At 49.5% G+C, this 71,760-nt stretch overlaps 6 non-coding genes across 6 annotated transcripts; all 6 read left to right on the top strand.

Moving 5' to 3' along the window:
• Positions 1-10,929: 10,929 nt before the first annotated feature.
• On the top strand, positions 10,930-11,002 carry Trnaa-ggc (transfer RNA alanine (anticodon GGC)). The gene has a single exon. It is a non-coding gene; the product is annotated as a tRNA-Ala (tRNA).
• Positions 11,003-14,687: 3,685 nt separating this feature from the next.
• Trnaa-ggc (transfer RNA alanine (anticodon GGC)) lies at positions 14,688-14,760 on the top strand. Its single transcript has one exon. It is a non-coding gene; the product is annotated as a tRNA-Ala (tRNA).
• Positions 14,761-17,578: 2,818 nt separating this feature from the next.
• On the top strand, positions 17,579-17,651 carry Trnaa-ggc (transfer RNA alanine (anticodon GGC)). Its single transcript has one exon. It is a non-coding gene; the product is annotated as a tRNA-Ala (tRNA).
• Positions 17,652-23,378: 5,727 nt separating this feature from the next.
• On the top strand, positions 23,379-23,451 carry Trnaa-ggc (transfer RNA alanine (anticodon GGC)). Its single transcript has one exon. It is a non-coding gene; the product is annotated as a tRNA-Ala (tRNA).
• Positions 23,452-41,549: 18,098 nt separating this feature from the next.
• On the top strand, positions 41,550-41,622 carry Trnaa-ggc (transfer RNA alanine (anticodon GGC)). Its single transcript has one exon. It is a non-coding gene; the product is annotated as a tRNA-Ala (tRNA).
• A 2,811-nt stretch (positions 41,623-44,433) lies between these two features.
• On the top strand, positions 44,434-44,506 carry Trnaa-ggc (transfer RNA alanine (anticodon GGC)). The gene has a single exon. It is a non-coding gene; the product is annotated as a tRNA-Ala (tRNA).
• The last annotated feature ends 27,254 nt before the right edge of the window (positions 44,507-71,760 follow it).

Genomic DNA, 71,760 nt, shown 5'->3' with positions numbered 1-71,760 from the left:
GTAAGTGTTGGTTGCGGCGAACCTAAAGGCACGCAAGATGTTGCAAAGCCAGCGTCACAGACTGATATGATGTACACTGACATAAGGAGAGCAAGATGTAAGTGTGGGGACCGGCTGTTATCGAGGTGTCATCGAGTGCAGATCTGTCTTAGGTATCGCGGCTTAACCTCATTGAAGTCTACAGGGTGGACAACACGTTGGTCTTACTCAGAGCGGTGTCCGAATTCTATTTTCGACGTTATACGTGCCACTTTCATTGTGGCCAACTACGATTCGATACAGAATGCACGAAACCTGAAAGACACCCTAACGGATACATAGAGAGTAGTGTTTGTCTGCTGAATAATGGGAGTGCAAGAGTCTGTGTCGTCTATATGGCTGTATGTAGCACCATTAGCTTCAGGGGGGGGCGGGCGAAGCTCAGATGGTAGAGCGCTTGCTTAGTATGCGAGAGGTACTGGGATCAATACCCAGTGCCTCTAGAATTTTTAACACACCTATATGCGCACCTTGATATGCAAGTGGAATAATTCACAGCCAGCAGATGTGTCTAGGAAGATACAAGCTTGCGCCGAGACCACGTAAATCCCACTGCACATTCCTATTCTTTGTGTGCAGTCAGCTGCTACTGGTGTTGCTAGTTGTGACTGCTGATAACAGATGCCGTAGCAATCAATTCATGGAATGAGTTGTATGTTTTGCGATAGTCTGTCTCTGACAAGCAAGCACAGGTGACATAGGTGCGAACACGGGAAGCTTGCAGACCCTCGCTGCCTGCAGACACCGAGCAGCCACACTAGGAGGGCGGCCTAAGCCGTAGGTGATATGTGCTCATTCGCTTTGGCGCGACGTCGAACTATAAATAATGCTGTCACTAGCGTGAGCGTTGCGTGAGCGTCGTGGAATGTCGGAAAAGTCGGCTGCGAGGGTGAGTGCCAAGTTTGGGGAGCGTTTCGTAGTATGCGCAGTGCAATGGAGACGCGGAAACTTGTTGTGGCTCAGTGTTTTGCAGTTGGACGACAAGATTGGTACACAGTAGTAAAGAGCGAGGCACTGAGTTGTCATGAATAATGGAGTGCACAATGGGGCTCGAGATGTGTTTGTTACCTCAGGTGCTGTATGATTGTCGACAAGGAGTGAAAACGGAGCAATTTGTGACGGCTCTTTCAATTTAAGACGTTAAAAACAGACGGAATTTGCATTTGTAATACCAGAGCATCGAAACTACTTGGAACTTTTGTGTATATGAACGGGTCCGCGCCTTTGTACTCTGCTCCCTTCACCGCTACAAACCAACCAAATATCGTGTCCGTGCGCATCTGAGTCGCAAACAATGGGGAATAGCGCAGTTTGCTCATGCATGGGGCGTAGCTCAGTTGGTAGAGCGTTCGCTTGGCATGTGAAAAGTCCAGGGTTCAAGCCGCGGCGCCTCCATTTTTTGTGGTCAGTGCATGGTAGGTGTTGGTTGCGGCGAACCTAAAGGCACGCAAGATGTTGCAAAGCCAGCGTCACAGACTGATATGATGTATACTGACGTAAGGAGAGCAAGATGTAAGTGTGGGGACCGGCTGTTATCGAGGTGTCATCGAGTGCAGATCTGTCTTAGGTATCGCGGCTTAACCTCATTGAAGTCTAGAGGGTGGACAACACGTTGGTCTTACTCAGAGCGGTGTCCTAATTCTATTTTCGACGTTATACGTGCCACTTTCATTGTGGCCAACTACGATTCGATACAGAATGCACGAAACCTGAAAGACAACCTAACGGATACATAGAGAGTAGTGTTTGTCTGCTGAATAATGGGAGTGCAAGGGTCTGTGTCGTCTATATGGCTGTATGTAGCACCATTAGTCTTCGGGGGGGGGGGGGGGGGGGGCGTAGCTCAGATGGTACAGCGCTCACTTAGTATGCGAGAGGTGCTGGGTTCAATACCCAGTGCCTCCAGAATTTTTAACACACCTACATGCGCACCTTGATATGCAAGTGGAATATTTCACAGCCAGCAGATGTGTCTAGGAAGATACAAGCTTGCGCCGAGACCACGTAAATCCCACTGCACATTCCTATTCTTTGCGTGCAGTCAGCTGCTACTGGTGTTGCTAGTTGTGACTGCTGATAACAGATGCCGTAGCAATCAATTCATGGAGTGAGTTGTATGTTTTGCGATAGTCTGTCTCTGACAAGCAAGCACAGGTGACATAGGTGCGAACACGGGAAGCTTGCAGACCCTCGCTGCCTGCAGACACCGAGCAGCCACACTAGGAGGGCGGCCTAAGCCGTAGGTGATATGTGCTCATTCGCTTTGGCGCGACGTCGAACTATAAAGAATGCTGTCACTAGCGTGAGCGTCGTGGAAAGTCGGAAAAGTCGGCTGCGAGGGTGAGTGCCAAGTTTGGGGAGCGTTTCGTAGTATGCGCAGTGCAATGGAGACGCGAAAACTTGTTGTGGCCCAGTGTTTTGCAGTTGGACGACAAGATTGGTACACAGTAGTAAAGAGCGAGGCACTGAGTTGGCATGAATAATGGAGTGCACAATGGGGCTCGAGATGTGTTTGTTACCTCAGGTGCTGTATGATTGTCGACAAGGAGTGAAAACGGAGCAATTTGTGACGGCTCTTTCAATTTAAGACGTTAAAAACAGACGGAATTTGCATTTGTAATACCAGAGCATCGAAACTACTTGGAAGTTTTGTGTATATGAAGGGGTCCGCGCCTTTGTACTCTGCTCCCTTCACCGCTACAAACCAACCAACCATCGTGTCCGTGCGCATCTGAGTCGCAAAGAATGGGGAATAGCGCAGTTTGCTCGTGCATGGGGCGTAGCTCAGTTGGTAGAGCGTTCGCTTCGCATGTGAAATGTCCAGGGTTCAAGCCGCGGCGCCTCCATTTCTTGTTGTCAGTGCATGGTAAGTGTTGATAACAGATGCCGTAGCAATCAATTCATGGAGTGAGTTGTATGTTTTTCGATAGTCTGTCTCTGACAAGCAAGCACAGGTGACATAGGTGCGAACACAGGAAGCTTGCAGACCCTCGTTGCCTGCAGACACCGAGCAGCCACACTAGGAGGGCGGCCTAAGCCGTAGGCGAAATGTGCGCATACGCTTTGGCGCGACGTCGAACTATAAATAATGCTGTCACTAGCGTGAGCGTCGTGGAAAGTCGGAAAAGTCGGCTGCGAGGTGAGTGCCAAGTTTGGGGAGCGTTTCGTAGTATGCGCAGTGCAATGGAGACGCAGAAACTTGTTGTTGCCCAGTGTTTTGCAGTTGGACGACAAGATTGGTACACAGTAGTAAAGAGCGAGGCACTGAGTGCACAATGGGGCTCGAGATGTGTTTGTTACCTCAGGTGCTGTATGATTGTCGACAAGGAGTGAAAACGTAGCAATTTTTGACGGCTCTTTCAATTTAAGACGTTAAAAACAGACGGAATTTGCATTTGTAATACCAGAGCATCGAAACTACTTGGAACTTTTGTGTATATGAAGGGGTCCGCGCCTTTGTACTCTGCTCCCTTCACCGCTACAAACCAACCAACCATCGTGTCCGTGCGCATCTGAGTCGCAATGAATGGGGAATAGCGCAGTTTGCTCGTGCGTGGGGCGTAGCTCAGTTGGTAGAGCGTTCGCTTCGCATGTGAAAGGTCCAAGGTTCAAGCCGCGGCGCCTCCATTTTTTGTGGTCAGTGCATGGTAAGTGTTGGTCGCGGCGAACCTAAAGGCACGCAAGATGTTGCAAAGCCAGCGTCACAGACTGATATGATGTATACTGACGTAAGGAGAGCAAGATGTAAGTGTGGGGACCGGCTGTTATCGAGGTGTCATCGAGTGCAGATCTGTCTTAGGTATCGCCGCTTAACCTCATTGAAGTCTAGAGGGTGGACAACACGTTGGTCTTACTCAGAGCGGTGTCCGAATTCTATTTTCGACGTTATACGTGGCACTTTCATTGTGGCCAACTGCGATTCGATACAGAATGCACGAAACCTGAAAGACACCCTAACGGATACATAGAGAGTAGTTTTTGTCTGCTGAATAATGGGAGTGCAAGGGTCTGTGTCGACAATATGGCTGTATATAGCACCATTAGTCTTCGGGGCGGCGGGCGTAGCTCAGATGGTAGAGCGCTCGCTTAGTATGCGAGAGGTACTGGGATCAATACCCAGTGCCTCCAGAATTTTTAACACACCTAAATGCGCACCTTGATATGCAAGTGGAATAATTCACAGCCAGCAGATGTGTCTAGGAAGATACAAGCTTTCGCCGAGTTCACGTAAATCCCACTGCACATTCCTATTCTTTGCGTGCAGTCAGCTGCTACTGGTGTTGCTAGTTGTGACTGCTGATAACAGATGCCGTAGCAATCAATTCATGGAGTGAGTTGTATGATTTGCGATAGTCTGTCTCTGACAAGCAAGCACAGGTGACATAGGTGCGAACACAGGAAGCTTGCAGATCCTCGCTGCCTGCAGACACCAGGCAGCCACACTAGGAGGGCGGCCTAAGCTGTAGGCGAAATGTGCTCATTCGCTTTGGCGCGACGTTGAACTATAAATAATGCTGTCACTAGCGTGAGGGTCGTGGAATGTCGGAAAAGCCGGCTGCGAGGGCGAGTGCCAAGTTTGGGGAGCGTTTCGTAGTATGCGCAGTGCAATGGAGACGCGGAAACTTGTTGTGGCCCAGTGTTTTGCAGTTGGACGACAAGATTGGTACACAGTAGTAAAGAGCGAGGCACTGAGTTGGCATGAATAATGGAGTGCACAATGTGGCTCGAGATGTGTTTGTTACCTCAGGTGCTGTATGATTGTCGACAAGGAGTGAAAACGGAGCAATTTGTGACGGCTCTTTCAATTTAAGACGTTAAAAACAGACGGAATTTGCATTTGTAATACCAGAGCATCGAAACTACTTGGAACTTTTGTGTATATGAACGGGTCCGCGCCTTTGTACTCTGCTCCCTTCACCGCTACAAACCAACCAACCATCGTGTCCGTGCGCATCTGAGTCGCAAAGAATGGGGAATAGCGCAGTTTGCTCGTGCATGTAGCGTAGCTCAGTTGGTAGAGCGTTCGCTTCGCATGTGAAATGTCCAAGGTTCAAGCCGCGGCGCATCCATTTTTTGTGGTCAGTGCATGGTAAGTGTTGATAACAGATGCCGTAGCAATCGATTCATGGAGTGAGTTGTATGTTTTGCGATAGTCTGTCTCTTACAAGCAAGCACAGGTGACATAGGTGCGAACACGGGAAGCTTGCAGACCCTCGCTGCCTGCAGACACCGAGCAGCCACACTAGGAGGGCGGCCTAAGCCGTAGGCGAAATGTGCTCATTCGCTTTGGCGCGACGTCGAACTATAAATAATGCTGTCACTAGCGTGAGCGTCGTGGAAAGACGGAAAAGTCGGCTGCGAGGGTGAGTGCCAAGTTTGGGGAGCGTTTCGTAGTATGCGCAGTGCAATGGAGACGCGGAAACTTGTTGTGGCCCAGTGTTTTGCAGTTGGACGACAAGATTGGTACACAGTAGTAAAGAGCGAGGCACTGAGTGCACAATGGGGCTCGAGATGTGTTTGTTACCTCAGGTGCTGTATGATTGTCGACAAGGAGTGAAAACGGAGCAATTTGTGACGGCTCTTTCAATTTAAGACGTTAAAAACAGACGGAATTTGCATTTGTAATACCAGAGCATCGAAACTACTTGGAACTTTTGTGTATATGAACGGGTCCGTGCCTTTGTGCTCTGCTCCCTTCACCGCTACAAACCAACCAAATATCGTGTCCGTGCGCATCTGAGTCGCAAAGAATGGGGAATAGCGCAGTTTGCTCGTTCATGGGGCGTAGCTCTGTTGGTAGAGCGTTCGCTTCGCATTTGTGAAAAGTCCAGGGTTCAAGCCGCGGCGACTCCATTTTTTGAGGTCAGTGCATGGTAAGTGTTGGTCGCGGCGAACCTAAAGGCACGCAAGATGTTGCAAAGCCAGCGTCACAGACTGATATGATGTATACTGACGTAAGGAGAGCAAGATGTAAGTGTGGGGACCGGCTGTTATCGAGGTGTCATCGAGTGCAGATCTGTCTTAGGTATCGCGGCTTAACCTCATTGAAGTCTAGAGGGTGGACAACACGTTGGTCTTATTAAGAGCGGTGTCCGAATTCTATTTTGGACGTTATACGTGTCACTTTCATTGTGGCCAACTACGATTCGATACAGAATGCACGAAGCCTGAAAGACACCCTAACGGATACATAGAGAGTAGTGTTTGTCTGCTGAATAATGGGAGTGCAAGGGTCTGTGTCGTCTATATGGCTGTATGTAGCACCATTAGTCTTCGGGGGGGCGGGCGTAGCTCAGATGTTAGAGCGCTTGCTTAGTATGCGAGAGGTAATGGGATCAATACCCATTGCCTCCAGAATTTTTAACACACCTACATGCGCACCTTGATATGCAAGTGGAATAATTCACTGCCAGCAGATGTGTCTAGGAAGATACAAGCTTGCGCCGAGTTCACGTAAATCCCACTGCACATTCCTATTCTTTGCGTGCAGTCAGCTGCTACTGGTGTTGCTAGTTGTGACTGCTGATAACAGATGCCGTAGGAATCAATTCATGGAGTGAGTTGTATGTTTTGCGATAGTCTGTCTCTGACAAGCAAGCACAGGTGACATAGGTGCGAACACGGGAAGCTTGCAGACCCTCGCTGCCTGCAGACACCGAGCAGCCACACTAGGAGGGCGGCCTAAGCCGTAGGCGAAATGTGCTCATTCGCTTTGGCGCGACGTCGAACTATAAATAATGCTGTCACTAGCGTGAGCGTCGTGGAAAGTCGGAAAAGTTGGCTGCGAGGGTGAGTGCCAAGTTTGGCGAGCGTTTCGTAGTATGCGCAATGCAATGGAGACGCGGAAACTTGTTGTGGCCCAGTGTTTTGCAGTTGGACGACAAGATTGGTACACAGTAGTAAAGAGCGAGGCACTGAGTTGGCATGAATAATGGAGTGCACAATGGGGCTCGAGATGTGTTTGTTACCTCAGGTGCTGTATGATTGTCGACAAGGAGTGAAAACGGAGCAATTTGTGACGGCTCTTTCAATTTAAGACGTTAAAAACAGACGGAATTTGCATTTGTAATACCAGAGCATCGAAACTACTTGGAACTTTTGTGTATATGAACGGGTCCGCGCCTTTGTACTCTGCTCCCTTCACCGCTACAAACCAACCAACCATCGTGTCCGTGCGCATCTGAGTCGCAAAGAATGGGGAATAGCGCAGTTTGCTCGTGCATGTAGCGTAGCTCAGTTGGTAGAGCATTCGCTTCGCATGTGAAATGTCCAAGGTTCAAGCCGCGGCGCATCCATTTTTTGTGGTCAGTGCATGGTAAGTGTTGATAACAGATGCCGTAGCAATCGATTCATGGAGTGAGTTGTATGTTTTGCGATAGTCTGTCTCTTACAAGCAAGCACAGGTGAAATAGGTGCGAGCACAGGAAGCTTGCAGACCCTCGCTGCCTGCAGACACCGAGCAGGCACACTAGGAGGGCGGCCTAAGCCGTAGGCGAAATGTGCTCATTCGCTTTGGCGCGACGTCGATCTATAAATAATGCTGTCACTAGCGTGAGCGTCGTGGAAAGTCGGAAAAGTCGGCTGCGAGGGTGAGTGCCAAGTTTGGGGAGCGTTTCGTAGTATGCGCAGTGCAATGGAGACGCGGAAACTTGTTGTGGCCCAGTGTTTTGCAGTTGGACGACAAGATTGGTACACAGTAGTAAAGAGCGAGGCACTGAGTGCACAATGGGGTTCGAGATGTGTTTGTTACCTCAGGTGCTGTATGATTGTCGACAAGGAGTGAAAACGGAGCAATTTGTGACGGCTCTTTCAATTTAAGACGTTAAAAACAGACGGAATTTGCATTTGTAATACCAGAGCATCGAAACTACTTGGAACTTTTGTGTATATGAACGGGTCCGCGCCTTTGTACTCTGCTCCCTTCACCGCTACAAACCAACCAACCATCGTGTCCGTGCGCATCTGAGTCGCAATGAATGGGGAATAGCGCAGTTTGCTCGTGCATGGGGCGTAGCGCAGTTGGTAGAGCGTTCGCTTCGCATGTGAAACGTCCAGGGTTCAAGCCGCGGCGCCTCCATTTTTTGTGGTCAGTGCATGGTAAGTGTTGGTCGCGGCGAACCTAAAGGCACGCAAGATGTTGTAAAGCCAGCGTCACAGACTGATATGATGTATACTGACGTAAGGAGAGCAAGATGTAAGTGTGGGGACCGGCTGTTATCGAGGTGTCATCGAGTGCAGATCTGTCTCAGGTATCGCGGCTTAACCTTATTGAAGTCTAGAGGGTGGACAACACGTTGGTCTTACTCAGAGCGGTGTCCGAATTCTATTTTCGACGTTATACGTGCCACTTTCATTGTGGCCAACTACGATTCGATACAGAATGCACGAAACCTGAAAGACACCCTAACGGATACATAGAGAGTAGTGTTTGTCTGCTGAATAATGGGAGTGCAAGGGTCTGTGTCGACAATATGGCTGTATGTAGCACCATTAGTCTTCGGGGCGGCGGGCGTAGCTCAGATGGTAGAGCGCTCGCTTAGTATGCGAGAGGTACTGGGATCAATACCCAGTGCCTCCAGAATTTTTAACACACCTACTTGCGCACCTTGATATGCAAGTGGAATAATTCACAGCCAGCAGATGTGTCTAGGAAGATACAAGCTTTCGCCGAGTTCACGTAAATCCCACTGCACATTCCTATTCTTTGCATACAGTCAGCTGCTACTGGTGTTGCTAGTTGTGACTGCTGATAACAGATGCCGTAGCAATCAATTCATGGAGTGAGTTGTATGTTTTGCGATAGTCTGTCTCTGACAAGCAAGCACAGGTTACATAGGTGCGAACACAGGAAGCTTGCAGACCCTCGCTGCCTGCAGACACCGAGCAGCCACACTAGGAGGGCGGCCTAAGCCGTAGGCGAAATGTGCTCATTCGCTTTGGCGCGACGTCGAACTATAAATAATGCTGTCACTAGCGTGAGCGTCGTGGAAAGTCGGAAAAGTCGGCTGCGAGGGTGAGTGCCAAGTTTGGGGAGCGTTTCGTAGTATGCGCAGTGCAATGGAGACGCGGAAACTTGTTGTGGCCCAGTGTTTTGCAGTTGGACGACAAGATTGGTACACAGTAGTAAAGAGCGAGGCACTGAGTTGGCATGAATAATGGAGTGCACAATGGGGCTCGAGATGTGTTTGTTACGTCAGGTGCCGTATGATTGTCGACAAGGAGTGAAAACGGAGCAATTTGTGACGGCTCTTTCAATTTAAGACGTTAAAAACAGACGGAATTTGCATTTGTAATACCAGAGCATCGAAACTACTTGGAACTTTTGTGTATATGAACGGGTCCGCGCCTTTGTACTCTGCTCCCTTTACCGCTACAAACCAACAAACCATCGTGTCCGTGCGCATCTGAGTCGCAAAAAATTGGGAATAGCGCAGTTTGCTCGTGCATGGGGCGTAGCTCAGTTGGTAGAGCGTTCGCTTCGCATTTGTGAAAAGTCCAGGGTTCAAGCCGCGGCGACTCCATTTTTTGAGGTCAGTGCATGGTAAGTGTTGGTCGCGGCGAACCTAAAGGCACGCAAGATGTTGCAAAGCCAGCGTCACAGACTGATATGATGTACACTGACGTAAGGAGAGCAAGATGTAAGTGTGGGGACCGGCTGTTATCGAGGTGTCATCGAGAGCAGATCTGTCTTAGGTATCGCGGCTTAACCTCATTGAAGTCTAGAGGGTGGACAACACGTTGGTCTTACTCAGAGCGGTGTCCGAATTCTATTTTCGACGTTATACGTGCCACTTTCATTGTGGCCAACTACGATTCGATACAGAATGCACGAAACCTGAAAGTCACCCTAACGGATACATAGAGAGTAATGTTTGTCTGCTGAATAATGGGAGTGCAAGGGTCTGTGTCGTCTATATGGCTGTATGTAGCACCATTAGTCTTCGGGGTGGCGGGCGTAGCTCAGATGTTAGAGCGCTTGCTTAGTATGCGAGAGGTAATGGGATCAATACCCAGTGCCTCCAGAATTTTTAACACACCTACATGCGCACCTTGATATGCAAGTGGAATAATTCACAGCCAGCAGATGTGTCTAGGAAGATACAAGCTTGCGCTGAGTTCACGTAAATCCCACTGCACATTCCTATTCTTTGCGTGCAGTCAGCTGCTACAGGTGTTGCTAGTTGTGACTGCTGATAACAGATGCCGTAGCAATCAGTTCATGGAGTGAGTTGTATGTTTTGCGATAGTCTGTCTCTGACAAGCAAGCACAGGTGACATAGGTGCGAACGCAGGAAGCTTGCAGACCCTCGCTGCCTGCAGACACCGAGCAGCCACACTAGGAGGGCGGCCTAAGCCGTAGGCGAAATGTGCTCATTCGCTTTGGCGCGACGTCGAACTATAAATAATGCTGTCACTAGCGTGAGCGTCGTGGAAAGTCGGAAAAGTCGGCTGCGAGGGTGAGTGCCAAGTTTGGGGAGCGTTTCGTAGTATGCGCAGTGCAATGGAGACGCGGAAACTTGTTGTGGCCCAGTGTTTTGCAGTTGGACGACAAGATTGGTACACAGTAGTAAAGAGCGAGGCACTGAGTTGGCATGAATAATGGAGTGCACAATGGGGCTCGAGATGTGTTTGTTACCTCAGGTGCTGTATGATTGTCGACAAGGAGTGAAAACGGAGCAATTTGTGACGGCTCTTTCAATTTAAGACGTTAAAAACAGACGGAATTTGCATTTGTAATACCAGAGCATCGAAACTACTTGGAACTTTTGTGTATATGAACGGGTCCGCGCCTTTGTACTCTGCTCCCTTCACCGCTACAAACCAACCAACCATCGTGTCCGTGCGCATCTGAGTCGCAAAAAATGGGGAATAGCGCAGTTTGCTCGTGCATGGGGCGTAGCTCAGTTGGTAGAGCGTTCGCTTGGCATGTGGAAGGACCAGGGTTCAAGCCGCGGCGCCTCAATTTTTTGTGGTGAGTGCATGGTAAGTGTTGGTCGCGGCGAACCTAAAGGCACGCAAGATGTTGCAAAGCAAGCGTCACAGACTGATATGATGTATACTGACGTAAGGAGAGCAAGATGTAAGTGTGGGGACCGGCTGTTATCGAGGTGTCATCGAGTGCCGATCTGTCTTAGGTATCGCGGCTTAACCTCATTGATGTCTAGAGGGTGGACAACACGTTGGTCTTACTCAGAGCGGTGTCCGAATTCTATTTTCGACGTTATACGTGCCACTTTCATTGTGGCCAACTACGATTCGATACAAAATGCACGAAGCCTGAAAGACACCCTAACGGATACATAGAGAGTAGTGTTTGTCTGCTGAATAATGGGAGTGCAAGGGTCTGTGTCGTCTATATGGCTGTATGTAGCACCATTAGTATTCGGGGGGCGGGCGTAGCTCAGAAGGTAGAGCGCTTGCTTAGTATGCGAGAGGTACTGGGCTCAATACCCAGTGCCTCCAGAATTTTTAACACACCTACATGCGCACCTTGATATGCAAGTGGAATAACTCACAGCCAGCAGATGTGTCTAGGAAGATACAAGCTTGCGCCGAGTTCACGTAAATCCCACTGCACATTCCTATTCTTTGCGTGCAGTCAGCTGCTACAGGTGTTGCTAGTTGTGACTGCTGATAACAGATGCCGTAGCAATCAATTCATGGAGTGAGTTGTATGTTTTGCGATAGTCTGTCTCTGACAAGCAAGCACAGGTGACATAGGTGCGAACACAGGAAGCTTGCAGACCCTCGCTGCCTGCAGACACCGAGCAGCCACACTAGAAGGGCGGCCTAAGCCGTAGGCGAAATGTGCTCATTCGCTTTGGCGCGACGTCGAACTATAAATAAAGCTGTCACTTTTGTGAGCGTCGTGGAAAGTTGGAAAAGTCGGCTGCGTGGGTGAGTGCCAAGTTTGGGGAGCGTTTCGTAGTATGCGAAGTGCAATGGAGACGCGGAAACTTGTTTTGGTCCAGTGTTTTGCAGTTGGACGACAAGATTGGTACACAGTAGTAAAGAGCGAGGCACTGAGTTGGCATGAATAATGGAGTGCACAATGGGGCTCGAGATGTGTTTGTTACCTCAGGTGCGGTATGATTGTCGACAAGGAGTGAAAACGGAGCAATTTGTGACGGCTCTTTCAATTTAAGACGTTAAAAACAGACGGAATTTGCATTTGTAATACCAGAGCATCGAAACTACTTGGAACTTTTGTGTATATGAACGGGTCCGCGCCTTTGTATGTAGCACCATTAGTCTTCGGGGCGGCGGGCGTAGCTCAGATGGTAGAGCGCTCGCTTAGTATGCGAGAGGTACTGGGATCAATACCCAGTGCCTCCAGAATTTTTAACACACCTACTTGCGCACCTTGATATGCAAGTGGAATAATTCACAGCCAGCAGATGTGTCTAGGAAGATACAAGCTTTCGCCGAGTTCACGTAAATCCCACTGCACATTGCTATTCTTTGCATACAGTCAGCTGCTACTGGTGTTGCTAGTTGTGACTGCTGATAACAGATGCCGTAGCAATCAATTCATGGAGTGAGTTGTATGTTTTGCGATAGTCTGTCTCTGACAAGCAAGCACAGGTTACATAGGTGCGAACACAGGAAGCTTGCAGACCCTCGCTGCCAGCAGACACCGAGCAGCCACACTAGGAGGGCGGCCTAAGCCGTAGGCGAAATGTGCTCATTCGCTTTGGCGCGACGTCGAACTATAAATAATGCTGTCACTAGCGTGAGCGTCGTGGAAAGTCGGAAAAGTCGGCTGCGAGGGTGAGTGCCAAGTTTGGGGAGCGTTTCGTAGTATGCGCAGTGCAATGGAGACGCGGAAACTTGTTGTGGCCCAGTGTTTTGCAGTTGGACGACAAGATTGGTACACAGTAGTAAAGAGCGAGGCACTGAGTTGGCATGAATAATGGAGTGCACAATGGGGCTCGAGATGTGTTTGTTACCTCAGGTGCCGTATGATTGTCGACAAGGAGTGAAAACGGAGCAATTTGTGACGGCTCTTTCAATTTAAGACGTTAAAAACAGACGGAATTTGCATTTTTAATACCAGAGCATCGAAACTACTTGGAACTTTTGTGTATATGAACGGGTCCGCGCCTTTGTACTCTGCTCCCTTTACCGCTACAAACCAACAAACCATCGTGTCCGTGCGCATCTGAGTCGCAAAAAATTGGGAATAGCGCAGTTTGCTCGTGCGTGGCGTGTAGCTCAGTTGGTAGAGCGTTCGCTTCGCATTTGTGAAAAGTCCAGGGTTCAAGCCGCGGCGACTCCATTTTTTGAGGTCAGTGCATGGTAAGTGTTGGTCGCGGCGAACCTAAAGGCACGCAAGATGTTGCAAAGCCAGCGTCACAGACTGATATGATGTACACTGACGTAAGGAGAGCAAGATGTAAGTGTGGGGACCGGCTGTTATCGAGGTGTCATCGAGAGCAGATCTGTCTTAGGTATCGCGGCTTAACCTCATTGAAGTCTAGAGGGTGGACAACACGTTGGTCTTACTCAGAGCGGTGTCCGAATTCTATTTTCGACGTTATACGTGCCACTTTCATTGTGGCCAACTACGATTCGATACAGAATGCACGAAACCTGAAAGTCACCCTAACGGATACATAGAGAGTAATGTTTGTCTGCTGAATAATGGGAGTGCAAGGGTCTGTGTCGTCTATATGGCTGTATGTAGCACCATTAGTCTTCGGGGGGGCGGGCGTAGCTCAGATGTTAGAGCGCTTGCTTAGTATGCGAGAGGTAATGGGATCAATACCCAGTGCCTCCAGAATTTTTAACACACCTACATGCGCACCTTGATATGCAAGTGGAATAATTCACAGCCAGCAGATGTGTCTAGGAAGATACAAGCTTGCGCTGAGTTCACGTAAATCCCACTGCACATTCCTATTCTTTGCGTGCAGTCAGCTGCTACAGGTGTTGCTAGTTGTGACTGCTGATAACAGATGCCGTAGCAATCAATTCATGGAGTGAGTTGTATGTTTTGCGATAGTCTGTCTCTGACAAGCAAGCACAGGTGACATAGGTGCGAACACAGGAAGCTTGCAGACCCTCGCTGCCTGCAGACACCGAGCAGCCACACTAGGAGGGCGGCCTAAGCCGTAGGCGAAATGTGCTCATTCGCTTTGGCGCGACGTCGAACTATAAATAATGCTGTCACTAGCGTGAGCGTCGTGGAAAGTCGGAAAAGTCGGCTGCGAGGGTGAGTGCCAAGTTTGGGGAGCGTTTCGTAGTATGCGCAGTGCAATGGAGACGCGGAAACTTGTTGTGGCCCAGTGTTTTGCAGTTGGACGACAAGATTGGTACACAGTAGTAAAGAGCGAGGCACTGAGTTGGCATGAATAATGGAGTGCACAATGGGGCTCGAGATGTGTTTGTTACCTCAGGTGCTGTATGATTGTCGACAAGGAGTGAAAACGGAGCAATTTGTGACGGCTCTTTCAATTTAAGACGTTAAAAACAGACGGAATTTGCATTTGTAATACCAGAGCATCGAAACTACTTGGAACTTTTGTGTATATGAACGGGTCCGCGCCTTTGTACTCTGCTCCCTTCACCGCTACAAACCAACCAACCATCGTGTCCGTGCGCATCTGAGTCGCAAAAAATGGGGAATAGCGCAGTTTGCTCGTGCATGGGGCGTAGCTCAGTTGGTAGAGCGTTCGCTTGGCATGTGGAAGGACCAGGGTTCAAGCCGCGGCGCCTCAATTTTTTGTGGTGAGTGCATGGTAAGTGTTGGTCGCGGCGAACCTAAAGGCACGCAAGATGTTGCAAAGCAAGCGTCACAGACTGATATGATGTATACTGACGTAAGGAGAGCAAGATGTAAGTGTGGGGACCGGCTGTTATCGAGGTGTCATCGAGTGCCGATCTGTCTTAGGTATCGCGGCTTAACCTCATTGATGTCTAGAGGGTGGACAACACGTTGGTCTTACTCAGAGCGGTGTCCGAATTCTATTTTCGACGTTATACGTGCCACTTTCATTGTGGCCAACTACGATTCGATACAAAATGCACGAAGCCTGAAAGACACCCTAACGGATACATAGAGAGTAGTGTTTGTCTGCTGAATAATGGGAGTGCAAGGGTCTGTGTCGTCTATATGGCTGTATGTAGCACCATTAGTATTCGGGGGGCGGGCGTAGCTCAGAAGGTAGAGCGCTTGCTTAGTATGCGAGAGGTAATGGGATCAACACCCAGTGCCTCCAGAATTTTTGACACACCTACATGCGCACCTTGATATGCAAGTGGAATAACTCACAGCCAGCAGATGTGTCTAGGAAAATACAAGCTTGCGCCGAGTTCACGTAAATCCCACTGCACATTCCTATTCTTTGCGTGCAGTCAGCTGCTACAGGTGTTGCTAGTTGTGACTGCTGATAACAGATGCCGTAGCAATCAATTCATGGAGTGAGTTGTATGTTTTGCGATAGTCTGTCTCTGACAAGCAAGCACAGGTGACATAGGTGCGAACACAGGAAGCTTGCAGACCCTCGCTGCCTGCAGACACCGAGCAGCCACACTAGGAGGGCGGCCTAAGCCGTAGGCGAAATGTGCTCATTCGCTTTGGCGCGACGTCGAACTATAAATAATGCTGTCACTAGCGTGATCGTTGCATGAGCGTCGTGGAAAGTCGGAAAAGTCGGCTGCGAGGGTGAATGCCAAGTTTGTAGAGCGTTTCGTAGTATGCGCAGTGCAATGGAGACGCGGAAACTTGTTGTGGCCCAGTGTTTTGCAGTTGGACGACAAGATTGGTACACAGTAGTAAAGAGCGAGGCACTGAGTTGGCATGAATAATGGAGTGCACAATGGGGCTCGAGATGTGTTTGTTACCTCAGGTGCTGTATGATTGTCGACAAGGAGTGAAAACGGAGCAATTTGTGACGGCTCTTTCAATTTAAGACTTTAAAAACAGACGGAATTTGCATTTGTAATACCAGAGCATCGAAACTACTTGGAACTTTTGTGTATATGAACGGGTCCGCGCCTTTGTACTCTGCTCCCTTCACCGCTACAAACCAACCAACCATCGTGTCCGTGCGCATCTGAGTCGCAAACAATGGGGAATAGCGCAGTTTGCTCGTGCATGGGGCGTAGCTCAGTTGGTAGAGCGTTCGCTTGGCATGTGAAAGGTCCAGGGTTCAAGCCGCGGCGCCTCCATTTTTTGTGGTCAGTGCATGGTAAGTGTTGGTCGCGGCGAACCTAAAGGCACGCAAGATGTTGCAAAGCCAGCGTCACAGACTGATATGATGTTTACTGACGTAAGGAGTGCAAGATGTAAGTGTGGGGACCGGCTGTTATCGAGGTGTCATCGAGTGCCGATCTGTCTTAGGTATCGCGGCTTAACCTCATTGAAGTCTAGAGGGTGGACAACACGTTGGTCTTACTCAGAGCGGTGTCCGAATTCTATTTTCGACGTTATACGTGCCACTTTCATTGTGGCCAACTACGATTCGGTACAGAATGCATGAAGCCTGAAAGACACCCTAACGGATACATAGAGAGTAGTGTTTGTCTGCTGAATAATGGAAGCGCAAGGGTCTGTGTCGTCTATATGGCTGTATGTAGCACCAGTAGTCTCCGGGGCGGGCGTAGCACAGATGGTAGAGCGCTCGCTTAGTATGCGAGAGGTACTGGGATCAATACCCAGTGCCTCCAGAATGTTTAACACACCTACATGCGCACCTTGATATGCAAGTGGAATAATTCACAGCCAGCAGATGTGTCTAGGAAGATACAAGCTTGCGCCGAGTTCACGTAAATCCCACTGCACATTCCTATTCTTTGCGTGCAGTCAGCTGCTACTGGTGTTGTTAGTTGTGACTGCTGATAACAGATGCCGTAGCAATCAATTCATGGAGTGAGTTGTATGTTTTGCGATAGTCTGTCTCTGACAAGCAAGCACAGGTGACATAGGTGCGAACACAGGAAGCTTGCAGACCCTCGCTGCCTGCAGACACCGAGCAGCCACACTAGGAGGGCGGCCTAAGCCGTAGGCGAAATGTGCTCATTCGCTTTGGCGCGACGTCGAACTATAAATAATGCTGTCACTAGCGTGAGCGTCGTGGAAAGTCGGAAAAGTCGGCTGCGAGGGTGAGTGCCAAGTTTGGGGAGCGTTACGTAGTATGCGCAGTGCAATGGAGACGCGGAAACTTGTCGTGGCCCAGTGTTTTGCAGTTGGACGACAAGATTGGTACACAGTAGTATAGAGCGAGGCACTGAGTTGGCATGAATAATGGACTGCACATTGGGGCTCGAGATGTGTTTGTTACCTCAGGTGATGTATGATTGTCGACAAGGAGTGAAAACGGAGCAATTTGTGACGGCTCTTTCAATTTAAGACGTTAAAAACAGACGGAATTTGCATTTGTAATACCAGAGCATCGAAACTACTTGGAACTTTTGTGTATATGAACGGGTCCGCGCCTTTGTACTCTGCTCCCTTCACCGCTACAAACCAACCAACCATCGTGTCCGTGCGCATCTGAGTCGCAAAAAATGGGGAATAGCGCAGTTTGCTCGTGCATGGGGCGTAGCTCAGTTGGTAGAGCGTTCGCTTGGCATGTGGAAGGACCAGGGTTCAAGCCGCGGCGCCTCAATTTTTTGTGGTGAGTGCATGGTAAGTGTTGGTCGCGGCGAACCTAAAGGCACGCAAGATGTTGCAAAGCCAGCGTCACAGACTGATATGATGTATACTGACGTAAGGAGAGCAAGATGTAAGTGTGGGGACCGGCTGTTATCGAGGTGTCATCGAGTGTAGATCTGTCTTAGGTATCGCGGCTTAACCTCAGTGAATCCTAGAGTGTGGACAACACGTTGGTCTTACTCAGAGCGGTGTCCGAATTCTATTTTCGACGTTATACGTGCCACTTTCATTGTGGCCAACTACGATTCGATACAGAATACACGAAACCTGAAAGACACCCTAACGGATACATAGAGAGTAGTGTTTGTCTGCTGAATAATGGGTGTGCAAGGGTCTGTGTCATCTATATGGCTGTATGTAGCACCCTTAGTCTTCGGGGGGGCGGGCGTAGCTCAGATGGTACACCGCTCGCTTAGTATGCGAGAGGTACTGGGATCAATACCCAGTGCCTCCAGAATTTTTAACACACCTACATGCGCACCTTGATATGCAAGTGGAATAATTCACAGCCAGCAGATGTGTCTAGGAAGATACAAGCTTGCGCCGAGTTCACGTAAATCCCACTGCACATTCCTATTCTTTGCGTGCAGTCAGCTGCTACTGGTGTTGCTAGTTGTGACTGCTGATAACAGATGCCGTAGCAATCAATTCATGGAGTGAGTTGTATGTTTTGCGATAGTCTGTCTCTGACAAGCAAGCACAGCTGTCATAGGTGCGAACACAGGAAGCTTGCAGACCCTCGCTGCCTGCAGACACGGAGCAGCCACACTAGGAGGGCGGCCTAAGCCGTTGGCGAAATGTGCTCATTCGCTTTGGCGCGACGTCGTACTATAAATAATGCTGTCACTAGCGTGAGCGTTGCGTGAGCGTCGTGGAAAGTCGGAAAAGTCGGCTGCGAGGGTGAGTGCCAAGTTTGGGGAGCGTTTCGTAGTATGCGCAGTGCAATGGAGACGCGGAAACTTGTTGTGGCCCAGTGTTTTGCAGTTGGACGACAAGATTGGTACACAGTAGTAAAGAGCGAGGCACTGAGTTGGCATGAATAATGGAGTGCACAATGGGGCTTGAGATGTGTTTGTTACCTCAGGTGCTGTATGATTGTCGACAAGGAGTGAAAACGGAGCAATTTGTGACGGCTCTTTCAATTTAAGACGTTAAAAACAGACGGAATTTGCATTTGTAATACCAGAGCATCGAAACTACTTGGAACTTTTGTGTATATGAACGGGTCCGCGCCTTTGTACTCTGCTCCCTTCACCGCTACAGACCAACCAACCATCGTGTCGGTGCGCATCTGAGTCGCAAAGAATGGGGAATAGCGCAGTTTGCTCGTGCATGGGGCGTAGCTCAGTTGGTAGAGCGTTCGCTTGGCATGTGAAAGGTCCAGGGTTCAAGCCGCGGCGCCTCCATTTTTTGTGGTCAGTGCATGGTAAGTGTTGGTCGCGGCGAACCTAAAGGCACGCAAGATGTTGCAAAGCCAGCGTCACAGACTGATATGATGTATACTGACGTAAGGAGAGCAAGATGTAAGTGTGGGGACCGGCTGTTAACGAGGTGTCATCGAGTGCAGATCTGTCTTAGGTATCGCGGCTTAACCTCATTGAAGTCTAGAGGATGGACAAACGTTGGACTTACTCAGAGCGGTGTCCGAATTCTATTTTCGACGTTATACGTGCCACTTTCATTGTGGCCAACTACGATTCGATACAGAATGCACGAAACCTGAAAGACACCCTAACGGATACATAGAGAGTAGTGTTTGTCTGCTAAATAATGGGAGTGCAAGGGTCTGTGTCGTCTATATGGCTGTATGTAGCACCCTTAGTCTTCGGGGGGGCGGGCGTAGCTCAGATGGTACACCGCTCGCTTAGTGTGCGAGAGGTACTGGGATCAATACCCAGTGCCTCCAGAATTTTTAACACACCTACATGCGCACCTTGATATGCAAGTGGAATAATTCACAACCAGCAGATGTGTCTAGGAAGATACAAGCTTGCGCCGAGTTCACGTAAATCCCACTGCACATTCCTATTCTTTGCGTGCAGTCAGCTGCTACTGGTGTTGCTAGTTGTGACTGCTGATAACAGATGCCGTAGCAATCAATTCATGGAGTGAGTTGTATGTTTTGCGATAGTCTGTCTCTGACAAGCAAGCACAGGTGACATAGGTGCGAACACAGGAAGCTTGCAGACCCTCGCTGCCTGCAGACACGGAGCAGCCACACTAGGAGGGCGGCCTAAGCCGTTGGCGAAATGTGCTCATTCGCTTTGGCGCGACGTCGTACTATAAATAATGCTGTCACTAGCGTGAGCGTTGCGTGAGCGTCGTGGAAAGTCGGAAAAGTCGGCTGCGAGGGTGAGTGCCAAGTTTGGGGAGCGTTTCGTAGTATGCGCAGTGCAATGGAGACGCGGAAACTTGTTGTGGCCCAGTGTTTTGCAGTTGGACGACAAGATTGGTACACAGTAGTAAAGAGCGAGGCACTGAGTTGGCATGAATAATGGAGTGCACAATGGGGCTTGAGATGTGTTTGTTACCTCAGGTGCTGTATGATTGTCGACAAGGAGTGAAAACGGAGCAATTTGTGACGGCTCTTTCAATTTAAGACGTTAAAAACAGACGGAATTTGCATTTGTAATACCAGAGCATCGAAACTACTTGGAACTTTTGTGTATATGAACGGGTCCGCGCCTTTGTACTCTGCTCCCTTCACCGCTACAGACCAACCAACCATCGTGTCGGTGCGCATCTGAGTCGCAAAGAATGGGGAATAGCGCAGTTTGCTCGTGCATGGGGCGTAGCTCAGTTGGTAGAGCGTTCGCTTGGCATGTGAAAGGTCCAGGGTTCAAGCCGCGGCGCCTCCATTTTTTGTGGTCAGTGCATGGTAAGTGTTGGTCGCGGCGAACCTAAAGGCACGCAAGATGTTGCAAAGCCAGCGTCACAGACTGATATGATGTATACTGACGTAAGGAGAGCAAGATGTAAGTGTGGGGACCGGCTGTTAACGAGGTGTCATCGAGTGCAGATCTGTCTTAGGTATCGCGGCTTAACCTCATTGAAGTCTAGAGGATGGACAACACGTTGGACTTACTCAGAGCGGTGTCCGAATTCTATTTTCGACGTTATACGTGCCACTTTCATTGTGGCCAACTACGATTCGATACAGAATGCACGAAACCTGAAAGACACCCTAACGGATACATAGAGAGTAGTGTTTGTCTGCTAAATAATGGGAGTGCAAGGGTCTGTGTCGTCTATATGGCTGTATGTAGCACCCTTAGTCTTCGGGGGGGCGGGCGTAGCTCAGATGGTACACCTCTCGCTTAGTATGCGAGAGGTACTGGGATCAATACCCAGTGCCTCCAGAATTTTTAACACACCTACATGCGCACCTTGATATGCAAGTGGAATAATTCACAGCCAGCAGATGTGTCTAGGAAGATACAAGCTTGCGCCGAGTTCACGTAAATCCCACTGAACATTTCTATTCTTTGCGTGCAGTCAGCTGCTACTGGTGTTGCTAGTTGTGACTGCTGATAACAGATGCCGTAGCAATCAATTCATGGAGTGAGTTGTATGTTTTGCGATAGTCTGTCTCTGACAAGCAAGCACAGGTGACATAGGTGCGAACACGGGAAGCTTGCAGACCCTCGCTGCCTGCAGACACCGAGCAGCCACACTAGGAGGGCGGCCTAAGCCGTAGGCGAAATGTGCTCATTCGCTTTGGCGCGACGTCGAACTATAAATAATGCTGTCACTAGCGTGAGCGTCGTGGAAAGTCGGAAAAGTCGGCTGCGAGGGTGAGTGCCAAGTTTGGGGAGCGTTTCGTAGTATGCGCAGTGCAATGGAGACGCGGAAACTTGTTGTGGCCCAGTGTTTTGCAGTTGGACGACAAGATTGGTACACAGTAGTAAAGAGCGAGGCACTGAGTTGGCATGAATAATGGAGTGCACAATGGGGCTCGAGATGTGTTTGTTACCTCAGGTGCTGTATGATTGTCGACAAGGAGTGAAAACGGAGCAATTTGTGACGGCTCTTTCAATTTAAGACGTTAAAAACAGACGGAATTTGCATTTGTAATACTAGAGCATCGAAACTACTTGGAACTTTTGTGTATATGAACGGGTCCGCGCCTTTGTACTCTGCTCCCTTCACCGCTACAAACCAACCAACCATCGTGTCCGCGCGCATCTGAGTCGCAAAGAATGGGGAATAGCGCAGTTTGCTCGTGCATGGGGCGTAGCTCAGTTGGTAGAGCGTTCGCTTGGCATGTGAATGGTCCAGGGTTCAAGCCGCGGCGCCTCCATTTTTTGTGGTCAGTGCATGGTAAGTGTTGGTCGTGGCGAACCTAAAGGCACGCAAGATGTTGCAAAGCCAGCGTCACAGACTGATATGATGTATACTGACGTAAGGAGAGCAAGATGTAAGTGTGGGGACCGGCTGTTAACGAGGTGTCATCGAGTGCAGATCTGTCTTAGGTATCGCGGCTTAACCTCATTGAAGTCTAGAGGATGGACAACACGTTGGACTTACTCAGAGCGGTTTCCGAATTCTATTTTCGACGTTATACGTGCCACTTTCATTGTGGCCAACTACGATTCGATACAGAATGCACGAAACCTGAAAGACACCCTAACGGATACATAGAGAGTAGTGTTTGTCTGCTGAATAATGGGAGTGCAAGGGTCTGTGTCGTCTATATGGCTGTATGTAGCACCCTTAGTCTTCGGGGGGGCGGGCGTAGCTCAGATGGTACACCGCTCGCTTAGTATGCGAGAGGTACTGGGATCAATACCCAGTGCCTCCAGAATTTTTAACACACCTACATGCGCACCTTGATATGCAAGTGGAATAATTCACAGCCAGCAGATGTGTCTAGGAAGATACAAGCTTGCGCCGAGTTCACGTAAATCCCACTGAACATTTCTATTCTTTGCGTGCAGTCAGCTGCTACTGGTGTTGCTAGTTGTGACTGCTGATAACAGATGCCGTAGCAATCAATTCATGGAGTGAGTTGTATGTTTTGCGATAGTCTGTCTCTGACAAGCAAGCACAGGTGACATAGGTGCGAACACAGGAAGCTTGCAGACCCTCGCTGCCTGCAGACACCGAGCAGCCACACTAGGAGGGCGGCCTAAGCCGTAGGCGAAATGTGCTCATTCGCTTTGGCGCGACGTCGAACTATAAATAATGCTGTCACTAGCGTGAGCGTTGCGTGAGCGTCGTGGAAAGTCGGAAAAGTCGGCTGCGAGGGTGAGTGCCAAGTTTGGGGAGCGTTTCGTAGTATGCGCAGTGCAATGGAGACGCGGAAACTTGTTGTGGCCCAGTGTTTTGCAGTTGGACGACAAGATTGGTACACAGTAGTAAAGAGCGAGGCACTGAGTTGGCATGAATAATGGAGTGCACAATGGGGCTCGAGATGTGTTTGTTTCCTCAGGTGCTGTATGATTGTCGACAAGGAGTGAAAACGGAGCAATTTGTGACGGCTCTTTCAATTTAAGACGTTAAAAACAGACGGAATTTGCATTTGTAATACCAGAGCATCGAAAGTACTTGGAACTTTTGTGTATATGAACGGGTCCGCGCCTTTGTACTCTGCTCCCTTCACCGCTACAAACCAACCAACCATCGTGTCGGTGCGCATCTGAGTCGCAAAGAATGGGGAATAGCGCAGTTTGCTCGTGCAAGGGGCGTAGCTCAGTTGGTAGAGCGTTCGCTTGGCATGTGAAAGGTCCAGGGTTCAAGCCGCGGCGCCTCCATTTTTTATGGTCAGTGCATGGTAAGTGTTGGTCACGGCGAACCTAAAGGCACGCAAGATGTTGCAAAGCCAGCGTCACAGACTGATATGATGTATACTGACGTAAGGAGAGCAAGATGTAAGTGTGGGGACCGGCTGTTATCGAGGTGTCATCGAGTGCAGATCTGTCTTAGGTATCGCGGCTTAACCTCATTGAAGTCTAGAGGATGGACAACACGTTGGACTTACTCAGAGCGGTGTCCGAATTCTATTTTCGACGTTATACGTGCCACTTTCATTGTGGCCAACTACGATTCGATACAGAATGCACGAAACCTGAAAGACACCCAAACGGATACATAGAGAGTAGTGTTTGTCTGCTGAATAATGGGAGTGCAAGGGTCTGTGTCGTCTATATGGCTGTATGTAGCACCCTTAGTCTTCGGGGGGGCGGGCGTAGCTCAGATGGTCGCAGTCGAGGCGCGGCCGTCGTGCAAGTCGGACGTGCCTGGAGCGTTGTTTACATGCTCAGCTGCGGCCTGCGGTGCTGCACGTGGTGAGTCGAGGGCCGTTGCGGCGCGCAAACATCTTGTTTGTAACGAATAGAACCTAACATGGATCACCCAGAGCGGAAAGATACTTTGAAGTTTATGTTTGATGGAAGTTTTTCTCGACCGAAATATTACGAAGTCGAACGATTTCTCGATGAAGACGTTAAATTGCCTCCCACCGATATCATTGGTATCCATTTGTCTATTGTCAGTAGCACAGTATATATCAAATTGCGTGACCCAGAATTGTGCGACAAAATCATCGATTCATGTGGCGGTACCTATAAATTTCGACACAGTGACGGGAATGTTGGTGAGGTGACTGTTGTCCACGCTGGTCTTGGTATTCGTACCGTCAGGATTTTCGAGTTGCCTTTTGAAATCTCGGCTGAACAAATTAATGCTTCTATTAAGTCCTACGGCAAAATTATCAGTAACATTGCCGAAAAGTGGGCCCCGTTCCACAAGTACCCTGTTTTGAACGGTGTGCGGCAAATTAAGATCGAATTGCAACGGCATATTCCGTCCTACCTAACGATTTGTGGATATAGGGCGATAATCATATATGAGGCACAGCCTCGCACATGTTCAGGCTGTAATTCCACGGGACACGTCCGGGCACAGTGCATCCAACGACGTGTAACGCAGCTGCCTGCGGGTGAACTGGGCCCTCCCCCGCAACCGACAATATTACCGACTACTTATGTAGCGGCGGTCCGTGCAAATACACCCACTGCGTCGGCTGCGGAAGTCGGACTTAGTGTGGCCGATGTTACGAATGACGGAGATGTACCTATGGAAATCTCTACCGCTCAGGAAGCCTTGCCGGTCGCTGGCTTACTAGCCGCGGTGCCCCGTGACGCCTCACGTGAGGAAGCCAGGGTTGACGTTGTGGAGGCGGCCACTACTGCTACTGACAGCCAGCAAGAGACAGAGGCTCTTCCTCTTCCTTTAAAGAATGCGGAAGCCTCTGTCAGTGAGTCCTCCCCGAAAAAGCACAAGAAACGTCGGATCGCTCGTCCGGCGGCAGCTCAATCGGCACCTCCCTTGCGTGAAAAGGCCAAACACGCGGGCCGCATGATCTGCGATGACACTTCGGGGACCGAAGATTATCTTCCGTCGTTGGCCTCACCCATGAATATTAACGATGATGTATCCAACCTTGACACGGGGAGGGCACATATTAGTGCACCACCGCGGACGGCCCAAGTTGCAGATGTGCAGGGTGACGGCCCGCAATGCGGTTCCGGAACTGCTGCAGCAGGCGCGACGACGGCTGTGTCTGTCGATAATTGGGCGGATGATATTGAAGATATGACTGGCAATCCCGAGCGTGAAGAACCGATGGCAACTGGTGATACGCTGCTTACGTCTCGGCGCAATGCAGCGTCCACGGACGGCGACGTCTAGACTTATACGACCTCCGAAGCGGACGACTGATGAAGGGATAAAAATCGTACCTGTTTTCATCTGCAGATGACCACTCATCCCATATCGCTCCGTTCACGACAATCCTATAAGATTTCTACCATAAATGTTAACCGCATTGTCTCTCAAGCAAAAATCCACAGCCTTCGACATTATTTACGGGCCGCTGATATAGATATTCTGTTCGTACAGGAAGCACTGACTCCACTCCTAGCCGACGTCCCCGGTTATGACGCCATTGTCAATATAGGGACGGAGGCAGGTACGATCATTCTGTATCGGGAAGGCATTGAATGTTCTTGTTTGTCCATGTTACCTACCGGACGAGGCATTGCCGCACAGTTCCATGATGTACTCCTTCTTAATGTGTACGCCCCTTCCGGTTCCAACGCGCGAGCGGCGAGGAGGGAGTTTTACACGGGAGAGATAGCGAATCTAATCACCGACTTGCGTCTGCGTATTATTATGGGTGGTGACTTTAACTGCGTATTGCGCCGCACCGATCAAACGCCGAACTTCAACTTCAGCCAGGAACTGCTAACACTGGTTACAGAATTGCAGTCAGTCGACACGTGGGCGACCTTACACCCAGATGAAGTTGCCTTTACTCACTTTACGCAGACATCTTCCAGCAGGTTAGATCGCATATATGTGCAACGCGGTCTTTTAGCCGACGTGGGAACTTGCGAATATTGGCCCGTTAATTTCAGTGACCATATCGCTTACCACATCGTCTTTAATCACTCACCGCAGAAAGTTTATAGAGGCTTCGGACGATGGCAACTCAACTGTCGCCTCTTACAAGACGCCACTTTAGAGCGTGAGATCCGGTCAGTTTGGCACTCCGTAACATCAAGCAGGCCCACGTATTCCACGTGGATTGATTGGTGGACGCTTCATGCAAAGGGGAAACTCATTACTTGCATCAAGCACCACGCCCGGATTCGCGCTCGCGGTGAGAAGGAAATCACTGAATTCTATTTCTGTGCCCTGCGAGAATTGTACCGGGATTATCATCAGGTGCCTAATAACATCACGCACGTACGCAGACTCCAAGCCAAGATTACATCCTTGACGGGCTGCACTGCCGTCGGCCACCAGATTCGAGCACGTGACTCCACAAACTTGCCGCAACAGCAGACGTCAGTCCATCATATCGTCCAACAGTTACGTGCAGCGCGTAGGAAACTTATTCATAAGTTGCAGGATGCAGACGGTGCTTGTTATACCCTACAGCGAGACATCAAAAACCATGTTACCAACCACTTTGCTGCACTTTACACCTGTGCTGGTGTACCACATGAGAAAGTGCGAGAATGGTATCATTCTGGACCCCCGCCGTACTGCATTACCGACGACCTCAATCGGGACCTGCTTGCTCCCTTTACCAAAGAAGAACTGAAGGATGCCCTGCTTGCTGCGCCACGAAATAAATCTCCGGGCACGGACGGGCTCTCTGTCGAGTTTTACGTCAAATATTGGCCTATATTAGGGGACGAACTCACAGAGATGTACAATGAAGTACTACGTGGGATTGCTCTACCCCCAGCCTTCACAGAAGGGTTAACTGTTTTAATACCTAAGACGCCGACGCCGACCACCACCAAAGATCTGCGGCCCATTACTTTGCTCAATGCCGACTTTAAGCTTCTGACGCGCGCCCTCAATGCCCGATTACGGCAGCTGTTACCCTATCTTCTGGGACCATACCAAATGAGTGCGATCCGTGGTCGGTCGCTGTCCACCATTTTGGCGCTATATCGGCATCTCGTCTCCCTCACCTGGGCCACCCGCACTCCTATGGCCATAGCATTTCTTGACTTCGATAAGGCTTACGATCGAGCTGACTATCACTATCTCAGCGGCGTGATGGAATCAATGGGCTTCAGTCTTAATTTTATCCACCTCATCAACAACTGTATCAGTGGTACCCGTACACGCTTCCTGATCAATAATACATTGACGGAGTACGTCCAGCTCTCACGGAGTATCAAGCAAGGCTGTCCACTTTCAACGACGCTCTATGCGATCCTCATGGAACCCTTGTTGCGCCATCTACATCATAGCCTCCCTGGATTCCAGTTTTATGGTATCAAGTCTGTGGTCCAAGCTTACGCAGACGATGTCAGCGTGCTTCTTAACGACGTTCGCGATGTCACCGCAGCGAAACGCATTCTTGAGGAATTCCAAAGAGATAGTGGTGCCATGTTAAACGTCAATAAATCCGCCGCCTTAACGCTTGGTCAAGAACGACCTATCACAGGCGACGCTTGGCTGCCCTGTGTACAGACTAGAAAACACCTTGGTCTCTACGTTACGGCCCGGCCTCTGGACATGTCTCACAAAAATTGGATACCCAAAATTCAGGCGATAAAAGCACTCCTGCGCGACCAGAACATGCGACACCTCGATCGTCTGCAGCGAGCCTTTTTCGTCAACTCTTATGCCCTCTCCAAATTACAATTTGTTGCCGCCGTCCTACCTATGCCACCCACAGTAGCAAGATCACTCCTAGCGGCGGCCGCCTGGTACGTCTGGAAGCTCAATATTTTTAAGGTTTCCTTCACCACAACAGCACTGCCATGCGATATGGGAGGCCTTGGCTTGAAAAACCCCGGCATTCATGCCCTAGCCCTGTATCTGAAACGCTCATGGCAGATACTCACCGCCAGCGAGGACACCGTCACGAAGCGGCTCTATCAACTGTCCCGCCCCCGCAATATATCTCCGCCTGTGGACATTGGCCACGTCGGCCCGCACTTTCAGCATATAGCACTGTATTACCTTGAAAGTAGCTATCTCGACGACGAGCTTTTCAAGAAGCCGACGGTAAAACTGTACCGCCACTTACTTCGGCCGTCACTGCCTGGCCCCTTGGAAAAGAAGTATCCGGCTTGCAATTGGTCCCTCGTTTGGGCTAACATCCATAATCCAACGCTTCCGACAGATGTCCGCTCCAAATGGTATGACGTGGTCGCTGACACTATTCCGACGAAAGAAAAGCGGCACAGGATTAATCTTGCACCCAGTCCCTACTGCGACTTGTGCCACATGGTTGAGACTATTGCACATCTGTTTGTCTGCAAGGATCAAGTGCACATCTGGAATTGGACGCGCAAAAAACTCGCTGTGCTCAACCGGACTGCGCCTCATGCGATTCAGATCCACGACATTCTGCGCCCGGACTACCGACTCTTCCCTGCAGCCAAACATAACAGCTACCTATGGCTTATGGGACATTTTATCCACTATATTCTGTCCGGCAGTGCGCCTAATGTCTTAGATTTTCAAGTATATCTCTCACACCAACACTGGCGCACAACCAACCAATATGGGCACCGGTATCAGTCAACATTTCAAAATTTTCTTCACATCGTCCTTGAGATGAAGTAGGACGTGGATAACATGAATATCTGTTATAACAATTCGGTTTTCCTGTACTATAGTCAAGGTTATACTCACTGCAAAGACTTCCATTTGTCTCATTGTGATTCTGAATAAAGCAACGTATGAGATCAAGAATATGTCCTTCCCAGGAGCAGTTATTTCTACGACATATTAAATTTGGTGTATTTTGCATGAAACAAAAGCGCAAAAAAAAAAAAATAAAAAAAAAAGATGGTAGAGAGCTCGCTTAGTATGCGAAAGGTACTGGGATCAATACCCAGTGCCTCCAGAATTTTTAACACACCTACATGCGCACCTTGATATGCAAGTGGAATAATTCACAGCCAGCAGATGTGTCTAGGAAGATACAAGCTTGCGCCGAGTTCACGTAAATCCCACTGAACATTCCTATTCTTTGCGTGCAGTCAGCTGCTACTGGTGTTGCTAGTTGTTACTGCTGATAACAGATGCCGTAGCAATCAATTCATGGAGTGAGTTGTATGTTTTGCGATAGTCTGTCTCTGACAAGCAAGCACAGGTGACATAGGTGCGAACACGGGAAGCTTGCAGACCCTCGCTGCCTGCAGACACCGAGCAGCCACACTAGGAGGGCGGCCTAAGCCGTAGGCGAAATGTGCTCATTCGCTTTGGCGCGACGTCGAACTATAAATAATGCTGTCACTAGCGTGAGCGTTGCGTGAGCGTCGTGGAAAGTCGGAAAAGTCGGCTGCGAGGGTGAGTGCCAAGTTTGGGGAGCGTTTCGTAGTATGCGCAGTGCAATGGAGACGCGGAAACTTGTTGTGGCCCAGTGTTTTGCAGTTGGACGACAAGATTGGTACACAGTAGTAAAGAGCGAGGCACTGAGTTGGCATGAATAATGGAGTGCACAATGGGGCTCGAGATGTGTTTGTTACCTCAGGTGCTGTATGATTGTCGACAAGGAGTGAAAACGGAGCAATTTGTGACGGCTCTTTCAATTTAAGACGTTAAAAACAGACGGAATTTGCATTTGTAATACCAGAGCATCGAAAGTACTTGGAACTTTTGTGTATATGAACGGGTCCGCGCCTTTGTACTCTGCTCCCTTCACCGCTACAAACCAACCAACCATCGTGTCGGTGCGCATCTGAGTCGCAAAGAATGGGGAATAGCGCAGTTTGCTCGTGCATGGGGCGTAGCTCAGTTGGTAGAGCGTTCGCTTGGCATGTGAAAGGTCCAGGGTTCAAGCCGCGGCGCCTCCATTTTTTATGGTCAGTGCATGGTAAGTGTTGGTCACGGCAAACCTAAAGGCACGCAAGATGTTGCAAAGCCAGCGTCACAGACTGATATGATGTATACTGACGTAAGGAGAGCAAGATGTAAGTGTGGGGACCGGCTGTTATCGAGGTGTCATCGAGTGCAGATCTGTCTTAGGTATCGCGGCTTAACCTCATTGAAGTCTAGAGGATGGACAACACGTTGGACGTACTCAGAGCGGTGTCCGAATTCTATTTTCGACGTTATACGTGCCACTTTCATTGTGGCCAACTACGATTCGATACAGAATGCACGAAACCTGAAAGACACCCTAACGGATACATAGAGAGTAGTGTTTGTCTGCTGAATAATGGGAGTGCAAGGGTCTGTGTCGTCTATATGGCTGTATGTAGCACACTTAGTCTTCGGGGGGGCGGGCGTAGCTCAGATGGTAGAGCGCTCGCTTAGTATGCGAGAGGTACTGGGATCAATACCCAGTGCCTCCAGAATTTTTAACACACCTACATGCGCACCTTGATATGCAAGTGGAATAATTCACAGCCAGCAGATGTGTCTAGGAAGATACAAGCTTGCGCCGATTTCACGTAAATCCCACTGCACATTCCTATTCTTTGCGTGCAGTCAGCTGCTACTGGTGTTGCTAGTTGTGACTGCTGATAACAGATGCCGTAGCAATCAATTCATGGAGTGAGTTGTATGTTTTGCGATAGTCTGTCTCTGACAAGCAAGCACAGGTGACATAGGTGCGAACACGGGAAGCTTGCAGACCCTCGCTGCCTGCAGACACCGAGCAGCCAGACTAGGAGGGCGGCCTAAGCCGTAGGCGAAATGTGCTCATTCGCTTTGGCGCGACGTCGAACTATAAATAATGCTGTCACTAGCGTGTGCGTTGCGTGAGCGTCGTGGAAAGTCGGAAAAGTCGGCTGCGAGGGTGAGTGCCAAGTTTGGGGAGCGTTTCGTAGTATGCGCAGTGCAATGGAGACGCGGAAACTTGTTGTGGCCCAGTGTTTTGCAGTTGGACGACAAGATTGGTACACAGTAGTAAAGAGCGAGGCACTGAGTTGGCATGAATAATGGAGTGCACAATGGGGCTCGAGATGTGTTTGTTACCTCAGGTGCTGTATTATTGTCGACAAGGAGTGAAAACGGAGCAATTTGTGACGGCTCTTTCAATTTAAGACATTAAAAACAGACGGAATTTGCATTTGTAATACCAGAGCATCGAAACTACTTGGAACTTTTGTGTATATGAACGGGTCCGCGCCTTTGTACTCTGCTCCCTTCACCGCTACAAACCAACCAACCATCGTGTCCGCGCGCATCTGAGTCGCAAAGAATGGGGAATAGCGCAGTTTGCTCGTGCATGGGGCGTAGCTCAGTTGGTAGAGCGTTCGCTTGGCATGTGAATGGTCCAGGGTTCAAGCCGCGGCGCCTCCATTTTTTGTGGTCAGTGCATGGTAAGTGTTGGTCGTGGCGAACCTAAAGGCACGCAAGATGTTGCAAAGCCAGCGTCACAGACTGATATGATGTATACTGACGTAAGGAGAGCAAGATGTAAGTGTGGGGACCGGCTGTTATCGAGGTGTCATCGAGTGTAGATCTGTCTTAGGTATCGCGGCTTAACCTCAGTGAATCCTAGAGTGTGGACAACACGTTGGTCTTACTCAGAGCGGTGTCCGAATTCTATTTTCGACGTTATACGTGCCACTTTCATTGTGGCCAACTACGATTCGATACAGAATGCACGAAACCTGAAAGACACCCTAACGGATACATAGAGAGTAGTGTTTGTCTGCTGAATAATGGGAGTGCAAGGGTCTGTGTCGTCTATATGGCTGTATGTAGCACCCTTAGTCTTCGGGGGGGCGGGCGTAGCTCAGATGGTAGAGCGCTCGCTTAGTATGCGAGAGGTACTGGGATCAATACCCAGTGCCTCCAGAATTTTTAACACACCTACATGCGCACCTTGATATGCAAGTGGAATAATTCACAGCCAGCAGATGTGTCTAGGAAGATACAAGCTTGCGCCGAGTTCACGTAAATCCCACTGAACATTCCTATTCTTTGCGTGCAGTCAGCTGCTACTGGTATTGCTAGTTGTGACTGCTGATAACAGATGCCGTAGCAATCAATTCATGGAGTGAGTTGTATGTTTTGCGATAGTCTGTCTCTGACAAGCAAGCACAGGTGACATAGGTGCGAACACGGGAAGCTTGCAGACCCTCGCTGCCTGCAGACACCGAGCAGCCACACTAGGAGGGCGGCCTAAGCCGTAGGCGAAATGTGCTCATTCGCTTTGGCGCGACGTCGAACTATAAATAATGCTGTCACTAGCGTGAGCGTTTGGAAAGTCGGAAAAGTCGGCTGCGAGGGTGAGTGCCAAGTTTGGGGAGCGTTTCGTAGTATGCGCAGTGCAATGGAGACGCGGAAACTTGTTGTGGCCCAGTGTTTTGCAGTTGGACGACAAGATTGGTACACAGTAGTAAAGAGCGAGGCACTGAGTTGGCATGAATAATGGAGTGCACAATGGGGCTCGAGATGTGTTTGTTACCTCAGGTGCTGTATGATTGTCGACAAGGAGTGAAAACGGAGCAATTTGTGACGGCTCTTTCAATTTAAGACGTTAAAAACAGACGGAATTTGCATTTGTAATACCAGAGCATCGAAACTACTTGGAACTTTTGTGTCTATGAACGGGTCCGCGCCTTTGTAGTCTGCTCCCTTCACCGCTACAAACCAACCAACCATCGTGTCCGTGCGCATCTGAGTCGCAAAGAATGGGGAATAGCGCAGTTTGCTCGTGCATGGGGCGTAGCTCAGTTGGTAGAGCGTTCGCTTGGCATGTGAAAGGTCCAGGGTTCAAGCCGCGGCGCCTCCATTTTTTGTGGTCAGTGCATGGTAAGTGTTGGTCGCGGCGAACCTAAAGGCACGCAAGATGTTGCAAAGCCAGCGTCACAGACTGATATGATGTATACTGACGTAAGGAGAGCAAGATGTAAGTGTGGGGACCGGCTGTTATCGAGGTGTCATCGAGTACAGATCTGTCTTAGGTATCGCGGCTTAACCTCATTGAAGTCTAGAGGATGGACAACACGTTGGACTTACTCAGAGCGGTGTCCGAATTCTATTTTCGACGTTATACGTGCCACTTTCATTGTGGCCAACTACGATTCGATACAGAATGCACGAAACCTGAAAGACACCCTAACGGATACATAGAGAGTAGTGTTTGTCTGCTGAATAATGGGAGTGCAAGTGTCTGTGTCGTCTATATGGCTGTATGTAGCACCCTTAGTCTTCGGGGGGGGCGGGCGTAGCTCAGATGGTAGAGCGGTCGCTTAGTATGCGAGAGGTACTGGGATCAATACCCAGTGCCTCCAGAATTTTTAACACACCTACATGCGCACCTTGATATGCAAGTGGAATAATTCACAGCCAGCAGATGTGTCTAGGAAGATACAAGCTTGCGCCGAGTTCACGTAAATCCCACTGAACATTCCTATTCTTTGCGTGCAGTCAGCTGCTACTGGTGTTGCTAGTTGTGACTGCTGATAACAGATGCCGTAGCAATCAATTCATGGAGTGAGTTGTATGTTTTGCGATAGTCTGTCTCTGACAAGCAAGCACAGGTGACATAGGTGCGAACACGGGAAGCTTGCAGACCCTCGCTGCCTGCAGACACGGAGCAGCCACACTAGGAGGGCGGCCTAAGCCGTAGGCGAAATGTGCTCATTCGCTTTGGCGCGACGTCGAATTATAAATAATGCTGTCACTAGCGTGAGCGTTGCGTGAGCGTCGTGGAAAGTCGGAAAAGTCGGCTGCGAGGGTGAGTGCCAAGTTTGGGGAGCGTTTCGTAGTATGCGCAGTGCAATGGAGACGCGGAAACTTGTTGTGGCCCAGTGTTTTGCAGTTGGACGACAAGATTGGTACACAGTAGTAAAGAGCGAGGCACTGAGTTGGCATGAATAATGGAGTGCACAATGGGGCTCGAGATGTGTTTGTTACCTCAGGTGCTGTATGATTGTCGACAAGGAGTGAAAACGGAGCAATTTGTGACGGCTCTTTCAATTTAAGACGTTAAAAACAGACGGAATTTGCATTTGTAATACCAGAGCATCGAAAGTACTTGGAACTTTTGTGTATATGAACGGGTCCGCGCCTTTGTACTCTGCTCCCTTCACCGCTACAAACCAACCAACCATCGTGTCGGTGCGCATCTGAGTCGCAAAGAATGGGGAATAGCGCAGTTTGCTCGTGCATGGGGCGTAGCTCAGTTGGTAGAGCGTTCGCTTGGCATGTGAAAGGTCCAGGGTTCAAGCCGCGGCGCCTCCATTTTTTGTGGTCAGTGCATGGTAAGTGTTGGTCACGGCGAACCTAAAGGCACGCAAGATGTTGCAAAGCCAGCGTCACAGACTGATATGATGTATACTGACGTAAGGAGAGCAAGATGTAAGTGTGGGGACCGGCTGTTATCGAGGTGTCATCGAGTGCAGATCTGTCTTAGGTATCGCGGCTTAACCTTATTGAAGTCTAGAGGATGGACAACACGTTGGACTTACTCAGAGCGGTGTCCGAATTCTATTTTCGACGTTATACGTGCCACTTTCATTGTGGCCAACTACGATTCGATACAGAATGCACGAAACCTGAAAGACACCCTAACGGATACATAGAGAGTAGTGTTTGTCTGCTGAATAATGGGAGTGCAAGGGTCTGTGTCGTCTATATGGCTGTATGTAGCACCCTTAGTCTTCGGGGGGGCGGGCGTAGCTCAGATGGTAGAGCGCTCGCTTAGTTTGCGAGAGGTACTGGGATCAATACCCAGTGCCTCCAGAATTTTTAACACACCTACATGCGCACCTTGATATGCAAGTGGAATAATTCACAGCCAGCAGATGTGTCTAGGAAGATACAAGCTTGCGCCGAGTTCACGTAAATCCCACTGAACATTCCTATTCTTTGCGTGCAGTCATCTGCTACAGGTGCTGCTAGTTGTGACTGCTGATAACAGATGCCGTAGCAATCAATTCATGGAGTGAGTTGTATGTTTTGCGATAGTCTGTCTCTGACAAGCAAGCACAGGTGACATAGGTGCGAACACGGGAAGCTTGCAGACCCTCGCTGCCTGCAGACACCGAGCAGCCAGACTAGGAGGGCGGCCTAAGCCGTAGGCGAAATGTGCTCATTCGCTTTGGCGCGACGTCGAACTATAAATAATGCTGTCACTAGCGTGTGCGTTGCGTGAGCGTCGTGGAAAGTCGGAAAAGTCGGCTGCGAGGGTGAGTGCCAAGTTTGGGGAGCGTTTCGTAGTATGCGCAGTGCAATGGAGACGCGGAAACTTGTTGTGGCCCAGTGTTTTGCAGTTGGACGACAAGATTGGTACACAGTAGTAAAGAGCGAGGCACTGAGTTGGCATGAATAATGGAGTGCACAATGGGGCTCGAGATGTGTTTGTTACCTCAGGTGCTGTATGATTGTCGACAAGGAGTGAAAACGGAGCAATTTGTGACGGCTCTTTCAATTTAAGACGTTAAAAACAGACGGAATTTGCATTTGTAATACCAGAGCATCGAAACTACTTGGAACTTTTGAGTATATGAACGGGTCCGCGCCTTTGTACTCTGCTCCCTTCACCGCTACAAACCAACCAAATATCGTGTCCGTGCGCATCTTAGTCGCAAAGAATGGGGAATAGCGCAGTTTGCTCGTGTATGGGGCGTAGCTCAGTTGGTAGAGCGTTCGCTTGGCATGTGAAAGGTCCAGGGTTCAAGCCGCGGCGCCTCCATTTTTTGTGGTCAGTGCATGGTAAGTGTTGGTCGCGGCGAACCTAAAGGCATGCAAGATGTTGCAAAGCCAGCGTCACAGACTGATATGATGTATACTGACGTAAGGAGAGCAAGATGTAAGTGTGGGGACCGGCTGTTATCGAGGTGTCATCGAGTGCAGATCTGTCTTAGGTATCGCGGCTTAACCTCATTGAAGTCTAGAGGATGGACAACACGTTGGACTTACTCAGAGCGGTGTCCGAATTCTATTTTCGACGTTATACGTGCCACTTTCATTGTGGCCAACTACGATTCGATACAGAATGCACGAAACCTGAAAGACACCCTAACGGATACATAGAGAGTAGTGTTTGTCTGCTGAATAATGGGAGTGCAAGGGTCTGTGTCGTCTATATGGCTGTATGTAGCACCCTTAGTCTTCGGGGGGCGGGTGTAGCTCAGATGGTAGAGCGCTCGCTTAGTATGCGAGAGGTACTGGGATCAATACCCAGTGCCTCCAGAATTTTTAACACACCTACATGCGCACCTTGATATGCAAGTGGAATAATTCACAGCCAGCAGATGTGTCTAGGAAGATACAAGCTTGCGCCGAGTTCACGTAAATCCCACTGAACATTCCTATTCTTTGCGTGCAGTCATCTGCTACAGGTGCTGCTAGTTGTGACTGCTGATAACAGATGCCGTAGCAATCAATTCATGGAGTGAGTTGTATGTTTTGCGATAGTCTGTCTCTGACAAGCAAGCACAGGTGACATAGGTGCGAACACGGGAAGCTTGCAGACCCTCGCTGCCTGCAGACACCGAGCAGCCAGACTAGGAGGGCGGCCTAAGCCGTAGGCGAAATGTGCTCATTCGCTTTGGCGCGACGTCGAACTATAAATAATGCTGTCACTAGCGTGTGCGTTGCGTGAGCGTCGTGGAAAGTCGGAAAAGTCGGCTGCGAGGGTGAGTGCCAAGTTTGGGGAGCGTTTCGTAGTATGCGCAGTGCAATGGAGACGCGGAAACTTGTTGTGGCCCAGTGTTTTGCAGTTGGACGACAAGATTGGTACACAGTAGTAAAGAGCGAGGCACTGAGTTGGCATGAATAATGGAGTGCACAATGGGGCTCGAGATGTGTTTGTTACCTCAGGTGCTGTATGATTGTCGACAAGGAGTGAAAACGGAGCAATTTGTGACGGCTCTTTCAATTTAAGACGTTAAAAACAGACGGAATTTGCATTTGTAATACCAGAGCATCGAAACTACTTGGAACTTTTGAGTATATGAACGGGTCCGCGCCTTTGTACTCTGCTCCCTTCACCGCTACAAACCAACCAACCATCGTGTCCGTGCGCATCTTAGTCGCAAAGAATGGGGAATAGCGCAGTTTGCTCGTGCATGGGGCGTAGCTCAGTTGGTAGAGCGTTCGCTTGGCATGTGAAAGGTCCAGGGTTCAAGCCGCGGCGCCTCCATTTTTTGTGGTCAGTGCATGGTAAGTGTTGGTCGCGGCGAACCTAAAGGCATGCAAGATGTTGCAAAGCCAGCGTCACAGACTGATATGATGTATACTGACGTAAGGAGAGCAAGATGTAAGTGTGGGGACCGGCTGTTATCGAGGTGTCATCGAGTGCAGATCTGTCTTAGGTATCGCGGCTTAACCTCATTGAAGTCTAGAGGATGGACAACACGTTGGACTTACTCAGAGCGGTGTCCGAATTCTATTTTCGACGTTATACGTGCCACTTTCATTGTGGCCAACTACGATTCGATACAGAATGCACGAAACCTGAAAGACACCCTAACGGATACATAGAGAGTAGTGTTTGTCTGCTGAATAATGGGAGTGCAAGGGTCTGTGTCGTCTATATGGCTGTATGTAGCACCCTTAGTCTTCGGGGGGCGGGTGTAGCTCAGATGGTAGAGCGCTCGCTTAGTATGCGAGAGGTACTGGGATCAATACCCAGTGCCTCCAGAATTTTTAACACACCTACATGCGCACCTTGATATGCAAGTGGAATAATTCACAGCCAGCAGATGTGTCTAGGAGATACAAGCTTGCGCCGAGTTCACGTAAATCCCACTGAACATTCCTATTCTTTGCGTGCAGTCAGCTGCTACTGGTGTTATAGTTGTGACTGCTGATAACAGATGCCGTAGCAATCAATTCATGGAGTGAGTTGTATGTTTTGCGATAGTCTGTCTCTGACAAGCAAGCACAGGTGACATAGGTGCGAACACGGGAAGCTTGCAGACCCTCGCTGCCTGCAGACACCGAGCAGCCACACTAGGAGGGCGGCCTAAGCCGTAGGCGAAATGTGCTCATTCGCTTTGGCGCGACGTCGAAATATAAATAATGCTGTCACTAGCGTCAGCGTCGTGGAAAGTCGAAAAGTCGGCTGCGAGGGTGAGTGCCAAGTTTGGGGAGCGTTTCGTAGTATGCGCAGTGCAATGGAGACGCGGAAACTTGTTGTGGCCCAGTGTTTTGCAGTTGGACGACAAGATTGGTACACAGTAGTAAAGAGCGAGGCACTGAGTTGGCATGAATAATGGAGTGCACAATGGGGCTCGAGATGTGTTTGTTACCTCAGGTGCTGTATGATTGTCGACAATGAGTGAAAACGGAGCAATTTGTGACGGCTCTTTCAATTTAAGACGTTAAAAACAGACGGAATTTGCATTTGTAATACCAGAGCATCGAAAGTACTTGGAACTTTTGTGTATATGAACGGGTCCGCGCCTTTGTACTCTGCTCCCTTCACCGCTAAAAACCAACCAACCATCGTGTCGGTGCGCATCTGAGTCGCAAAGAATGGGGAATAGCGCAGTTTGCTCGTGCATGGGGCGTAGCTCAGTTGGTAGAGCGTTCGCTTGGCATGTGAAAGGTCCAGGGTTCAAGCCGCGGCGCCTCCAATTTTTGTGGTCAGTGCATGGTAAGTGTTGGTCGCGGCGAACCTAAAGGCACGCAAGATGTTGCAAAGCCAGCGTCACAGACTGATATGATGTATACTGACGTAAGGAGAGCAAGATGTAAGTGTGGGGACCGGCTGTTATCGAGGTGTCATCGAGTGCAGATCTGTCTTAGGTATCGCGGCTTAACCTCATTGAAGTCTAGAGGATGGACAACACGTTGGACTTACTCAGAGCGGTGTCCGAATTCTATTTTCGACGTTATACGTGCCACTTTCATTGTGGCCAACTACGATTCGATACAGAATGCACGAAACCTGAAAGACACCCTAACGGATACATAGAGAGTAGTGTTTGTCTGCTGAATAATGGGAGTGCAAGGGTCTGTGTCGTCTATATGGCTGTATGTAGCACCGTTAGTCTTCGGGGGGGCGGGCGTAGCTCAGATGGTAGAGCGCTCGCTTAGTATGCGAGAGGTACTGGGATCAATACCCAGTGCCTTCAGAATTTTTAACACACCTACATGCGCACCTTGATATGCAAGTGGAATAATTCACAGCCAGCAGATGTGTCTAGGAAGATACAAGCTTGCGCCGAGTTCACGTAAATCCCACTGAACATTCCTATTCTTTGCGTGCAGTCAGCTGCTACTGGTGTTGCTAGTTGTGACTGCTGATAACAGATGCCGTAGCAATCAATTCATGGAGTGAGTTGTATGTTTTGCGATAGTCTGTCTCTGACAAGCAAGCACAGGTGACATAGGTGCGAACACGGGAAGCTTGCAGACCCTCGCTGCCTGCAGACACCGAGCAGCCACACTAGGAGGGCGGCCTAAGCCGTTGGCGAAATGTGCTCATTCGCTTTGGCGCATCGTCGAAATATAAATAATGCTGTCACTAGCGTGAGCGTCGTGGAAAGTCGGAAAAGTCGGCTGCGAGGGTGAGTGCCAAGTTTGGGGAGCGTTTCGTAGTATGCGCAGTGCAATGGAGACGCGGAAACTTGTTGTGGCCCAGTGTTTTGCAGTTGGACGGCAAGATTGGTACACAGTAGTAAAGAGCGAGGCACTGAGTTGGCATGAATAATGGAGTGCACAATGGGGCTCGAGATGTGTTTGTTACCTCAGGTGCTGTATGATTGTCGACAAGGAGTGAAAACGGAGCAATTTGTGACGGCTCTTTCAATTTAAGACGTTAAAAACAGACGGAATTTGCATTTGTAATACCAGAGCATCGAAACTACTTGGAACTTTTGTGTATATGAACGGGTCCGCGCCTTTGTACTCTGCTCCCTTCACCGCTACAAACCAACCAACCATCGTGTCGGTGCGCATCTGAGTCGCAAAGAATGGGGAATAGCGCAGTTTGCTCGTGCATGGGGCGTAGCTCAGTTGGTAGAGCGTTCGCTTGGCATGTGAAAGGTCCAGGGTTCAAGCCGCGGCGCCTCCATTTTTTGTGGTCAGTGCATGGTAAGTGTTGGTCGCGGCGAACCTAAAGGCACGCAAGATGTTGCAAAGCCAGCGTCACAGACTGATATGATGTATACTGACGTAAGGAGAGCAAGATGTAAGTGTGGGGACCGGCTGTTATCGAGGTGTCATCGAGTGCAGATCTGTCTTAGGTATCGCGGCTTAACCTCATTGAAGTCTAGAGGATGGACAACACGTTGGACTTACTCAGAGCGGTGTCCGAATTCTATTTTCGACGTTATACGTGCCACTTTCATTGTGGCCAACTACGATTCGATACAGAATGCACGAAACCTGAAAGACACCCTAACGGATACATAGAGAGTAGTGATTGTCTGCTGAATAATGGGAGTGCAAGGGTCTGTGTCGTCTATATGGCTGTATGTAGCACCCTTAGTCTTCGGGGGGGCGGGCGTAGCTCAGATGGTAGAGCGCTCGCTTAGTATGCGAGAGGTACTGGGATCAATACCCAGTGCCTCCAGAATTTTTAACACACCTACATGCGCACCTTGATATGCAAGTGGAATAATTCACAGCCAGCAGATGTGTCTAGGAAGATACAAGCTTGCGCCGAGTTCACGTAAATCCCACTGAACATTCCTATTCTTTGCGTGCAGTCAGCTGCTACTGGTGTTGCTAGTTGTGACTGCTGATAACAGATGCCGTAGCAATCAATTCATGGAGTGAGTTGTATGTTTTGCGATAGTCTGTCTCTGACAAGCAAGCACAGGTGACATAGGTGCGAACACGGGAAGCTTGCAGACCCTCGCTGCCTGCAGACACCGAGCAGCCACACTAGGAGGGCGGCCTAAGCCGTAGGCGAAATGTGCTCATTCGCTTTGGCGCGACGTCGTACTATAAATAATGCTGTCACTAGCGTGAGCGTTGCGTGAGCGTCGTGGAAAGTCGGAAAAGTCGGCTGCGAGGGTGAGTGCCAAGTTTGGGGAGCGTTTCGTAGTATGCGCAGTGCAATGGAGACGCGGAAACTTGTTGTGGCCCAGTGTTTTGCAGTTGGACGACAAGATTGGTACACAGTAGTAAAGAGCGAGGCACTGAGTTGGCATGAATAATGGAGTGCACAATGGGGCTCGAGATGTGTTTGTTACCTCAGGTGCTGTATGATTGTCGACAAGGAGTGAAAACGGAGCAATTTGTGACGGCTCTTTCAATTTAAGACGTTAAAAACAGACGGAATTTGCATTTGTAATACCAGAGCATCGAAAGTACTTGGAACTTTTGTGTATATGAACGGGTCCGCGCCTTTGTACTCTGCTCCCTTCACCGCTACAAACCAACCAACCATCGTGTCGGTGCGCATCTGAGTCGCAAAGAATGGGGAATAGCGCAGTTTGCTCGTGCATGGGGCGTAGCTCAGTTGGTAGAGCGTTCGCTTGGCATGTGAAAGGTCCAGGGTTCAAGCCGCGGCGCCTCAATTTTTTGTGGTCAGTGCATGGTAAGTGTTGGTCGCGGCGAACCTAAAGGCACGCAAGATGTTGCAAAGCCAGCGTCACAGACTGATATGATGTATACTGACGTAAGGAGAGCAAGATGTAAGTGTGGGGACCGGCTGTTATCGAGGTGTCATCGAGTGCAGATCTGTCTTAGGTATCGCGGCTTAACCTCATTGAATCCTAGAGTGTGGACAACACGTTGGTCTTACTCAGAGCGGTGTCCGAATTCTATTTTCGACGTTATACGTGCCACTTTCATTGTGGCCAACTACGATTCGATACAGAATACACGAAACCTGAAAGACACCCTAACGGATACATAGAGAGTAGTGTTTGTCTGCTGAATAATGGGAGTGCAAGGGTCTGTGTCATCTATATGGCTGTATGTAGCACCATAAGTCTTCGGGGCGGCGCGCGTAGCTCAGATGGTCCACCGCTCGCTTAGTATGCGAGAGGTACTGGGATCAATACCCAGTGCCTTCAGAATTTTTAACACACCTACATGCGCACCTTGATATGCAAGTGGAATAATTCACAGCCAGCAGATGTGTCTAGGAAGATACAAGCTTGCGCCGAGTTCACGTAAATCCCACTGCACATTCCTATTCTTTGCGTGCAGTCAGCTGCTACTGGTGTTGCTAGTTGTGACTGCTGATAACAGATGCCGTAGCAATCAATTCATGGAGTGAGTTGTATGTTTTGCGATAGTCTGTCTCTGACAAGCAAGCACAGGTGACATAGGTGCGAACACAGGAAGCTTGCAGACCCTCGCTGCCTGCAGACACGGAGCAGCCACACTAGGAGGGCGGCCTAAGCCGTTGGCGAAATGTGCTCATTCGCTTTGGCGCGACGTCGAAATATAAATAATGCTGTCACTAGCGTGAGCGTCGTGGAAAGTCGGAAAAGTCGGCTGCGAGGGTGAGTGCCAAGTTTGGGGAGCGTTTCGTAGTATGCGCAGTGCAATGGAGACGCGGAAACTTGTTGTGGCCCAGTGTTTTGCAGTTGGACGACAAGATTGGTACACAGTAGTAAAGAGCGAGGCACTGAGTTGGCATGAATAATGGAGTGCACAATGGGGCTCGAGATGTGTTTGTTACCTCAGGTGCTGTATGATTGTCGACAAGGAGTGAAAACGGAGCAATTTGTGACGGCTCTTTCAATTTAAGACGTTAAAAACAGACGGAATTTGCATTTGTAATACCAGAGCATCGAAAGTACTTGGAACTTTTGTGTATATGAACGGGTCCGCGCCTTTGTACTCTGCTCCCTTCACCGCTACAAACCAACCAACCATCGTGTCGGTGCGCATCTGAGTCGCAAAGAATGGGGAATAGCGCAGTTTGCTCGTGCATGTTGCGTAGCTCAGTTGGTAGAGCGTTCGCTTGGCATGTGAAAGGTCCAGGGTTCAAGCCGCGGCGCCTCAATTTTTTGTGGTCAGTGCATGGTAAGTGTTGGTCGCGGCGAACCTAAAGGCACGCAAGATGTTGCAAAGCCAGCGTCACAGACTGATATGATGTATACTGACGTAAGGAGAGCAAGATGTAAGTGTGGGGACCGGCTGTTATCGAGGTGTCATCGAGTGCAGATCTGTCTTAGGTATCGCGGCTTAACCTCATTGAATCCTAGAGTGTGGACAACACGTTGGTCTTACTCAGAGCGGTGTCCGAATTCTATTTTCGACGTTATACGTGCCACTTTCATTGTGGCCAACTACGATTCGATACAGAATACACGAAACCTGAAAGACACCCTAACGGATACATAGAGAGTAGTGTTTGTCTGCTGAATAATGGGAGTGCAAGGGTCTGTGTCATCTATATGGCTGTATGTAGCACCATAAGTCTTCGGGGCGGCGGGCGTAGCTCAGATGGTAAACCGCTCGCTTAGTATGCGAGAGGTACTGGGATCAATACCCAGTGCCTTCAGAATTTTTAACACACCTACATGCGCACCTTGATATGCAAGTGGAATAATTCACAGCCAGCAGATGTGTCTAGGAAGATACAAGCTTGCGCCGAGTTCACGTAAATCCCACTGCACATTCCTATTCTTTGCGTGCAGTCAGCTGCTACTGGTGTTGCTAGTTGTGACTGCTGATAACAGATGCCGTAGCAATCAATTCATGGAGTGAGTTGTATGTTTTGCGATAGTCTGTCTCTGACAAGCAAGCACAGGTGACATAGGTGCGAACACAGGAAGCTTGCAGACCCTCGCTGCCTGCAGACACGGAGCAGCCACACTAGGAGGGCGGCCTAAGCCGTTGGCGAAATGTGCTCATTCGCTTTGGCGCGACGTCGAAATATAAATAATGCTGTCACTAGCGTGAGCGTCGTGGAAAGTCGGAAAAGTCGGCTGCGAGGGTGAGTGCCAAGTTTGGGGAGCGTTTCGTAGTATGCGCAGTGCAATGGAGACGCGGAAACTTGTTGTGGCCCAGTGTTTTGCAGTTGGACGACAAGATTGGTACACAGTAGTAAAGAGCGAGGCACTGAGTTGGCATGAATAATGGAGTGCACAATGGGGCTCGAGATGTGATTGTTACCTCAGGTGCTGTATGATTGTCGACAAGGAGTGAAAACGGAGCAATTTGTGACGGCTCTTTCAATTTAAGACGTTAAAAACAGACGGAATTTGCATTTGTAATACCAGAGCATCGAAACTACTTGGAACTTTTGTGTATATGAACGGGTCCGCGCCTTTGTACTCTGCTCCCTTCACCGCTACAAACCAACCAACCATCGTGTCGGTGCGCATCTGAGTCGCAAAGAATGGGGAATAGCGCAGTTTGCTCGTGCATGGGGCGTAGCTCAGTTGGTAGAGCGTTCGCTTGGCATGTGAAAGGTCCAGGGTTCAAGCCGCGGCGCCTCAATTTTTTGTGGTCAGTGCATGGTAAGTGTTGGTCGCGGCGAACCTAAAGGCACGCAAGATGTTGCAAAGCCAGCGTCACAGACTGATATGATGTATACTGACGTAAGGAGAGCAAGATGTAAGTGTGGGGACCGGCTGTTATCGAGGTGTCATCGAGTGCAGATCTGTCTTAGGTATCGCGGCTTAACCTCATTGAATCCTAGAGTGTGGACAACACATTGGTCTTACTCAGAGCGGTGTCCGAATTCTATTTTCGACGTTATACGTGCCACTTTCATTGTGGCCAACTACGATTCGATACAGAATACACGAAACCTGAAAGACACCCTAACGGATACATAGAGAGTAGTGTTTGTCTGCTGAATAATGGGAGTGCAAGGGTCTGTGTCATCTATATGGCTGTATGTAGCACCATAAGTCTTCGGGGCGGCGGGCGTAGCTCAGATGGTCCACCGCTCGCTTAGTATGCGAGAGGTACTAGGATCAATACCCAGTGCCTGCAGAATTTTTAACACACCTACATGCGCACCTTGATATGCAAGTGGAATAATTCACAGCCAGCAGATGTGTCTAGGAAGATACAAGCTTGCGCCGAGTTCACGTAAATCCCACTGCACATTCCTATTCTTTGCGTGCAGTCAGCTGCTACTGGTGTTGCTAGTCGTGACTGCTGATAACAGATGCCGTAGCAATCAATTCATGGAGTGAGTTGTATGTTTTGCGATAGTCTGTCTCTGACAAGCAAGCACAGGTGACATAGGTGCGAACACAGGAAGCTTGCAGACCCTCGCTGCCTGCAGACACGGAGCAGCCACACTAGGAGGGCGGCCTAAGCCGTTGGCGAAATGTGCTCATTCGCTTTGGCGCGACGTCGAAATATAAATAATGCTGTCACTAGCGTGAGCGTCGTGGAAAGTCGGAAAAGTCGGCTGCGAGGGTGAGTGCCAAGTTTGGGGAGCGTTTCGTAGTATGCGCAGTGCAATGGAGACGCGGAAACTTGTTGTGGCCCAGTGTTTTGCAGTTGGACGACAAGATTGGTACACAGTAGTAAAGAGCGAGGCACTGAGTTGGCATGAATAATGGAGTGCACAATGGGGCTCGCGATGTGTTTGTTACCTCAGGTGCTGTATGATTGTCGACAAGGAGTGAAAACGGAGCAATTTGTGACGGCTCTTTCAATTTAAGACGTTAAAAACAGACGGAATTTGCATTTGTAATTCCAGAGCATCGAAACTACTTGGAACTTTTGTGTATATGAACGGGTCCGCGCCTTTGTACTCTGCTCCCTTCACCGCTACAAACCAACCAACCATCGTGTCGTTGCGCATCTGAGTCGCAAAGAATGGGGAATAGCGCAGTTTGCTCGTGCATGGGGCGTAGCTCAGTTGGTAGAGCGTTCGCTTGGCATGTGAAAGGTCCAGGGTTCAAGCCGCGGCGCCTCCATTTTTTGTGGTCAGTGCATGGTAAGTGTTGGTCGCGGCGAACCTAAAGGCACGCAAGATGTTGCAAAGCCAGCGTCACAGACTGATATGATGTATACTGACGTAAGGAGAGCAAGATGTAAGTGTGGGGACCGGCTGTTATCGAGGTGTCATCGAGTGCAGATCTGTCTTAGGTATCGCGGCTTAACCTCATTGAAGTCTAGAGGATGGACAACACGTTGGACTTACTCAGAGCGGTGTCCGAATTCTATTTTCGACGTTATACGTGCCACTTTCATTGTGGCCAACTACGATTCGATACAGAATGCACGAAACCTGAAAGACACACCTAACGGATACATAGAGAGTAGTGTTTGTCTGCTGAATAATGGGAGTGCAAGGGTCTGTGTCGTCTATATGGCTGTATGTAGCACCCTTAGTCTTCGGGGGGGGGGGGGGGGGGGCGGGCGGGCGTAGCTCAGATGGTAGAGCGCTCGCTTAGTATGCGAGAGGTACTGGGATCAATACCCAGTGCCTCCAGAATTTTTAACACACCTACATGCGCACCTTGATATGCAAGTGGAATAATTCACAGCCAGCAGATGTGTCTAGGAAGATACAAGCTTGCGCCGAGTTCACGTAAATCCCACTGAACATTCCTATTCTTTGCGTGCAGTCAGCTGCTACTGGTGTTGCTAGTTGTGACTGCTGATAACAGATGCCGTAGCAATTAATTCATGGAGTGAGTTGTATGTTTTGCGATAGTCTGTCTCTGACAAGCAAGCACAGGTGACATAGGTGCGAACACGGGAAGCTTGCAGACCCTCGCTGCCTGCAGACACCGAGCAGCCACACTAGGAGGGCGGCCTAAGCCGTTGGCGAAATGTGCTCATTCGCTTTGGCGCGACGTCGAAATATAAATAATGCTGTCACTAGCGTGAGCGTCGTGGAAAGTCGGAAAAGTCGGCTGCGAGGGTGAGTGCCAAGTTTAGGGAGCGTTTCGTAGTATGCGCAGTGCAATGGAGACGCGGAAACTTGTTGTGGCCCAGTGTTTTGCAGTTGGACGGCAAGATTGGTACACAGTAGTAAAGAGCGAGGCACTGAGTTGGCATGAATAATGGAGTGCACAATGGGGCTCGAGATGTGTTTGTTACCTCAGGTGCTGTATGATTGTCGACAAGGAGTGAAAATGGAGCAATTTGTGACGGCTCTTTCAATTTAAGACGTTAAAAACAGACGGAATTTGCATTTGTAATACCAGAGCATCGAAACTACTTGGAACTTTTGTGTATATGAACGGGTCCGCGCCTTTGTACTCTGCTCCCTTCACCGCTACAAACCAACCAACCATCGTGTCCGTGCGCATCTGAGTCGCAAAGAATGGGGAATAGCGCAGTTTGCTCGTGCATGGGGCGTAGCTCAGTTGGTAGAGCGTTCGTTTGGCATGTGAATGGTCCAGGGTTCGAGCCGCGGCGACTCCATTTTTTGTGGTCAGTGCATGGTAAGTGTTGGTCGCGGCGAACCTAAAGGCACGCAAGATGTTGCAAAGCCAGCGTCACAGACTGATATGATGTATACTGACGTAAGGAGAGCAAGATGTAAGTGTGGGGACCGGCTGTTATCGAGGTGTCATCGAGTGCAGATCTGTCTTAGTTATCGCGGCTTAACCTCATTGAATCCTAGAGTGTGGACAACACGTTGGTCTTACTCAGAGCGGTGTCCGAATTCTATTTTCGACGTTATACGTGCCACTTTCATTGTGGCCAACTACGATTCGATACAGAATACACGAAACCTGAAAGACACCCTAACGGATGCATAGAGAGTAGTGTTTGTCTGCTGAATAATGGGAGTGCAAGGGTCTGTGTCATCTATATGGCTGTATGTAGCACCATAAGTCTTCGGGGGGGCGGGCGTAGCTCAGATGGTACACCGCTCGCTTAGTATGCGAGAGGTACTGGGATCAATACCCAGTGCCTGCAGAATTTTTAACACAACTACATGCGCACCTTGATATGCAAGTGGAATAATTCACAGCCAGCAGATGTGTCTAGGAAGATACAAGCTTGCGCCGAGTTCACGTAAATCCCACTGCACATTCCTATTCTTTGCGTGCAGTCAGCTGCTACTGGTGTTGCTAGTTGTGACTGCTGATAACAGATGCCGTAGCAATCAATTCATGGAGTGAGTTGTATGTTTTGCGATAGTCTGTCTCTGACAAGCAAGCACAGGTGACATAGGTGCGAACACAGGAAGCTTGCAGACCCTCGCTGCCTGCAGACACGGAGCAGCCACACTAGGAGGGCGGCCTAAGCCGTTGGCGAAATGTGCTCATTCGCTTTGGCGCGACGTCGAAATATAAATAATGCTGTCACTAGCGTGAGCGTCGTGGAAAGTCGGAAAAGTCGGCTGCGAGGGTGAGTGCCAAGTTTGGGGAGCGTTTCGTAGTATGCGCAGTGCAATGGAGACGCGGAAACTTGTTGTGGCCCAGTGTTTTGCAGTTGGACGACAAGATTGGTACACAGTAGTAAAGAGCGAGGCACTGAGTTGGCATGAATAATGGAGTGCACAATGGGGCTCGAGATGTGTTTGTTACCTCAGGTGCTGTATGATTGTCGACAAGGAGTGAAAACGGAGCAATTTGTGACGGCTCTTTCAATTTAAGACGTTAAAAACAGACGGAATTTGCATTTGTAATACCAGAGCATCGAAACTACTTGGAACTTTTGTGTATATGAACGGGTCCGCGCCTTTGTACTCTGCTCCCTTCACCGCTACAAACCAACCAACCATCGTGTCGGTGCGCATCTGAGTCGCAAAGAATGGGGAATAGCGCAGTTTGCTCGTGCATGGGGCGTAGCTCAGTTGGTAGAGCGTTCGCTTGGCATGTGAAAGGTCCAGGGTTCAAGCCGCGGCGCCTCCATTTTTTGTGGTCAGTGCATGGTAAGTGTTGGTCGCGGCGAACCTAAAGGCACGCAAGATGTTGCAAAGCCAGCGTCACAGACTGATATGATGTATACTGACGTAAGGAGAGCAAGATGTAAGTGTGGGGACCGGCTGTTATCGAGGTGTCATCGAGTGCAGATCTGTCTTAGGTATCGCGGCTTAACCTCATTGAAGTCTAGAGGATGGACAACACGTTGGACTTACTCAGAGCGGTGTCCGAATTCTATTTTCGACGTTATACGTGCCACTTTCATTGTGGCCAACTACGATTCGATACAGAATGCACGAAACCTGAAAGACACCCTAACGGATACATAGAGAGTAGTGATTGTCTGCTGAATAATGGGAGTGCAAGGGTCTGTGTCGTCTATATGGCTGTATGTAGCACCCTTAGTCTTCGGGGGGGGCGGGCGTAGCTCAGATGGTACACCGCTCGCTTAGTATGCGAGAGGTACTGGGATCAATACCCAGTGCCTCCAGAATTTTTAACACACCTACATGCGCACCTTGATATGCAAGTGGAATAATTCACAGCCAGCAGATGTGTCTAGGAAGATACAAGCTTGCGCCGAGTTCACGTAAATCCCACTGAACATTCCTATTCTTTGCGTGCAGTCAGCTGCTACTGGTGTTGCTAGTTGTGACTGCTGATAACAGATGCCGTAGCAATCAATTCATGGAGTGAGTTGTATGTTTTGCGATAGTCTGTCTCTGACAAGCAAGCACAGGTGACATAGGTGCGAACACGGGAAGCTTGCAGACCCTCGCTGCCTGCAGACACCGAGCAGCCACACTAGGAGGGCGGCCTAAGCCGTAGGCGAAATGTGCTCATTCGCTTTGGCGCGACGTCGTACTATAAATAATGCTGTCACTAGCGTGAGCGTTGCGTGAGCGTCGTGGAAAGTCGGAAAAGTCGGCTGCGAGGGTGAGTGCCAAGTTTGGGGAGCGTTTCGTAGTATGCGCAGTGCAATGGAGACGCGGAAACTTGTTGTGGCCCAGTGTTTTGCAGTTGGACGACAAGATTGGTACACAGTAGTAAAGAGCGAGGCACTGAGTTGGCATGAATAATGGAGTGCACAATGGGGCTCGAGATGTGTTTGTTACCTCAGGTGCTGTATGATTGTCGACAAGGAGTGAAAACGGAGCAATTTGTGACGGCTCTTTCAATTTAAGACGTTAAAAACAGACGGAATTTGCATTTGTAATACCAGAGCATCGAAACTACTTGGAACTTTTGTGTATATGAACGGGTCCGCGCCTTTGTACTCTGCTCCCTTCACCGCTACAAACCAACCAACCATCGTGTCGGTGAGCATCTGAGTCGCAAAGAATGGGGAATAGCGCAGTTTGCTCGTGCATGGGGCGTAGCTCAGTTGGTAGAGCGTTCGCTTGGCATGTGAAAGGTCCAGGGTTCAAGCCGCGGCGCCTCCATTTTTTGTGGTCAGTGCATGGTAAGTGTTGGTCGCGGCGAACCTAAAGGCACGCAAGATGTTGCAAAGCCAGCGTCACAGACTGATATGATGTATACTGACGTAAGGAGAGCAAGATGTAAGTGTGGGGACCGGCTGTTATCGAGGTGTCATCGAGTGCAGATCTGTCTTAGGTATCGCGGCTTAACCTCATTGAAGTCTAGAGGATGGACAACACGTTGGACTTACTCAGAGCGGTGTCCGAATTCTATTTTCGACGTTATACGTGCCACTTTCATTGTGGCCAACTACGATTCGATACAGAATGCACGAAACCTGAAAGACACCCTAACGGATACATAGAGAGTAGTGATTGTCTGCTGAATAATGGGAGTGCAAGGGTCTGTGTCGTCTATATGGCTGTATGTAGCACCGTTAGTCTTCGGGGGGGCGGGCGTAGCTCAGATGGTAGAGCGCTCGCTTAGTATGCGAGAGGTACTGGGATCAATACCCAGTGCCTCCAGAATTTTTAACACACCTACATGCGCACCTTGATATGCAAGTGGAATAATTCACAGCCAGCAGATGTGTCTAGGAAGATACAAGCTTGCGCCGAGTTCACGTAAATCCCACTGCACATTCCTATTCTTTGCGTGCAGTCAGCTGCTACTGGTGTTGCTAGTTGTGACTGCTGATAACAGATGCCGTAGCAATCAATTCATGGAGTGAGTTGTATGTTTTGCGATAGTCTGTCTCTGACAAGCAAGCACAGGTGACATAGGTGCGAACACGGGAAGCTTGCAGACCCTCGCTGCCTGCAGACACCGAGCAGCCACACTAGGAGGGCGGCCTAAGCCGTAGGCGAAATGTGCTCATTCGCTTTGGCGCGACGTCGTACTATAAATAATGCTGTCACTAGCGTGAGCGTCGTGGAAAGTCGGAAAAGTCGGCTGCGAGGGTGAGTGCCAAGTTTGGGGAGCGTTTCGTAGTATGCGCAGTGCAATGGAGACGCGGAAACTTGTTGTGGCCCAGTGTTTTGCAGTTGGACGACAAGATTGGTACACAGTAGTAAAGAGCGAGGCACTGAGTTGGCATGAATAATGGAGTGCACAATGGGGCTCGAGATGTGTTTGTTACCTCAGGTGCTGTATGATTGTCGACAAGGAGTGAAAACGGAGCAATTTGTGACGGCTCTTTCAATTTAAGACGTTAAAAACAGACGGAATTTGCATTTGTAATACCAGAGCATCGAAACTACTTGGAACTTTTGTGTATATGAACGGGTCCGCGCCTTTGTACTCTGCTCCCTTCACCGCTACAAACCAACCAACCATCGTGTCCGTGCGCATCTGAGTCGCAATGATTGGGGAATAGCGCAGTTTGCTCGTGCATGGGGCGTAGCTCAGTTGGTAGAGCGTTCGCTTGGCATGTGAAAGGTCCAGGGTTCAAGCCGCGGCGCCTCCATTTTTTGTGGTCAGTGCATGGTAAGTGTTGGTCGCGGCGAACCTAAAGGCACGCAAGATGTTGCAAAGCCAGCGTCACAGACTGATATGATGTATACTGACGTAAGGAGAGCAAGATGTAAGTGTGGGGACCGGCTGTTATCGAGGTGTCATCGAGTGCAGATCTGTCTTAGGTATCGCGGCTTAACCTCATTGAAGTCTAGAGGATGGACAACACGTTGGACTTACTCAGAGCGGTGTCCGAATTCTATTTTCGACGTTATACGTGCCACTTTCATTGTGGCCAACTACGATTCGATACAGAATGCACGAAACCTGAAAGACACCCTAACGGATACATAGAGAGTAGTGATTGTCTGCTGAATAATGGGAGTGCAAGGGTCTGTGTCGTCTATATGGCTGTATGTAGCACCGTTAGTCTTCGGGGGGCAAGTGGAATAATTCACAGCCAGCAGATGTGTCTAGGAAGATACAAGCTTGCGCCGAGTTCACGTAAATCCCACTGAACATTCCTATTCTCTGCGTGCAGTCAGCTGCTACTGGTGTTGCTAGTTGTGACTGCTGATAACAGATGCCGTAGCAATTAATTCATGGAGTGAGTTGTATGTTTGGCGATAGTCTGTCTCTGACAAGCAAGCACAGGTGACATAGGTGCGAACACGGGAAGCTTGCAGACCCTCGCTGCCTGCAGACACCGAGCAGCCACACTAGGAGGGCGGCCTAAGCCGTAGGCGAAATGTGCTCATTCGCTTTGGCGCGACGTCGTACTATAAATAATGCTGTCACTAGCGTGAGCGTTGCGTGAGCGTCGTGGAAAGCCGGAAAAGTCGGCTGCGAGGGTGAGTGCCAAGTTTGGGGAGCGTTTCGTAGTATGCGCAGTGCAATGGAGACGCGGAAACTTGTTGTGGCCCAGTGTTTTGCAGTTGGACGACAAGATTGGTACACAGTAGTAAAGAGCGAGGCACTGAGTTGGCATGAATAATGGAGTGCACAATGGGGCTCGAGATGTGTTTGTTACCTCAGGTGCTGTATGATTGTCGACAAGGAGTGAAAACGGAGCAATTTGTGACGGCTCTTTCAATTTAAGACGTTAAAAACAGACGGAATTTGCATTTGTAATACCAGAGCATCGAAACTACTTGGAACTTTTGTGTATATGAACGGGTCCGCGCCTTTGTACTCTGCTCCCTTCACCGCTACAAACCAACCAACCATCGTGTCGGTGCGCATCTGAGTCGCAAAGAATGGGGAATAGCGCAGTTTGCTCGTGCATGGGGCGTAGCTCAGTTGGTAGAGCGTTCGCTTGGCATGTGAAAGGTCCAGGGATCAAGCCGCGGCGCCTCCATTTTTTGTGGTCAGTGCATGGTAAGTGTTGGTCGCGGCGAACCTAAAGGCACGCAAGATGTTGCAAAGCCAGCGTCACAGACTGATATGATGTATACTGACGTAAGGAGAGCAAGATGTAAGTGTGGGGACCGGCTGTTATCGAGGTGTCATCGAGTGCAGATCTGTCTTAGGTATCGCGGCTTAACCTCATTGAAGTCTAGAGGATGGACAACACGTTGGACTTACTCAGAGCGGTGTCCGAATTCTATTTTCGACGTTATACGTGCCACTTTCATTGTGGCCAACTACGATTCGATACAGAATGCACGAAACCTGAAAGACACCCTAACGGATACATAGAGAGTAGTGATTGTCTGCTGAATAATGGGAGTGCAAGGGTCTGTGTCGTCTATATGGCTGTATGTAGCACCGTTAGTCTTCGGGGGGGGCGGGCGTAGCTCAGATGGTAGAGCGCTCGCTTAGTATGCGAGAGGTACTGGGGTCAATACCCAGTGCCTCCAGAATTTTTAACACACCTACATGCGCACCTTGATATGCAAGTGGAATAATTCACAGCCAGCAGATGTGTCTAGGAAGATACAAGCTTGCGCCGAGTTCACGTAAATCCCACTGAACATTCCTATTCTTTGCGTGCAGTCAGCTGCTACTGGTGTTGCTAGTTGTGACTGCTGATAACAGATGCCGTAGCAATTAATTCATGGAGTGAGTTGTATGTTTTGCGATAGTCTGTCTCTGACAAGCAAGCACAGGTGACATAGGTGCGAACACAGGAAGCTTGCAGACCCTCGCTGCCTGCAGACACCGAGCAGCCACACTAGGAGGGCGGCCTAAGCCGTAGGCGAAATGTGCTCATTCGCTTTGGCGCGACGTCGTACTATAAATAATGCTGTCACTAGCGTGAGCGTTGCGTGAGCGTCGTGGAAAGTCGGAAAAGTCGGCTGCGAGGGTGAGTGCCAAGTTTGGGGAGCGTTTCGTAGTATGCGCAGTGCAATGGAGACGCGGAAACTTGTTGTGGCCCAGTGTTTTGCAGTTGGACGACAAGATTGGTACACAGTAGTAAAGAGCGAGGCACTGAGTTGGCATGAATAATGGAGTGCACAATGGGGCTCGAGATGTGTTTGTTACCTCAGGTGCTGTATGATTGTCGACAAGGAGTGAAAACGGAGCAATTTGTGACGGCTCTTTCAATTTAAGACGTTAAAAACAGACGGAATTTGCATTTGTAATACCAGAGCATCGAAACTACTTGGAACTTTTGTGTATATGAACGGGTCCGCGCCTTTGTACTCTGCTCCCTTCACCGCTACAAACCAACCAACCATCGTGTCGGAGCGCATCTGAGTCGGAAAGAATGGGGAATAGCGCAGTTTGCTCGTGCATGGGGCGTAGCTCAGTTGGTAGAGCGTTCGCTTGGCATGTGAAAGGTCCAGGGTTCAAGCCGCGGCGCCTCCATTTTTTGTGGTCAGTGCATGGTAAGTGTTGGTCGCGGCGAACCTAAAGGCACGCAAGATGTTGCAAAGCCAGCGTCACAGACTGATATGATGTATACTGACGTAAGGAGAGCAAGATGTAAGTGTGGGGACCGGCTGTTATCGAGGTGTCATCGAGTGCAGATCTGTCTTAGGTATCGCGGCTTAACCTCATTGAAGTCTAGAGGATGGACAACACGTTGGACTTACTCAGAGCGGTGTCCGAATTCTATTTTCGACGTTATACGTGCCACTTTCATTGTGGCCAACTACGATTCGATACAGAATGCACGAAACCTGAAAGACACCCTAACGGATACATAGAGAGTAGTGATTGTCTGCTGAATAATGGGAGTGCAAGGGTCTGTGTCGTCTATATGGCTGTATGTAGCACCCTTAGTCTTCAGGGGGGCGGGCGTAGCTCAGATGGTAGAGCGCTCGCTTAGTATGCGAGAGGTACTGGGACCAATACCCAGTGCCTCCAGAATTTTTAACACACCTACATGCGCACCTTGATATGCAAGTGGAATAATTCACAGCCAGCAGATGTGTCTAGGAAGATACAAGCTTGCGCCGAGTTCACGTAAATCCCACTGAACATTCCTATTCTTTGCGTGCAGTCAGCTGCTACTGGTGTTGCTAGTTGTGACTGCTGATAACAGATGCCGTAGCAATCAATTCATGGAGTGAGTTGTATGTTTTGCGATAGTCTGTCTCTGACAAGCAAGCACAGGTGACATAGGTGCGAACACGGGAAGCTTGCAGACCCTCGCTGCCTGCAGACACCGAGCAGCCACACTAGGAGGGCGGCCTAAGCCGTAGGCGAAATGTGCTCATTCGCTTTGGCGCGACGTCGTACTATAAATAATGCTGTCACTAGCGTGAGCGTTGCGTGAGCGTCGTGGAAAGCCGGAAAAGTCGGCTGCGAGGGTGAGTGCCAAGTTTGGGGAGCGTTTCGTAGTATGCGCAGTGCAATGGAGACGCGGAAACTTGTTGTGGCCCAGTGTTTTGCAGTTGGACGACAAGATTGGTACACAGTAGTAAAGAGCGAGGCACTGAGTTGGCATGAATAATGGAGTGCACAATGGGGCTCGAGATGTGTTTGTTACCTCAGGTGCTGTATGATTGTCGACAAGGAGTGAAAACGGAGCAATTTGTGACGGCTCTTTCAATTTAAGACGTTAAAAACAGACGGAATTTGCATTTGTAATACCAGAGCATCGAAACTACTTGGAACTTTTGTGTATATGAACGGGTCCGCGCCTTTGTACTCTGCTCCCTTCACCGCTACAAACCAACCAACCATCGTGTCGGTGCGCATCTGAGTCGCAAAGAATGGGGAATAGCGCAGTTTGCTCGTGCATGGGGCGTAGCTCAGTTGGTAGAGCGTTCGCTTGGCATGTGAAAGGTCCAGGGAACAAGCCGCGGCGCCTCCATTTTTTGTGGTCAGTGCATGGTAAGTGTTGGTCGCGGCGAACCTAAAGGCACGCAAGATGTTGCAAAGCCAGCGTCACAGACTGATATGATGTATACTGACGTAAGGAGAGCAAGATGTAAGTGTGGGGACCGGCTGTTATCGAGGTGTCATCGAGTGCAGATCTGTCTTAGGTATCGCGGCTTAACCTCATTGAAGTCTAGAGGATGGACAACACGTTGGACTTACTCAGAGCGGTGTCCGAATTCTATTTTCGACGTTATACGTGCCACTTTCATTGTGGCCAACTACGATTCGATACAGAATGCACGAAACCTGAAAGACACCCTAACGGATACATAGAGAGTAGTGATTGTCTGCTGAATAATGGGAGTGCAAGGGTCTGTGTCGTCTATATGGCTGTATGTAGCACCGTTAGTCTTCGGGGGGGGCGGGCGTAGCTCAGATGGTAGAGCGCTCGCTTAGTATGCGAGAGGTACTGGGGTCAATACCCAGTGCCTCCAGAATTTTTAACACACCTACATGCGCACCTTGATATGCAAGTGGAATAATTCACAGCCAGCAGATGTGTCTAGGAAGATACAAGCTTGCGCCGAGTTCACGTAAATCCCACTGAACATTCCTATTCTTTGCGTGCAGTCAGCTGCTACTGGTGTTGCTAGTTGTGACTGCTGATAACAGATGCCGTAGCAATTAATTCATGGAGTGAGTTGTATGTTTTGCGATAGTCTGTCTCTGACAAGCAAGCACAGGTGACATAGGTGCGAACACAGGAAGCTTGCAGACCCTCGCTGCCTGCAGACACCGAGCAGCCACACTAGGAGGGCGGCCTAAGCCGTAGGCGAAATGTGCTCATTCGCTTTGGCGCGACGTCGTACTATAAATAATGCTGTCACTAGCGTGAGCGTTGCGTGAGCGTCGTGGAAAGTCGGAAAAGTCGGCTGCGAGGGTGAGTGCCAAGTTTGGGGAGCGTTTCGTAGTATGCGCAGTGCAATGGAGACGCGGAAACTTGTTGTGGCCCAGTGTTTTGCAGTTGGACGACAAGATTGGTACACAGTAGTAAAGAGCGAGGCACTGAGTTGGCATGAATAATGGAGTGCACAATGGGGCTCGAGATGTGTTTGTTACCTCAGGTGCTGTATGATTGTCGACAAGGAGTGAAAACGGAGCAATTTGTGACGGCTCTTTCAATTTAAGACGTTAAAAACAGACGGAATTTGCATTTGTAATACCAGAGCATCGAAACTACTTGGAACTTTTGTGTATATGAACGGGTCCGCGCCTTTGTACTCTGCTCCCTTCACCGCTACAAACCAACCAACCATCGTGTCGGAGCGCATCTGAGTCGCAAAGAATGGGGAATAGCGCAGTTTGCTCGTGCATGGGGCGTAGCTCAGTTGGTAGAGCGTTCGCTTGGCATGTGAAAGGTCCAGGGTTCAAGCCGCGGCGCCTCCATTTTTTGTGGTCAGTGCATGGTAAGTGTTGGTCGCGGCGAACCTAAAGGCACGCAAGATGTTGCAAAGCCAGCGTCACAGACTGATATGATGTATACTGACGTAAGGAGAGCAAGATGTAAGTGTGGGGACCGGCTGTTATCGAGGTGTCATCGAGTGCAGATCTGTCTTAGGTATCGCGGCTTAACCTCATTGAAGTCTAGAGGATGGACAACACGTTGGACTTACTCAGAGCGGTGTCCGAATTCTATTTTCGACGTTATACGTGCCACTTTCATTGTGGCCAACTACGATTCGATACAGAATGCACGAAACCTGAAAGACACCCTAACGGATACATAGAGAGTAGTGATTGTCTGCTGAATAATGGGAGTGCAAGGGTCTGTGTCGTCTATATGGCTGTATGTAGCACCCTTAGTCTTCAGGGGGGCGGGCGTAGCTCAGATGGTAGAGCGCTCGCTTAGTATGCGAGAGGTACTGGGACCAATACCCAGTGCCTCCAGAATTTTTAACACACCTACATGCGCACCTTGATATGCAAGTGGAATAATTCACAGCCAGCAGATGTGTCTAGGAAGATACAAGCTTGCGCCGAGTTCACGTAAATCCCACTGAACATTCCTATTCTTTGCGTGCAGTCAGCTGCTACTGGTGTTGCTAGTTGTGACTGCTGATAACAGATGCCGTAGCAATTAATTCATGGAGTGAGTTGTATGTTTTGCGATAGTCTGTCTCTGACAAGCAAGCACAGGTGACATAGGTGCGAACACAGGAAGCTTGCAGACCCTCGCTGCCTGCAGACACCGAGCAGCCACACTAGGAGGGCGGCCTAAGCCGTAGGCGAAATGTGCTCATTCGCTTTGGCGCGACGTCGTACTATAAATAATGCTGTCACTAGCGTGAGCGTTGCGTGAGCGTCGTGGAAAGTCGGAAAAGTCGGCTGCGAGGGTGAGTGCCAAGTTTGGGGAGCGTTTCGTAGTATGCGCAGTGCAATGGAGACGCGGAAACTTGTTGTGGCCCAGTGTTTTGCAGTTGGACGACAAGATTGGTACACAGTAGTAAAGAGCGAGGCACTGAGTTGGCATGAATAATGGAGTGCACAATGGGGCTCGAGATGTGTTTGTTACCTCAGGTGCTGTATGATTGTCGACAAGGAGTGAAAACGGAGCAATTTGTGACGGCTCTTTCAATTTAAGACGTTAAAAACAGACGGAATTTGCATTTGTAATACCAGAGCATCGAAACTACTTGGAACTTTTGTGTATATGAACGGGTCCGCGCCTTTGTACTCTGCTCCCTTCACCGCTACAAACCAACCAACCATCGTGTCGGAGCGCATCTGAGTCGCAAAGAATGGGGAATAGCGCAGTTTGCTCGTGCATGGGGCGTAGCTCAGTTGGTAGAGCGTTCGCTTGGCATGTGAAAGGTCCAGGGTTCAAGCCGCGGCGCCTCCATTTTTTGTGGTCAGTGCATGGTAAGTGTTGGTCGCGGCGAACCTAAAGGCACGCAAGATGTTGCAAAGCCAGCGTCACAGACTGATATGATGTATACTGACGTAAGGAGAGCAAGATGTAAGTGTGGGGACCGGCTGTTATCGAGGTGTCATCGAGTGCAGATCTGTCTTAGGTATCGCGGCTTAACCTCATTGAAGTCTAGAGGATGGACAACACGTTGGACTTACTCAGAGCGGTGTCCGAATTCTATTTTCGACGTTATACGTGCCACTTTCATTGTGGCCAACTACGATTCGATACAGAATGCACGAAACCTGAAAGACACCCTAACGGATACATAGAGAGTAGTGATTGTCTGCTGAATAATGGGAGTGCAAGGGTCTGTGTCGTCTATATGGCTGTATGTAGCACCCTTAGTCTTCAGGGGGGCGGGCGTAGCTCAGATGGTAGAGCGCTCGCTTAGTATGCGAGAGGTACTGGGACCAATACCCAGTGCCTCCAGAATTTTTAACACACCTACATGCGCACCTTGATATGCAAGTGGAATAATTCACAGCCAGCAGATGTGTCTAGGAAGATACAAGCTTGCGCCGAGTTCACGTAAATCCCACTGAATATTCCTATTCTTTGCGTGCAGTCAGCTGCTACTGGTGTTGCTAGTTGTGACTGCTAATAAACAGATGCCGTAGCAATCAATTCATGGAGTGAGTTGTATGTTTTGCGATAGTCTGTCTCTGACAAGCAAGCACAGGTGACATAGGTGCGAACACGGGAAGCTTGCAGACCCTCGCTGCCTGCAGACACCGAGCAGCCACACTAGGAGGGCGGCCTAAGCCGTAGGCGAAATGTGCTCATTCGCTTTGGCGCGACGTCGTACTATAAATAATGCTGTCACTAGCGTGAGCGTTGCGTGAGCGTCGTGGAAAGTCGGAAAAGTCGGCTGCGAGGGTGAGTGCCAAGTTTGGGGAGCGTTTCGTAGTATGCGCAGTGCAATGGAGACGCGGAAACTTGTTGTGGCCCAGTGTTTTGCAGTTGGACGATAAGATTGGTACACAGTAGTAAAGAGCGAGGCACTGAGTTGGCATGAATAATGGAGTGCACAATGGGGCTCGAGATGTGTTTGTTACCTCAGGTGCTGTATGATTGTCGACAAGGAGTGAAAACGGAGCAATTTGTGACGGCTCTTTCAATTTAAGACGTTAAAAACAGACGGAATTTGCATTTGTAATACCAGAGCATCGAAACTACTTGGAACTTTTGTGTATATGAACGGGTCCGCGCCTTTGTACTCTGCTCCCTTCACCGCTACAAACCAACCAACCATCGTGTCGGAGCGCATCTGAGTCGCAAAGAATGGGGAATAGCGCAGTTTGCTCGTGCATGGGGCGTAGCTCAGTTGGTAGAGCGTTCGCTTGGCATGTGAAAGGTCCAGGGTTCAAGCCGGGGCGCCTCCATTTTTTGTGGTCAGTGCATGGTAAGTGTTGGTCGCGGCGAACCTAAAGGCACGCAAGATGTTGCAAAGCCAGCGTCACAGACTGATATGATGTATACTGACGTAAGGAGAGCAAGATGTAAGTGTGGGGACCGGCTGTTATCGAGGTGTCATCGAGTGCAGATCTGTCTTAGGTATCGCGGCTTAACCTCATTGAAGTCTAGAGGATGGACAACACGTTGGACTTACTCAGAGCGGTGTCCGAATTCTATTTTCGACGTTATACGTGCCACTTTCATTGTGGCCAACTACGATTCGATACAGAATGCACGAAACCTGAAAGACACCCTAACGGATACATAGAGAGTAGTGTTTGTCTGCTGAATAATGGGAGTGCAAGGGTCTGTGTCGTCTGTATGGCTGTATGTAGCACCCTTAGTCTTCGGGGGGGCGGGCGTAGCTCAGATGGTAGAGCGCTCGCTTAGTATGCGAGAGGTACTGGGATCAATACCCAGTGCCTCCAGAATTATTAACACACCTACATGCGCACCTTGATATGCAAGTGGAATAATTCACAGCCAGCAGATGTGTCTAGGAAGATACAAGCTTGCGCCGAGTTCACGTAAATCCCACTGAACATTCCTATTCTTTGCGTGCAGTCAGCTGCTACTGGTGTTGCTAGTTGTGACTGCTGATAACAGATGCCGTAGCAATCAATTCATGGAGTGAGTTGTATGTTTTGCGATAGTCTGTCTCTGACAAGCAAGCACAGGTGACATAGGTGCGAACACGGGAAGCTTGCAGACCCTCGCTGCCTGCAGACACCGAGCAGCCACACTAGGAGGGCGGCCTAAGCCGTAGGCGAAATGTGCTCATTCGCTTTGGCGCGACGTCGTACTATAAATAATGCTGTCACTAGCGTGAGCGTCGTGGAAAGTCGGAAAAGTCGGCTGCGAGGGTGAGTGCCAAGTTTGGGGAGCGTTTCGTAGTATGCGCAGTGCAATGGAGACGCGGAAACTTGTTGTGGCCCAGTGTTTTGCAGTTGGACGACAAGATTGGTACACAGTAGTAAAGAGCGAGGCACTGAGTTGGCATGAATAATGGAGTGCACAATGGGGCTCGAGATGTGTTTGTTACCTCAGGTGCTGTATGATTGTCGACAAGGAGTGAAAACGGAGCAATTTGTGACGGCTCTTTCAATTTAAGACGTTAAAAACAGACGGAATTTGCATTTGTAATACCAGAGCATCGAAACTACTTGGAACTTTTGTGTATATGAACGGGTCCGCGCCTTTGTACTCTGCTCCCTTCACCGCTACAAACCAACCAACCATCGTGTCGGTGCGCATCTGAGTCGCAAAGAATGGGGAATAGCGCAGTTTGCTCGTGCATGGGGCGTAGCTCAGTTGGTAGAGCGTTCGCTTGGCATGTGAAAGGTCCAGGGTTCAAGCCGCGGCGCCTCCATTTTTTGTGGTCAGTGCATGGTAAGTGTTGGTCGCGGCGAACCTAAAGGCACGCAAGATGTTGCAAAGCCAGCGTCACAGACTGATATGATGTATACTGACGTAAGGAGAGCAAGATGTAAGTGTGGGGACCGGCTGTTATCGAGGTGTAATCGAGTGCAGATCTGTCTTAGGTATCGCGGCTTAACCTCATTGAAGTCTAGAGGATGGACAACACGTTGGACTTACTCAGAGCGGTGTCCGAATTCTATTTTCGACGTCATACGTGCCACTTTCATTGTGGCCAACTACGATTCGATACAGAATGCACGAAACCTGAAAGACACCCTAACGGATACATAGAGAGTAGTGTTTGTCTGCTGAATAATGGGAGTGCAAGGGTCTGTGTCGTCTATATGGCTGTATGTAGCACCGTTAGTCTTCGGGGGGGCGGGCGTAGCTCAGATGGTAGAGCGCTCGCTTAGTATGCGAGAGGTACTGGGATCAATACGCAGTGCCTCCAGAATTTTTAACACACCTACATGCGCACCTTGATATGCAAGTGGAATAATTCACAGCCAGCAGATGTGTCTAGGAAGATACAAGCTTGCGCCGAGTTCACGTAAATCCCACTGAATATTCCTATTCTTTGCGTGCAGTCAGCTGCTACTGGTGTTGCTAGTTGTGACTGCTGATAACAGATGCCGTAGCAATCAATTCATGGAGTGAGTTGTATGTTTTGCGATAGTCTGTCTCTGACAAGCAAGCACAGGTGACATAGGTGCGAACACGGGAAGCTTGCAGACCCTCGCTGCCTGCAGACACCGAGCAGCCACACTAGGAGGGCGGCCTAAGCCGTAGGCGAAATGTGCTCATTCGCTTTGGCGCTACGTCGTACTATAAATAATGCTGTCACTAGCGTGAGCGTCGTGGAAAGTCGGAAAAGTCGGCTGCGAGGGTGAGTGCCAAGTTTGGGGAGCGTTTCGTAGTATGCGCAGTGCAATGGAGACGCGGAAACTTGTTGTGGCCCAGTGTTTTGCAGTTGGACGACAAGATTGGTACACAGTAGTAAAGAGCGAGGCACTGAGTTGGCATGAATAATGGAGTGCACAATGGGGCTCGAGATGTGTTTGTTACCTCAGGTGCTGTATGATTGTCGACAAGGAGTGAAAACGGAGCAATTTGTGACGGCTCTTTCAATTTAAGACGTTAAAAACAGACGGAATTTGCATTTGTAATACCAGAGCATCGAAACTACTTGGAACTTTTGTGTATATGAACGGGTCCGCGCCTTTGTACTCTGCTCCCTTCACCGCTACAAACCAACCAACCATCGTGTCGGTGCGCATCTGAGTCGCAAAGAATGGGGAATAGCGCAGTTTGCTCGTGCATGGGGCGTAGCTCAGTTGGTAGAGCGTTCGCTTGGCATGTGAAAGGTCCAGGGTTCAAGCCGCGGCGCCTCCATTTTTTGTGGTCAGTGCATGGTAAGTGTTGGTCGCGGCGAACCTAAAGGCACGCAAGATGTTGCAAAGCCAGCGTCACAGACTGATATGATGTATACTGACGTAAGGAGAGCAAGATGTAAGTGTGGGGACCGGCTGTTATCGAGGTGTCATCGAGTGCAGATCTGTCTTAGGTATCGCGGCTTAACCTCATTGAAGTCTAGAGGATGGACAACACGTTGGACTTACTCAGAGCGGTGTCCGAATTCTATTTTCGACGTTATACGTGCCACTTTCATGCACGAAACCTGAAAGACACCCTAACGGATACATAGAGAGTAGTGTTTGTCTGCTGAATAATGGGAGTGCAAGGGTCTGTGTCGTCTATATGGCTGTATGTAGCACCCTTAGTCTTCGGGGGGGCGGGCGTAGCTCAGATGGTAGAGCGCTCGCTTAGTATGCGAGAGGTACTGGGATCAATACCCAGTGCCTCCAGAATTTTTAACACACCTACATGCGCACCTTGATATGCAAGTGGAATAATTCACAGCCAGCAGATGTGTCTAGGAAGATACAAGCTTGCGCCGAGTTCACGTAAATCCCACTGAACATTCCTATTCTTTGCGTGCAGTCAGCTGCTACTGGTGTTGCTAGTTGTGACTGCTGATAACAGATGCCGTAGCAATCAATTCATGGAGTGAGTTGTATGTTTTGCGATAGTCTGTCTCTGACAAGCAAGCACAGGTGACATAGGTGCGAACACGGGAAGCTTGCAGACCCTCGCTGCCTGCAGACACCGAGCAGCCACACTAGGAGGGCGGCCTAAGCCGTAGGCGAAATGTGCTCATTCGCTTTGGCGCGACGTCGTACTATAAATAATGCTGTCACTAGCGTGAGCGTCGTGGAAAGTCGGAAAAGTCGGCTGCGAGGGTGAGTGCCAAGTTTGGGGAGCGTTTCGTAGTATGCGCAGTGCAATGGAGACGCGGAAACTTGTTGTGGCCCAGTGTTTTGCAGTTGGACGACAAGATTGGTACACAGTAGTAAAGAGCGAGGCACTGAGTTGGCATGAATAATGGAGTGCACAATGGGGCTCGAGATGTGTTTGTTACCTCAGGTGCTGTATGATTGTCGACAAGGAGTGAAAACGGAGCAATTTGTGACGGCTCTTTCAATTTAAGACGTTAAAAACAGACGGAATTTGCATTTGTAATACCAGAGCATCGAAACTACTTGGAACTTTTGTGTATATGAACGGGTCCGCGCCTTTGTACTCTGCTCCCTTCACCGCTACAAACCAACCAACCATCGTGTCGGTGCGCATCTGAGTCGCAAAGAATGGGGAATAGCGCAGTTTGCTCGTGCATGGGGCGTAGCTCAGTTGGTAGAGCGTTCGCTTGGCATGTGAAAGGTCCAGGGTTCAAGCGGCGGCGCCTCCATTTTTTGTGGTCAGTGCATGGTAAGTGTTGGTCGCGGCGAACCTAAAGGCACGCAAGATGTTGCAAAGCCAGCGTCACAGACTGATATGATGTATACTGACGTAAGGAGAGCAAGATGTAAGTGTGGGGACCGGCTGTTATCGAGGTGTCATCGAGTGCAGATCTGTCTTAGGTATCGCGGCTTAACCTCATTGAAGTCTAGAGGATGGACAACACGTTGGACTTACTCAGAGCGGTGTCCGAATTCTATTTTCGACGTTATACGTGCCACTTTCATTGTGGCCAACTACGATTCGATACAGAATGCACGAAACCTGAAAGACACCCTAACGGATACATAGAGAGTAGCGTTTGTCTGCTGAATAATGGGAGTGCAAGGGTCTGTGTCGTCTATATGGCTGTATGTAGCACCAATAGTCTTCGCGTGGGCGGTCGTAGCTCAGATGGTAGAGCGCTAGCTTAGTATGCGACAGGTACTGGGATCAATACCCAGTGCCTCCAGAATTTTTAACACACCTACATGCGCACCTTGATATGCAAGTGGAATAATTCACAACCAGCAGATGTGTCTAGGAAGATACAAGCAAATGATTAGCATCCACAATTGACAAGCGTGCTGTTATTAGTGCGCAGGAAGCACCCTCCTCCCACGCCTACACTTAATTTAGAAACAGTACAAGTGTTCCCGTAAGATTCTCAAGCCTATGTCGGAAAGATCTGCCTTGCGCCGAGTTCACGTAAATCCCACTGCACATTCCTATTCTTTGCGTGCAGTCAGCTGCTACTGGTGTTGCTAGTTGTGACTGCTGATAACAGATGCCGTAGCAATCAATTCATGGAGTGAGTTGTATGTTTTGCGATAGTCTGTCTCTGACAAGCAAGCACAGGTGACATAGGTGCGAACACAGGATGCTTGCAGACCCTCGCTGCCTGCAGACACCGAGCAGCCACACTAGGAGGGCGGCCTAAGCCGTAGGCGAATTGTGCTCATTCGCTTTGGCGCGACGTCGAACTATAAATAATGCTGTCACTAGCGTGAGCGTTGCGTGAGCGTCGTGGAAAGTCGGCTGCGAGGGTGTGCCAAGTTTGGGGAGCGTTTCGTAGTATGCGCAGTGCAATGGAGACGCGGAAACTTGTTGTGGCCCAGTGTTTTGCAGTTGGACGACAAGATTGGTACACAGTAGTAAAGAGCGAGGCACTGAGTTGGCATAAATAATGTAGTGCACAATGGGGCTCGAGATGTGTTTGTCACCTCAGGTGCTGTATAATTGTCGACAAGGAGTGAAAACGGAGCAATTTGTGACGGCTCTTTCAATTTAAGACGTTAAAAACAGACGGAATTTTCATTTGTAATACCAGAGCATCGAAACTACTTGGAACTTTTGTGTATATGAACGGGTCCGCGCCTTTGTACTCTGCTCCCTTCACCGCTACAAACCAACCAACCATCGTGTCGGTGCGCATCTGAGTCGCAAAGAATGGGGAATAGCGCAGTTTGCTCGTGCATGGGGCGTAGCTCAGTTGGTAGAGCGTTCGCTTGGCATGTGAAAGGTGCAGGTTTCAAGCGGCGGCGCCTCCATTTTTTGTGGTCAGTGCATGGTAAGTGTTGGTCGCGGCGAACCTAAAGGCACGCAAGATGTTGCTAAGCCAGCGTCACAGACTGATATGATGTATACTGACGTAAGGAGAGCAAGATGTAAGTGTGGGGACCGGCTGTTATCGAGGAGTCATCGAGTGCAGATCTGTCTTAGGTATCGCGGCTTAACCTCATTGAAGTCTAGAGGGTGGACAACACGTTGGTCTTACTAAGAGCGGTGTCCGAATTCTATTTTCGACGTTATACGTGCCACTTTCATTTTGGCCAACTACGATTCGATACAGAATGCACGAAACCTGAAAGACACCCAAACGGATACATAGAGAGTAGTGTTTGTCTGCTGAATAATGGGAGTGCAAGGGTCTGTGTCGTCTATATGGCTGTATGTAGCACCAATAGTCTTCGGGGGGGCGGTCGTAGCTCAGATGGTAGAGCGCTCGCTTAGTATGCGAGAGGTACTGGGATCAATACCCAGTGCCTCCAGAATTTTTAACACACCTACATGCGCACCTTGATATGCAAGTGGAATAATTCACAACCAGCAGATGTGTCTAGGAAGATACAAGCAAATGATTAGCATCCACAATTGACAAGCGTGCTGTTATTAGTGCGCAGGAAGCACCCTCCTCCCACGCCTACACTTAATTTAGAAACAGTACAAGTGTTCCCGTAAGATTCTCAAGCCTATGTCGGAAAGATCTGCCTTGCGCCGAGTTCACGTAAATCCCACTGCACATTCCTATTCTTTGCGTGCAGTCAGCTGCTACTGGTGTTGCTAGTTGTGACTGCTGATAACAGATGCCGTAGCAATCAATTCATGGAGTGAGTTGTATGTTTTGCGATAGTCTGTCTCTGACAAGCAAGCACAGGTGACATAGGTGCGAACACAGGATGCTTGCAGACCCTCGCTGCCTGCAGACACCGAGCAGCCACACTAGGAGGGCGGCCTAAGCCGTAGGCGAATTGTGCTCATTCGCTTTGGCGCGACGTCGAACTATAAATAATGCTGTCACTAGCGTGAGCGTTGCGTGAGCGTCGTGGAAAGTCGGCTGCGAGGGTGAGTGCCAAGTTTGGGGAGCGTTTCGTAGTATGCGCAGTGCAATGGAGACGCGGAAACTTGTTGTGGCCCAGTGTTTTGCAGTTGGACGACAAGATTGGTACACAGTAGTAAAGAGCGAGGCACTGAGTTGGCATAAATAATGTAGTGCACAATGGGGCTCGAGATGTGTTTGTCACCTCAGGTGCTGTATAATTGTCGACAAGGAGTGAAAACGGAGCAATTTGTGACGGCTCTTTCAATTTAAGACGTTAAAAACAGACGGAATTTTCATTTGTAATACCAGAGCATCGAAACTACTTGGAACTTTTGTGTATATGAACGGGTCCGCGCCTTTGTACTCTGCTCCCTTCACCGCTACAAACCAACCAACCATCGTGTCCGTGCGCATCTGAGTCGCAAAGAATGGGGAATAGCGCAGTTTGCTCGTGCATGGGGCGTAGCTCTGTTGGTAGAGCGTTCGCTTGGCATGTGAAAGGTCCAGGGTTCAAGCGGCGGCGCCTCCATTTTTTGTGGTCAGTGCATGGTAAGTGTTGGTCGCGGCGAACCTAAAGGCACGCAAGATGTTGCAAAGCCAGCGTCACAGACTGATATGATGTATACTGACGTAAGGAGAGCAAGATGTAAGTGTGGGGACCGGCTGTTATCGAGGAGTCATCGAGTGCAGATCTGTCTTAGGTATCGCGGCTTAACCTCATTGAAGTCTAGAGGGTGGACAACACGTTGGTCTTACTAAGAGCGGTGTCCGAATTCTATTTTCGACGTTATACGTGCCACTTTCATTTTGGCCAACTACGATTCGATACAGAATGCACGAAACCTGAAAGACACCCAAACGGATACATAGAGAGTAGTGTTTGTCTGCTGAATAATGGGAGTGCAACGGTCTGTGTCGTCTATATGGCTGTATGTAGCACCAGTAGTCTTCGGGGAGGCGGTCGTAGCTCAGATTGTAGAGCGCTCGCTTAGTATGCGAGAGGTACTGGGATCAATACCCAGTGCCTCCAGAATTTTTAACACACCTACATGCGCACCTTGATATGCAAGTGGAATAATTCACAACCAGCAGATGTGTCTAGGAAGATACAAGCAAATGATTAGCATCCACAATTGACAAGCGTGCTGTTATTAGTGCGCAGGAAGCACCCTCCTCCCACGCCTACACTTAATTTAGAAACAGTACAAGTGTTCCCGTAAGATTCTCAAGCCTATGTCGGAAAGATCTGCCTTGCGCCGAGTTCATGTAAATCCCACTGCACATTCCTATTCTTTGCGTGCAGTCAGCTGCTACTGGTGTTGCTAGTTGTGACTGCTGATAACAGATGCCGTAGCAATCAATTCATGGAGTGAGTTGTATGTTTTGCGATAGTCTGTCTCTGACAAGCAAGCACAGGTGACATAGGTGCGAACACAGGAAGCTTGCAGACCGTCGCTGCCTGCAGACACCGAGCAGCCACACTAGGAGGGCGGCCTAAGCCGTAGGCGAAATGTACTCATTCGCTTTGGCGCGACGTCGAACTATAAATAATGCTGTCACTAGCGTGAGCGTCGTGGAAAGTCGGAAAAGTCGGCTGCGATGGTGTGTGCCAAGTTTGGGGAGCGTTTCGTAGTATGCGCAGTGCAATGGAGACGCAGAAACTTGTTGTGGCCCAGTGTTTTGCAGTTGGACGACAAGATTGGTACACAGTAGTAAAGAGCGAGGCACTGAGTTTCCATAAATAATGTAGTGCACAATGGGGCTCGAGATGTGTTTGTTACCTCAGGTGCTGTATAATTGTCTACAAGGAGTGAAAACGGAGCAATTTGTGACGGCTCTTTCAATATAAGACGTTAAAAACAGACGTAATTTGCATTTGTAATACTAGAGCATCGAAACTACTTGGAACTTTTGTGTATATGAACGGGTCCGCGCCTTTGTACTCTGCTCCCTTCACCGCTACGAACCAACCAACCATCGTGTCCGTGCGCATCTGAGTCGCAATGAATGGGGAATAGCGCAGTTTGCTCGTGCATGGGGCGTAGCTCAGTTGGTAGAGCGTTCGCTTCGCATGTGAAAGGTCCAGGGTTCAAGCCGCGGCGCCTCCATTTTTTGTGGTCAGTGCATGGTAAGTGTCGGTCGCGGCGAACCTGAAGGCACGCAAGATGTTGCAAAGCCAGCGTCACAGACTGATATGATGTATACTGACGTAAGGAGAGCAAGATGTAAGTGTGGGGACCGGCTGTTATCGAGGTGTCACCGAGTGCAGTTCTGTCTTAGGTATCGCGGCTTAACCTCATTGAAGTCTAGAGGGTGGACAACACGTTGGTCTTACTCAGAGCGGTTTCCGAATTCTATTTTCGACGTTATACGTGCCACTTTCATTGTGGCCAACTACGATTCGATACAGAATGCACGAAACCTGAAAGCACCCTAACGGATACATAGAGAGTAGTGTTTGTCTGCTGAATAATGGGAGTGCAAGGGTCTGTGTCGTCTACATGGCTGTATGTAGCACCAATAGTCTTCGGGGGGGCGGTCGTAGCTCAGATGGTAGAGCGCTCGCTTAGTATGCGAGAGGTACTGGGATCAATACCCAGTGCCTCCAGAATTTTTAACACACCTACATGCGCACCTCGATATGCAAGTGGAATAATTCACAGCCAGCAGATGTGTCTAGGAAGATACAAGCTTGCGCCGAGTTCACGTAAATCCCACTGCACATTCCTATTCTTTGCGTGCAGTCAGCTGCTACTGGTGTTGCTAGTTGTGACTGCTGATAACAGATGCCGTAGCAATCAATTCATGGAGTGAGTTGTATGTTTTGCGATAGTCTGTCTCTGACAAGCAAGCACAGGTGACATAGGTGCGAACACAGGAAGCTTGCAGACCCTCGCTGCCTGCAGACACCGAGCAGCCACACTAGGAGGGCGGCCTAAGCCGTAGGCGAATTGTGCTCATTCGCTTTGGCGCGACGTCGAACTATAAATAATGCTGTCACTAGCGTGAGCGTCGTGGAAAGTCGGAAAAGTCGGCTGCGAGGGTGAGTGCCAAGTTTGGGGAGCGTTTCGTAGTATGCGCAGTGCAATGGAGACGCGGAAACTTGTTGTGGCCCAGTGTTTTGCAGTTGGACGACAAGATTGGTACACAGTAGTAAAGAGCGAGGCACTGAGTTGGCATAAATAATGTAGTGCACAATGGGGCTCGAGATGTGTTTGTTACCTCAGGTGCTGTATAATTGTCGACAAGGAGTGAAAACGGAGCAATTTGTGACGGCTCTTTCAATTTAAGACGTTAAAAACAGACGGAATTTGCATTTGTAATACCAGAGCATCGAAACTACTTGGAACTTTTGTGTATATGAACGGGTCCGCGCCTTTGTACTCTGCTCCCTTCACCGCTACAAACCAACCAACCATCGTGTCCGTGCGCATCTGAGTCGCAAAGAATGGGGAATAGCGCAGCTTGCTCGTGCATGGGGCGTAGCTCAGTTGGTAGAGCGTTCGCTTGGCATGTGAAAGGTCCAGGGTTCAAGCGGCGGCGCCTCCATTTTTTGTGGTCAGTGCATGGTAAGTGTTGGTCGCGGCGAACCTAAAGGCACGCAAGATGTTGCAAAGCCAGCGTCACAGACTGATATGATGTATACTGACGTAAGGAGAGCAAGATGTAAGTGTGGGGACCGGCTGTTATCGAGGAGTCATCGAGTGCAGATCTGTCTTAGGTATCGCGGCTTAACCTCATTGAAGTCTAGAGGGTGGACAACACGTTGGTCTTACTAAGAGCGGTGTCCGAATTCTATTTTCGACGTTATACGTGCCACTTTCATTTTGGCCAACTACGATTCGATACAGAATGCACGAAACCTGAAAGACACCCAAACGGATACATAGAGAGTAGTGTTTGTCTGCTGAATAATGGGAGTGCAAGGGTCTGTGTCGTCTATATGGCTGTATGTAGCACCAATAGTCTTCGGGGGGGCGGTCGTAGCTCAGATGGTAGAGCGCTCGCTTAGTATGCGAGAGGTACTGGGATCAATACCCAGTGCCTCCAGAATTTTTAACACACCTACATGCGCACCTTGATATGCAAGTGGAATAATTCACAACCAGCAGATGTGTCTAGGAAGATACAAGCAAATGATTAGCATCCACAATTGACAAGCGTGCTGTTATTAGTGCGCAGGAAGCACCCTCCTCCCACGCCTACACTTAATTTAGAAACAGTACAAGTGTTCCCGTAAGATTCTCAAGCCTATGTCGGAAAGATCTGCCTTGCGCCGAGTTCACGTAAATCCCACTGCACATTCCTATTCTTTGCGTGCAGTCAGCTGCTACTGGTGTTGCTAGTTGTGACTGCTGATAACAGATGCCGTAGCAATCAATTCATGGAGTGAGTTGTATGTTTTGCGATAGTCTGTCTCTGACAAGCAAGCACAGGTGACATAGGTGCGAACACAGGAAGCTTGCAGACCCTC

The sequence above is a fragment of the Schistocerca gregaria genome, unplaced genomic scaffold, assembly GCF_023897955.1.
Source record: "Schistocerca gregaria isolate iqSchGreg1 unplaced genomic scaffold, iqSchGreg1.2 ptg000174l, whole genome shotgun sequence".
NCBI lineage: Eukaryota > Metazoa > Arthropoda > Insecta > Orthoptera > Acrididae > Schistocerca > Schistocerca gregaria.
This window is presented reverse-complemented; position numbering and strand designations above follow the sequence as displayed.